This window comes from Apium graveolens, chromosome 5 (genome assembly GCF_009905375.1).
Source record: "Apium graveolens cultivar Ventura chromosome 5, ASM990537v1, whole genome shotgun sequence".
Taxonomy (NCBI): domain Eukaryota; kingdom Viridiplantae; phylum Streptophyta; class Magnoliopsida; order Apiales; family Apiaceae; genus Apium; species Apium graveolens.
The window spans coordinates 296,619,190-296,691,278 of record NC_133651.1 but is presented as its reverse complement, the minus strand read 5'-3'; the positions used below and the strand labels follow the sequence as shown (position 1 = coordinate 296,691,278).

The following is a 72,089-nucleotide window of genomic DNA, read 5'->3' as shown; positions in this document are numbered from 1 at the left end:
TAGATGCTAAAAAGGCTAAACAGAAGAAAGAGCAAATTGTTATCTTAGCCAAGCTACATGCTGTAAATTCATCACAACAAATTCCTGTTTAGCCATCTGAAATTACTGAATCAAAGAAGCAAGTTGAACAACAGAAGAAATCTCCAAGAATCAAGGAATTGGCTAAAAGAACTAAAAGGAAACTGGATATTGTTGACAAGGAATTGAAAGATCAATTTCCGAAAGAATCCACACCATCTACAACTCAAGCATCAAAGCCCTCTGTGGTTTTTGAAGATATCAGGGTGGTGGATCCCTACAGGAATATTCATGGTGAACCTATTGTGACCAAGGATGAGTCAATAGAATGGGAGAACATACCAATTCCTGACTTCAATCTACCAATCCTTAGCAAGTCAAGAAGAACAAAGTCAAGAGCAGTCAAGAAAGTAAAGCTGTCACCTCTCAAATCCAAATATGTAGTCAAAGCTCAGTCCAAAGTCAATAGGGGAGATTACATGTACTTGTGTGACATCAAAGAATTTTCTGATCTAAACCTCTATCTAGATGAACTAGATGAAGTGAGAGGAATTGATGTATACAGAAATCTACCTGAAAGGTAATGTTCAAGTACAAAGGAGGGAAGGAGATTCAGTGGCCACTTCACAGGATCCTTCAAGAAAGCCAAGCTGTACTGATTAAAGTTTATTCATCCTTCAAGAAGAACTTTGGGTTCAACATTACTGCAAGAAGATTGGTACTGAAAAAGATTGAAGAGCTAAGGAGTGTTAGAGCTAAAGATGCACTTCCAAGACTCTAATTATCCCTTACACATGGAGAAGAGTGCATCTAAGGCCCTACTGGCTGATGAAGTTCATGGATGACAAAGGTGTGAGAAGATTTCTCAGATTAGAAGACCAATTGAGCATCTCCAGCAATGAGACTCTTTTGGAAATGTAAGGAAAGCTAAATCTCCCAGAATCTGATGAACTGGAATTCCACAGGAAGCTCCAAAATCAGATTGAAGAAAACAACCAAAAGCTTGGAAAGAGATCCAGACCTTTAAGGAACTAGATAAATCTGCTCAGGCTAGAGGAGCATCTTGAAAATGACTGTGAGCAAAACTTTGTACATTTTGTTATTTGAAGCACTTTTCAGTAATATCTACTTTCTTTTTAAAGTTGTATTTTTAGGGTGTTTTATTATCATCAAGTATCTCTTAATTTATGGCTACAATTCCAGTAGAAATAAATTGGGGAGATTGTTGTGTATATGTTGTGTACTTGATGATTTCATGAACAAAACACCTTGGTAGATTTTACTTAGTGAAATTATGTAGCACTCGACGAATAGGATTTATAGTCCCGACGGATGACTCATTATAGTCCCGACGGATGATAACTTATTATCCATCGAGTGAGTAGCATATGTAACAATAAGTCTGTAGCACATTTCTGCATACACCATTGTATAGATTCTGTAAGTAGTATTCAAGTCATGTTGACTTTAACTATATATGCAGAATAGGTTGATTAATTGTACATAGATGATGTCTTGTAATTCTGCATAAATGAAATGAAGTCAAGTGCCAGATTGCTACCCGACGGATAAACTACAATGAAGTCGACGGATGATCAATAACTCGACGGATGATCATGAACCCGACGGATAAAGAATTCAAATATCTGTTGACAGTGACAACACAGTCATATGCGTCGAGTGGATGCAAATGGAATGTGGTAGCCTACTCAACTGGGTTTTCGAGAACAAAGAAGCATTGCCATTTCCATGCTATTATGAAGATATTCAAAGATGCTGGAATAGAGTAATGAAGTAGCATTGTAATAGACTAGATAGTTTTGTTTTATTATCTTGTCTCATTACTTTGTAATCTTGGTGATATATAAACCAAGAAGTAGCAACTAAGAAACCATCAAATTTAAGATACAAGCAGAGAAACATTTATAAGCAGAATTCTTAGCATTTCTTTGTATTCTTAGTTGTTCAATTGTTGTAAGCAGCTGTGAGCATTTTGCACACAGGGTTCTCTCGATATATAAGATATATCTTTGGGGAATCATTCAAATCCACCAAAATGTTTTTAAAGACTCTTGTTTTTAATTACTTGTGATTTGATTCATTTAAGTAACTATTCCGCATTGTGCTAATCAATTCACACTTATATATATATATTTGAGTTAGAACATTTTTATTTCAAGAAAAAGTTTCAAGAATTCCATTCAACCCCCCTTCTGTAATTCTTGTCATATTGTTAAGGGACTAACAATAATACACAGCTTCTACAAATCAATCTAAGATATGCATTATCAATTACTAACATAAAATGATACATATCTTTAACTGAATATATAAAGTCCTATCACTCATAACGTAATAAATATCCATCTCTCAAATTAAGGAACATAATCAATCTTCACAGCTGACCACCTTCAGATGATGATGACATGCAAATACTAATGATGCAGCAAATCCTGACAACACATCAAATACTAATGACATCTAAAACCCAGTCATGATCCTGAGCTTCTTCTGATCATTGAGAATCAACATGTAACAATCTCCCCTAATTTATGCTTAATATAATGAAGCACAAATTCCATTCTCAATGATGCCAAAACCAATTACAAAATGTACAAGGAGTAAAGCTTACTTCACTATCCTAAGATAACTGACCGTTGTTTCTAGAAAGTTGTTCAACCTTTCTTCCTCCTTGTCTTGAAGGACTTTAACATGCTTTTTCTTCAACTTTCTCTTCTCTTCAGTATCTTCTCCAAGGTGATAGATGGTTGATCTTAGTTTAGAAATTGAGCTTTTATTAAATTCCAGATCACCAGACAATATAAAGCTCAAACTGACATCTTCATGATCAGGACTGAAGGATAACTGAGGATTTTTGAGAAAAACTTTTAGAACTGCAGCTCCCTTTTGCATCTTCATTTCTTGACCAGTATAAGTTCTGTACATAGGAACATAATCACCATTGTATTTATCTTCTTTGTTCATGACTCTTCTTTTGATAATTTCAATTATCATAGAAGACCAATTTCTGGTGACATTATTCTCAACTCTAAGAAGATAGTGAATGTATTTCAACTCTGTCACAATCTTCATCAAGAGTTGCTGCAAGGTAAAACTCTTTACTTTACTATCTCTCAGAAAGTATAGAATCTCCTCTCTGACATCATCAATATTTATCTTCCTATATACAATCTTCACGGCTTTAACTTTTTCAAGATGTGAAGAAGTTACTCTTTCACCAAGATTGTCAGTCAGAATATGTGTGTCCAGTAAATCAGACCTTAGAATTTCCATTCCAGAATGGCCAATACATCATCGGGTTCCAGTTTTGACAAGCTTCAGCCTTTCATTATGTTCCACCCAAGAAGGTTTCTTGATAGACTTGTCAACATCTTTCTATTCTGAAACAGAATCTCCTAGTCATGCAGACACATATTTAATATGTTTGAACCCTTTAGGATAACTGAATGAACCAACATCATTTCATCTTCTATCTTATTTTCTGATAGGAGCATAACTTTTAGGTAGATCATAAATCTTCCCTTTTTCTTTATGCCATTGCTTTCTCTCTGAATTTAGAATTCTCTGCACATAATCACCACATGCTTGATCAGCTTTCATTCTGTCAATTCTTTCTTGTTCATCAACCTCTGAATTATGAGAATCGACTACTGTAGTAAGAACCAACTGATCCAATGCTTTGACCACCTTTTCATCAGTGTCAAAATCAGCTATCAGATTTTCAGTATCAGGATTTGTTTTATCCTCGGGATTTGTGTCTGCCTCAGGATTTGTGTCTGCATTAGTTATATCAACTTGAGCAATGTCAGTGGTTGATCTTTTCTTCCTTTGAACAATCATCTCCTCGGTCTTCTAAACTTCTTCTGTTAATTCATGTCCTTATACAGGAACATAACCTTCTTTAGATAAGACATTCAGAAATGCAGAATCAATTGTAACCATCTGACTTGGTTCAGAATTCTTTCCTCTTCCTCTAACTCTTGTAGATCTTCCACCTCTTTTTCCTCTTCCTTTAGAGGTTTTGACTTCAGCCTCAATTTGAGCCATTAACTCATTTTGTTGCATAACTGCTTCTTCAGTTGTTAGATCAGGAAATTCTTCAGTTATCATTCCAAGAGCACTACTAGCATTCTTTTGCTCAAACTTTTTATCTTTGTAGAAAAGAACAATCTCTTCTCCTATTTCCTTGTGTATGTAAGGAAAGAATAACCTCTCAGGATCTGCTAAATTAGAGATTGTAACATCACCAGTCTCAAGAACATCATCAGTAGCCTTGTGCTTGGCTTCATAAGCACCAGTAGACTTTCCTTGTCCTGAAGAAATAGATCTTTTAAAATGTTGAGGTTGTTGAGCAGTAGGAACAATTGGAACATTGGAAATCAGATTTTTATCTCCATCACCATCAATATTTTTATCCTTCAACTGAATAGAGTCAGGTATACATTTTGTGTCAACTATCTTCTCCTCTTTTTGGCATCAGTATTTGAAAGAAGAGAAAACATAGCATCTAGTTTTTCAGCCATAGAAGATACTTTATCTTCCAAAGAAGAAAATAGAGAATCCATGCTTTGTTGAGATTGAACCACGGCTTTAATGGCAGTTTTCACACTTATGAGATCAGCTGAAGAAAGTGGATTAATCATGAATGCATTAATCTTGTCCTTTAAACTAGCATGAGATTTCTTCATATCAGCAAGTTCAGAATGAATTCCTTTCACAGAAATAATAGAGGTCTTAAGATGCAATTTCAAATCAAGATTTTGAATTTCATCATAGGCCCTATGAACATGTTGCATACCAACAACAGATGAGATAGAAGTATTTGCATTTCTCCATTTAAAATCCCATTCAGTCTTTCAAAAGTGCTCAGCATCAGCATTGTAATAGGAAGGATTTTCACTGAAATGTGAAGAAAAACCAACATTGGACTTCTTAGATGCATCAATAGCAGTCTTAAGCTGAGCTATGTCAGGATCATCATTATCACTATCATCATCAGAATCAGAACTAGACAGACCCTCAGAAGAATTTGCAGAACTAGGCAGAATTGCTTTGCCTTTAGAAGAGTCCTTAGCAATAGGTGTTTATTCCTGATGAGATACTGAAACATAAATAAGATAACACCTAAACCTCTCTTTTCTTTTCAAGTGATTTCATCACTTCTCACACAATATATTACTTTTGAGAGTAATATTTTTCTCACAGAAGAAAGTTTATACGTAAAGAAACACTTATAAAATTCTTTTCTCAAAGCTGCCTCTCCTTTTGCCAGTACAGGAGACCGCCTCTCAAAAAAAAAAAATTCTCTCATAATATTTTCACACAGTCTCACAGAAAAGCACAGTCACATATTTGTCAAAGAAATAAGAGATGGCTGAGAGGAGTAGTATGCTTGTCATATAAATAGAGGTAACCTCAAACAAGAGACTATTTATAATCATACAAACATGAGGAACAATGTAATAGAATAAGCAATACCTGAAGGTGAGTCCTCAAGTGGAAGTGATAATAGTGGAGGAACAAACAACACATCAGGATACTTTAGCAAACTAGTCAGCAGCAAGGGATCATCAGTAGTAGTTGTTGTAGTGGAAGGATGTACATCATCAGGACTTGATGTAGCATCAGGATTTGACTTGTTAGGAGGATGAGATAGGCCAACATCAGTACTTTGAACTGATAGTTCTTGTGGGGCCTGAGGAATATGAGCTTCTTCAGTAAGTGTTGGTGAAGTTTCTTGTGTACTCTCCTCAAAAATAGGATCATTGATAACTGCATCCACCTTTGATAATACATCCTAATGAGCCTTCTTGTCCTTCAGTAGTTGCTCAGAATCAGCAAGAAGATCACCTTGAGCAAAATCAACAATGATTTATGCAGCCTCTTGGTCTGCATCTTCCCTTTGAGAAAATGGTTCTTATATGACTAGATGTGTCTCAGTTGCTAAATCCCTTTGAGACTTAGGTTCTTATGGACTGACATCCATAGCAGAGGACTGAGCCTTGTTCTTCTTTCTGATGTACCCAACTACTTCTCCACCTTTTCTTTTTAATATGCTCTTTTCAGCTGTCTTGGGCACATCAATTTCTTTAAGCACTGGAATCTTTTTTAGCAGAGCACTAGCATCAGTAGTTGGCTCCTTGGTACCAGTAATGTCAACAGAGTCATCAGGATTTTCAACTATTGATTTCTTGATCTTGAACCTAGACCCAATGGGCATATGATCATCAGAATTAGAATTATCATGCATAATCAGTCTTTCCTTCCTGACTGGAAAATATCCTTCTTTCTTCTCACTCTCACTCAGTAAGGCCTGTAGAGCTTTCTGTTCAGATTTAACAGATTTCTTAACTAGCATTTTCTTTGTTACAACTGATGCCTTTTGGAAGACACCAGAGGAGGCTAATTTAGGGGCTGGATGAGAGTGTTGTTTAGGATAAAAAGTGCTTGGGTTAGAAACAAGATGGGTAGTGTATTGTACCAGAGCATCAGGAAGTGTTACAGAGGTGTCAGCATCCGGATTTGCAGGCACTTGTGTAGGAGTATGTCTATTTCTTAACATAAATTTCCTAACCTCCCTAGGAAGGAAATGAGGTCCTGAAAAATTATTATTTTCATACCTTTTAATGTGATCAGTGATAACTTTTCAGAGATTTGAAACACATGGAGCAATTCATCATTGTCAAATTTAGCATTAGGGCATAGAAAATTGAAAATCAATTGAAGAAATCTGTGTACCCTATAACTCCTGATGTGTCTATTATTCTAGCAATTATGAATGGAAGTATAGTATTGCCATAGTCAAAATTACCAGAGTAAATGAGAGAGTACCCAATTTGCAGAGAAGTAGATGGAAGAGCATCAAAATTTGTTGTTTTATTCAAGAAACGCCTGTTTATGTAGTCAAAGAAGAAATTCCATTCTTTCTTCAATTTTGTCCTTGTCAGTTTGCCAATGGTTGTGATTTCACCTTTATAACTCAGGGTCCTTAGCATATCAAACAACTGCTCAGTTGCATAGTTATCAGGAGCACCATCACAAGCAGGCAATCTCAATGTTTGAATCAAGACATCAGCATCAACCTCATACATGTGTCCCTTATATTCAAAAGAGAAAGCAGTGTTTGTTTCATTAACCAGAGCTGTATTTCATACATGCATTACAGCTCTGTATGACACCTTGATACGATTTGTAAGAGCATACCCAATTGGACATTGGAGTAAGAAATCCTGAATATCATGAAAAGATTTTGGAAACTGCGGATATGTAAGCAGAGCCAAATAATTATTGGTCCAAAGGTGTTTCCATGAATGATAGTGGTTTGGCTGAATAATGGTGAAACTTCAGAAGATGACATGATGTGTGTAGGAGATGAGTAAGGATATGGATGTGATGTGGATAGTGAGGTTGTGTGTATGATAATTTGTGTCACTGAAGTTCTTGTGAGTATATAAGTTTGCAAAGCTGAATTGTGTATAACACACACACAAAAAAAAGGAATCTTAATGAATTAGACTTCTGACAGATGGCAATTACTGAGTAATAGGATTTAAAAGTGGAGTAAAGTGCAGAATTAGCAACAAAATACGCACAACTTTTTCAAGAAATTATTGTGTGAATTTATTCAACAGATAATCCACTATTAATCAATAATTAAGTAAGATATTCAATTGCAACACTAAACAACTCAGAAATTATTTAACAATAATATTCTAAATTAGAATATGATGACCTGTCGTCAGTATTTGGAACCGCTCATCTGTCAGGATTTGACAATCACAGGATTTATCGATTCAAATGCATCAGTATTTGTCAAAAATGTAAACTCATTAGAATACCACAATTTAATCTCAATAATCATTAAAATATACATGATAAGTGTATGATTTAGAGATTAACAGGCTACAAACAAGAGCAATCATATGCACACACAACTAAATAACAGAGATTAAATCTTGCAAACATAAATTTCATTAATAAATCAAAAGATTACATTTCATGAAATTTTGATTACATGCATGAGATATTATAAAAGTATCCTAGTCTAGTAGATAAGAACTTCAACAGTCTTGGTCTAAGGAGCCTGACAAAGCTGATGGTAAAGAGAAACAGCCAGAGGATGTTTTTCGGGAAGACTAAGGTAGTGGATGATCAGGGCTTCTTCCTGCTTTCAACAAAGAGAATAGCAAGATGAATAATCTTCTCTTGCTGACGAAGGGTGTATAGATGAAGTTCTTTCTGAAATCCCAGAAAGTCATTTTTGGTGACTTCTGAAAGTTGAATCCAAATATTATTTGGAATGGCGTTAATATGCCATTGACTTTGCACCCCAGCATGAAAGAGTGTCACAAGATTTGTGCCATAACTGTAGAACCAACCGAAATTCTCCATTATTTGAGAGAAGAAGAAGATGTGAGAAATGAAGGAGATTTGGAAGTTTAGCATTTGGAAGATATGATTAGACTGGATGATGTATGGTGCTTTAAATAACCAGGAGAGAGGGAATATGAAGGGACTAGGGATTTGGTTAATTATTAACTGCAGAGTTAAGTGAATGATTTAACCCAAAAAAAATTATGTGCGTCTCCCTAGACTGATTTGTAATGATGACAAAGATATATGTATACATGCACATTTAGTAAGTAACTTACTTAATTGAACATGCATATAGAGAAATACATCATTAATTCCCAAAATAATATCTCTAAAATATTTAGGACAACATCAGGATTTGATCAATTTATATCAAGATTTGATAAATTAAAGAAAATATTATATGTCCCAACTAACCATACCAAGTTCATTGACAAATTTTGTAAATGTTGCTTCAGATAATGGCTTTGTGAATATATCATCCAGCTGTTGATCAGTAGGAACAAAATGAAGCTCAATTGTCCCTTACATGACATGTTCTCTTATAAAGTGATATCTGATATCTGATATGTTTAGTAAGAGAGTGTTGCACTAGATTTCCTGTCATGGCAATAGCACTTTGGTTATCACAATAAATAGGAATTTTAGAAAATAATAATCCATAGTCCATGAGCTGGTTCTTCATCCATAGTAATTGTGCACAGCAGCTTCCAGCTGCAATATATTCAGCCTTAGCAGTTGAAGTAGGAATGGATTTCTGCTTCTTACGGAACCATAAAACTATTCTTCCTCCCAAAAATTGACAACTTCTAGATGTACTCTTCCTGTCTATCTTGAATCCAGCAAAGTCAGCATCCGAATATCCACAAAATCCAAAATCAGCTTCCCTTACATACCAGATCAAGTGATGCAGTACCCTTGAGGTATCTAAAGATTCTCTTAACTGCAATAAGATGTGGTTCCCTAGGATTTGCCTGAAATCTTGCACACAAATAGGTGGCAAACATAATGTCTGGCCTACTAGCCATTAGGTACAAGAAGGAACCAATCATACCTCTGTATTTTGTGACATCAACTGCTATACCTTCATGAGGATCAAGCTTTGTAGCAGTTGCCATAGGAGTAGTTGCAGTTGCACTTTCTTGCATATTAAACCTTTTCAACAGATTTTTTGTGTACTTAGACTGATTAATATAGATGCCATTATCAGACTGTTTAATTTGCAATCCCAAGAAATAGCTCATCTCTCCCATCATACTCATTTGATATCTTGATTGCATCATCATTGAGAACTTATTACACAGTTCTTCATTAGTTGATCCATGCTCTTTGAGAATCCACTTTCAAGTAGAAACTGAGAAAGAGTCTCATACCATGCTCTAGGTGCTTCCTTTAGTCCATAGAATGCTTTGTCAAGTCTATAAACATAGTCGAGATGTTTAGGATCCACAAAACTTGGTGGCTGTTCAACATAGACTTCTTCTTCAAGTTCTCCATTGAGAAATGCACTCTTGATATCCCTCTGAAAAGTTTTGAACTTCTTGTGTGTAGCATATGCCAAGAAAATTCTGATTGCTTCCAGCCTAGAAACATGAGCAAATATTTCATCATAGTCAATACCTTCATGTTAGGAATATCCTTTAGCCACTAACCTTGCTTTATTTCTGACAATGGTTCCATCTGAATCAGTTTTATTTCTAAAGACCCACTTTGTACCTACAATTGACCTGTTCTTAGGTCTAGGCACCAGCTTATATACTTCATTCCTTTCAAACTCATTCAACTCTTCTTGCATAGCTATAACCCAATCTCCATCCTTAAGTACATCTTCTATTTTCTTTGGTTCTTCCTTTGAAAGTAGATTGTGATACAGACATTCATTTTCAGTTGCACTCCTTTTCTTTACACCTTCATCAGGATTTCCAATGATCAGATTAGGAGTATGATCTTTGGTCCATTTTCTGGCATTAGGAAATGTCCTTCTTGAGCTAGATGCCCCCCCTGAATCATGTGCCTCATCAAATGCATTTGAGGCTCCCCTGAATCAGTGTTGTTAACTCCTGATGAAGAATTAGGACTTGACTTATATTCTCCTAATGTTGAATCAACATTAGATTTTGAGTGATCAGATTGAGAAGAATCTTGAGTTGACTCTTCAGTGTTAGTACTATCAGTTGAACTTTGTTGTCGCTCCCCCTCAACATGTGCAAGTTCATTAGTATAATGATCATCTTCAGGATCTGAAGGAGTATCAGGATTTGGATCATCATTAATTGATAATCCATTAGAGTTTGAGGCAGATTCTAATAGTGCATTTTCATTTGCAAAGATCAAACTATTATGAGAGTCTTCCTCAAAACCAGGAATTTTCTTATCATCAAAAGATACATTGATAGAGATGACTACAGTATTTGTTCTCAGATTGAAAACCTTGTAAGCTCTTGATGGTGAGTAACCAACAAAGATTCCTTCATCAGCCTTTGATTTAAATTTTCCTAGTTGCTCAGTATGAGTTCTCAGAACAAAGCACGTGCATCCAAATACATGGAGATGTTTAAGACTGGGCTTCTTTTCTTTCAGCATCTGATAAGGAGTAATACCATGTATGTTTATCAGTGTGATATTCTTAGTATAACAGGCTGTGTTTACTGCTTCAGCCCAGAAGTAAGTAGGTATTTTGGCTTCTTCTAGCAGAGTCCTGCCAGCTTTAATCGAGGTTTTTTCTTCCTCTCAACATCACCATTTTGTTGAGGTGTACTAGGAGCTGAGAATTGTTGTTGTATACCTTTGTAATTACAGACTTCCTCCATTTTTTAGTTCTTGAACTCAGTGCCATTATCACTTCTCAGTATTTTCACTTTGTAGTTGGTTCCATTTTCAATTTGCCTTACATAATCCAGAAGAATTTCTGGAGTTTCATCCTTCCTGTGTAGAAAATAAACCCAAGTGTATCTAGTGAAATCATCAACAATTACAAGTGTGTACCTTTTCTTATTGATAGACATTATGTTCACTGGTCCAAAGAGATCCAAATGTAACATATGATATGGTTCAGTGATAGAGAATTCTATTTTACTTTTGAAGGATACTGTTCTTTGTTTGGATTTTTGGCAAGCATCACAAAGACCATTAGTTGAGTATAACATATTTGGTAATCCTCTTACTAGCTCCTTCTTGGCAAGTTCATTGATTGAATTGAAGTTGAGATGTGAGAGCTTCTTGTGCCAATTCCAGCTCTCATCTATTGATGCCTCAGATATAAGGCAAGTAGCTTCTTGCTCAAGACTTTCATGCAACCTTGCTTCATACATATTACCATGTCTATATCCCATCAAGACAACTTTCTTTGTCTTATTATGAACAACTTCACTGTGAGAGTCATAGAACACCACACGATAACCTCTGTCAGTGATTTGACTGATGCTTAGTAGATTGTGCTTCAGTCCTTCCTCCAGAGCTACATCCTCTATTACTACCTTTCCAATTACCAAGTTGCCATATCCCAGAGTGTGTCCTATATTTCCATCTCCATAATATACATCTGGGACAGCCTTCGTCTCAAATTCTGACAACAGGGATTTATTTCCAGTCATGTGTCATGAATATCCACTATCCAAGACAAGAGTATTTTTCTTGTTACCCTACAATCAGAGGAAAGATTAATTAGAAGGATTTTTAAGGACCCACACTTGTTGGGTCCTCATTTTGGACAACTTAAGTTTCTGTGATTCAGAGTTATTTCTGACAGTTTTTTCTTTTCGGAATTTTTCTTATCAGAAGTAGATTTAGTAGAACTGGCAGCATTAATCACATAAGCAGTTTTTTTAAATTTTGGAAAAGGTTCATAGAAATTATGGTACAGCTTATGATAAGAACTACAAGTTTAAATTGAATGCCAACTACTACCACAATGAAACCAAGGATTTTGTGGTTTGTAAAATACTGATCTACCCCTAACATCAGACTCGTGAATAGCAGTTTTCTTTTTCTTACTCCTACTGCAATCAATAGCAAGATGATTAGTATTACCACAACTAAAACAAGTTTTTCTAGGAGCATTGTGAACAAACTTATAGTTAGATTCCTTAGAAATACCTTGCTTACCATTCCTGTTTCTTTTTGGACTTTTTACTTGAATTTTGTTAGTAACCTTAGATAATTTATTTTTCAATTATCTTTTAGACAAAATTCCTATGTTCTTTTCTTTTATAACAGTCTTAATAGTCTCCTTGTTTTCCTCTCTTTGAGTTTTATCATTTACTACCTTTTCTTGGGATGCTGAGGTTGAACCCTTCTCAAAAGTAGATTTGGGTTCATCAGCTTTTGAAGAGATAAACTTAATAGAAGTCTTAAGGGTAATTTTATTTTCAGTGTCAACATCCTTAATTCCATCTACATAGCCAAGATATTCTCTCCAGTTTTTCTTAGAATTCATCTCATGAACCTTTTTTCCTGAATCGGTCCAGGCTTTAAGGGTTGTCCTCTCATTTTCTAATTCATTTGCTAACATATTATACTTAGTTTCTAGTACCTTTGCTGTATATTTAGCTTTCTCACATTCTTTTTGAATTTCAATCTGATTTACTAAGTCAGACTCCAACTGATCATTCCTAGATTTTAAGACTTCATTCTCAGTTAACAGTCTATTGTTCTCTAGAATCTTATTTTTTAAAATTGCATGGAGAGACTTAAGAATAGATTTCAATTAAGATACATCTTCAGTATCAAGAGAGAAAAAAGAATTTGATACCTTAAAATCAGAGGAAGCAGGAGTATCAAAACTAGCCATCAGTGCATAGCATGTTTCTTCATTTTCAGAATCAGTGGAATCCATCCAATCCTTGCTTGATGTAATCAAGGCTTTGTTCTTCCCTTTGTCATTCTTTGTCTATTTGTATTATGTAGCAAAATGACCAGGTTCATCACAGTTGTAGCACTTGATCTTTGATATGTCGACTTTCCCAACTTTGAAATCCTTTCCTTCTCTTCTTCCAGACGACTTCCTTTCTCCTCCAGTAAACTTCTTCCTGAAGCTTCTTTTCTTCTGAGACTTCCCGAACTGCATCCTCTTGAAGCCCTTGACCAACAATGCAGCCATTTGCACGACATCAGAATCTGTCACGCTCTCATTAGTTTCAGAATCAGTATCATCATCAGAATTTGATGATGAATCATCAGTATTTGATTCTGGCAGATAGTTCTTTTCCTTGCAGCTTCAACTGACCTGTCTTTTGAAGCTTTAGCATTCAATTTCAAAGCAACTGATTTTTTCTTATTGTTTTTCCTCTCTTTCCTTTGTTGAACTTCCAAATCATGAGTTCTCAGCATGCCATAGATTTCATCCAGAGTGACTATTTCCAAATTATACTGATGTCATATGATTGAAGTCCGAGTCTCCCATTCCTCATTCAACACTCTCGGAAACTTGGTGTTTGAATCTTCCAGATCGTACACATTTACCACCAAAGATAGGTTATTAAGCAGAGTGAGAAACCTATCATAGATGTCGGTGAGACTTTCATCAGACTTGGCCTCAAAATGTTCATATTCTTGTATTAGAACGGCCCTTCTGTTCTTCTTGATGGCCATGGTTCCTTGACATTGAGTCTCAAGGGCATCCCAGATCTCTTTGGCAGTCTTGTAGGCTATAACCTTGTTTGACATCACAGAGTCAAGACTGTTATGCAAAATGTTTCTTACCTTTGCATCCTTCAGCACAACAGATTTCTCTTCTGGTGTCCACTCACTATTTTCCTTTAACTGAAGGTGTTCAAAAAAAGTAGGAGTTGCAGGTACCAATTTTGTTGGCTTGTAAGGTCCATCATTGATTACGTCGAGGTAGTCTGGATCTGTAGCTTCCAAGTGCATGAACATCTTCACCTTCCATGTAGGATATTCAGTCTTTTTCAGAATGAGGATTTTGATACTTTCATACTTGTTCAGAGACATGTTTAGATCATTTCTGATAGTAAATTATCAGTTCACTTTGATACCAATTGTTGCCCAGTAATACTACAATTGTTTAAGGGGGTTGGATACAATTGTATAGATGTTTTGAACAAGTATAAAAATATAACAGTTCTTTAAATTTCTGATAAAAACTGTTACAAACTCTCTCAAGAAATACTGATGTTCTTGAGAGCTGCTAGGTCGTACAATACTCGAGTTAATCACTATGTGATGACCTAACTATGTTTATATAATACACAGCTTCTATAAATTAATCTAAGATATGCATTATTAGTTACTAACAGAAAATGATACATATCTTTAATTGAATACATAAAGTCCTATCACTCAGAACATAATAAATATCCATCCCTCAAATTAAGGAACATAATTAATCTTCACAGCTGACCGCGTTCAGATGCTGATGACATGCAAATACTGATGATGCATCAAATCCTGACGATACATCAAATACTGATGACATCTAAAACACAGTCAGATGTTGAGCTTCTGATCATTGAGAATCAACACGTAATACATTATCACTTCTCAATCTCTTCACACAGTTTTGATCTTCAGCCCATTTCTCTATCTTCTTTATGTGCTTAATTATGATGTGTGGAGTTTCATCTTTAGAGTGCATGAACTCTACACAAGTGTATCTTGAGGAATCATCGACCATCACAAGTGCATATTTGTTCCTTGAAATTGATAAGACATTTACTGGCCCAAACAGGTCCATGTGAATAAGTTGCAATGGTGCACTTATGGAATTCACAGTTTTTGACTTGTGACTTGATCTTTTCATTTTTCCTTTATGACAAGCTTCAAAAACTTCAACTTGAGCAAACTCTAAATTTGGCATGTCTCTCACCAACTCTTTCTTGACCAGAGTGTTGATTGCCTTGTAATTTAGATGTGAGAGTTTCTTGTGCAATAACTTGCTTTGCTCTATAGATGCCTTGGTGTAGAAGTAACAAATACCATCCTCATTTTTTGAGTCCAAGTCTGCAACAAACAAGCTTCCTTTTCTTGCTCCTTTCAGAGCTACTTCATTGGTTTTCTTGCTGATGAAAATATATTATTCTTTGTCAAATAGAACTTTAAAACTTTTGTCTGTAAACTGGCTAACACTAAGAAGATTTACTACAAGACCAGCTACCAATGCTACATCATCAATGACAATATTTCCAGAAACAATCTTGCCATATCCCATTGTGAATCCTTTGTTATTGTCTCCAAAGGTCACGAAAGGGCCAGCCTTCTCCTCAAACTGTAATAGTATGGCCTTATCACCTGTCATATGCCTGGAACATCCACTGTCTATGATCCATATGACCTTCTTCATTCTTCCCTGCACACAATGAGTTTTAAGTGTGTTTAGCAACCCAAGTAGTGTTGGGTACTTTCTTCTTGTTAACTGATTTAGCAGAAGTAGAATTAGAAGTTTCAGAAAGAATAGCATTCATAGATATTTGTGCATTTTCCCTTGTAGCTGTAGATCCAATATTGTCTTCTTTGAGATCTACTCTCAGCTTGTGGCAACTTTTCATTACTTTTAAGTTACATGGAATGTAGTCAAACTTATCACAGAATGAATATGGATCATTTGCTTTGGCTTCATTATACTTTCAGGCTCCTTCAGCTGTCTTATGACCAACCTTTTTACAAAGGTGAGTTAGGTGATTTACAGAGCCAAGCTTTTCATATTTCTTTCTTGGAGCATCTGCAACATAAGCAAAATTATTACTTTTGTTTATCCCAATCTTCCCATTTCTTTTTTTTCTTCTTCTTTCTTGCATCTTCAGTTTTTGTTTCCTTGACAGGTGTCTTGGAACCTTGGTTGTTCATGAGCTTCTCTTCAGCTTTGGAAGATTGAGTTGTTTCTGTATTTTTCTTCTCTTTGTCTTCATCAGCAATTTCTTGCTTTATAATCAACTCCTCTTCACTGAAATCTATTTCACATGCTTTGAATATAAGTGATCCAACCTTTTTCAGCATATCTGGAATATCTTCATTTTCATTTGCTTTCCCTTTCTCACCTATATCTTTCTTATTGTTGTTCAAGGCATCATAATCAAGACTAATAGCAATATTTGCACATGGCTTATTCTTCTCATGATATTTTCTAACCAACTCAGATGCATTCCTGAAAGATTTCAATTTGACTTCATTCTTTTCTAACTTCTCCCTTAACACAGCTTCAATCTCATTTGCACACTTGAGCTTGTTCTTCAGATAAGCATTTTCTTGTTCACAGCTTCAAGCTCTACCAATAATAATTCAGTCTCTTATTTCTCATTTTCAAGCTTCTCATTTATCTTTGTCAGTATGCTAACTTCTTCATTAGCAGCAACCATACTTGTATAAATGTGAAACATTTATGTGCTCATCTTTTCAACAGTTTTCTTATATTGACTCACATTTAAATCAATGGTGGTAAGAGTTGGTACCTGTGTTTTTGATGAGGATGACTCTCCTTGCTCCAAGGCCATAAGTGCATAATTTTCAACTTCCTCATCTTCATCAATATCAGAATCATCCCAACTTTTTCCCTCTGCAATATAAGCTTTGCTTTTCTCTTTATTCAGAAGAGTTTCATACTTTGCTTCCAGTCCAAGATAAGCTTTGTCTTTCTTTGCTTTCTTGGATTTCCTGCATTCTATAGCAAAATGGCCTAGCTCATCACAGTTATAGCACCTTATCTTTGATCTGTCAATAAATCCAGTTTTGTAACCATTTTTGCTATCAGATGTGTACTTCCTTTTTCCTTTTCAGCTGCTGTCTTTGTTAAATGATTGTCCTTTACCCTTGAAGAATCTTGGCTTCTTTACTCTAATGTTAGAGAACTTTCTTTCCAGATAGGCCATTGATTGATCTAGCTCATCAAGTTCATCCAGGGTGTAGAACTCATCTTCTTCCAATTCCAATATGACTTGTTCTTGAGAATCATTGTTTCTTTGCTCACTTGTTGAGGCAACTAGAGTCTGGGATCTTGGCTCATCATTAAAGGTCTGGCTTTCATTGACAATTAGAGCACTTGAACCATCCATAACATGCCCTTGACCAGCTCTTAGTGATTTCCTTTGAATCATTTCTAATTCATATGTTTTTAAGATTCCATATAGAACTTCCAGAGTTATCCTGCTTAAGTCTCTCCCTTCTCTAATTGCAGAAATTTTCTGTTCCAGATGATCAGGAAGTGTGAGTAAAAACTTCAAATTCACTTCTTCAGCTTCATAATATTTATCATGCAGCTGTAAGTCATTTATCAGCTTGTTAAACCTTTCAAACACATCAGTGATACTTTCCTTTGGCTTAGCCATGAAACCCTCATACTTTGAAATCAGTATCCTTCTTTGATTAGATCTAACTTCCTCAGTTCCTTCACAAAGTATTTCAATCTTTTCCCAGATCTGCTTAGCAGTGTCACAGTTAAAAATGTTATTATACATTATATTGTCAAGTGACTCTATCAAGATCAGTTGTACGCCACTATCCAGGGAAACTTTTTCTTTCTCAGGCTCAGTGTACTCTTAAGGATCTTTTGGAGCATAATGAGCTGGGTAGACCATGTCTCCATCTGTAGATTCCTCAACTCTAACCATAAGAGTGAAAGGCCCAATTTTGAGGACCTGAATATATAATGGATTGGCCATCCTGATGAACAACAACATTTTCTTTTTTTATAGAGTATGATTAGTCTTATCAAAAGTAGCAATTTTGATGCTACTGATTTTCTGTGTGTTCATTCTTCCAAGATCTTGAATCTGTTTACTTTCAGATTTTGCTTTGATACAGGGGGGGGTGAATGTGTTTTTATGTTTTTTTGCTTTTCTTGAAGTGTTTAAGGCGGTGAACAAAGTAAATTAAATCTTGTAGTGAAATGTGTTAATACTGAAATTAAACAAGTAAGAACAGTGGACACAAATCTTTCAAAACTCAGTTAATTTTGTATTAAAATTAAGAATGTTTTTCTACAAAATTTCTAGGCTCTTTGTTGATAAAGAACTTAGCTTTTTCCTTGAGAGAATACAAGATTTTTCTTATCTCAATTGTTACCTCTAACAAAGCATCCAGTGTTTACTTTATAGAACAATAAACACTGGTTATTACACAGTATGCAACAACATGTACTAAACCCTATTTTTAGATAATCAAATATTTCTATTTCTGGCTTAGTGTATCTTGCTAATATTGCACGCCTGTGACTTTACTCTGCTAGTTAATCTTGGCCTTTGATCTTGTACTCTTCAAGCTGCTTTTGTAGACTTGTTAATCCAACTTGATTATATTGTTTGTTGATTGATAATCTTGGATATTGAACTGGTCTGCATTTTGTACTTTGAGTTTTACCTCGAGATCTCCAGTTTGGCATATAGAGAACTTGACATCTCGATAAGTATATTGGCTTATCGAGATCTCTAATCACTCTACAGTTGTTTTGACTTATCGAATTCTCTGAATTCTCTATAAGAGAATTTGGCTTGTAGAGATCTCTTATCTTCGTGTCTTCATTTTGACTTATCGATATCTCTGAGTTCTCTAGTGATATTTTTGACTTGTCGATATCTCAGAGTTCTCTAATTATATTTTGACTTGTCGATATCTCAGAGTTCTCTAGTGATATATTGACTTGTCGATATCTCAGAGTTCTCTAGTGAAGAAATGACCTGTCGATATATCCATTCTTCATGTCTTCAAATTGGCTTGGCGATATCTCTGAGTTCTCTAGTAGCTCTCCTGACTTCTCGATAAGTCATTCTGGAGTTCTCGAATGACTTCTTTATAACACTTAATCTGTGACTTGTAGAGATCTTGACATAGAATAATTTTCCCAAAACAGATTTATTCAACTCCAAGCTTCTTCATAATTCTTCTGAGGCATGATCTTCTTGATCTTTTTCCAGATAGAATTCTTAGGCTTGATATTGTTTATAGAAAAAGACACCATTCTGCCCTTAAACATTTTTACATACTTAAGAATTACAATACATAATGCAAACATAGATTATCATACAACTTACTTAGGGTTATCATATTGACCTAGTCTTGTTATTGTACAGGCATGTCTTGCACAACACATTTCATCCTAGTCTTTTTGTCTATCTTAATAAATCATTGTATTTGTGATTATTGACAAGTTCTAATAAGGTAATCAATATATTTAGTGTATTAGTTATTATATTTCTATGATTGACACCTATTTAGTGTTCAAGCTGAAGATACTGCAAATTCTATTGTCAGAGGACTTTAGAAATATCCGATCATGTTCTCCCGACTCTCATATGGCTAATAATTTAGGCATTCATTTGATAAAGAGGTCACCGAGTTTTATTTATCCGATGAAAAATACTCTATATATTATGTTTTATTTAGTGGATTTGATTTACGTATTTGCTCAATTTTTGTACCGCCTAAAGTACAAATATCAAAAGGTCATTTTAGTTTATAGAAATAGTTTCATCTATATTAGGAATACGTTGTAGGCTTGATGATAATTTGCCAAAACACCTTAGTAGATTTAATTAAGTGATTTTGTAGCTTTCAACGGATAATCTTACTTGTCATACGTTGAAAGAGTAGCTTATGTTTAAATAAGTATTTGTAGCACATTCATGTGTACAGTAATGCCTTAGAAATTTAGAAGTTGTATGATATTCTAAGTCATGTTGACTACAAGAATGATATGAAAAATAGCTTGGCTAATTGTATATATTAGATGCCTTGTAATTTTGTATAATTGAAATTATGTCAACTGCTATGAAAATACTTTCAATGGATGTTTCTACAAGGCTTCGACGGATGACCCAAGTCACATTCGACGGATGATCAAACAGAGTCTCGAAGGATGATTCAACAGAGACTCTGTGGATGATTCAAGAGAGTCTCGATGGATGATCCAACAGAGTCTCTACTAATAACAAATTCAAATAGGAGTTGATAGTGACTTGACAGTCACATGGGTTGAATATACACAAAAGGAATGTGGTACCCTATAATCAAGATTATGAAGATAAAGAAGCATTTCCATTTCCATTCTAACTTGAAGAAATATAAAGATGCTGGATGGAGAAATGATGAAACAAATGATTAGACTTAGACATGTCTATTTTATTAGTTTATCTTTTTCACATGTAACTTGGTAATTTATAAACCAAGAGTAGCAAGTAGAACAAAATCAATTTTTGAAAGAACTGAGAAATAGATAAGGCACAATCTGTTAAGAATTTCTTAGTTCTCTCTTTGTAAATTCTCTTGTAAGCAGCTGTGTGCTTTTTGCATCACAGAGATCTTTTACATTAATATATATCTCTGGTGGAAACAACAATCCACCAGAAAGTTTTTAAACATCCTTGTTTATTTACTTTGTGTTTGAATACTTGAATATTTCTTATCCGCACTTAGCATATTCATACACAGTAATATTTATATTTGTAAGAAGTTTTAAAGATTTAAAGAAACCAAGAATTACATTCAACCCCCCCCCCCTTCTGTAATTCTACTTGTTAGATTTTTTGGGAATAACAATTGGTATCAGAGCAAGCTCTTGACACACTAAGAGTTTAAAGATCAAAGCAACTAACAACATGAGCAGGAAGGATGTTAGAGTGAAGATCCCGTTCTTGGATAAAGACAACTATCACTATTGGAAGGTGAAAATGTACCTGCATCTTCTCTCTCAAGATGAAATATATGTTGATTGCATTGAGAAAGGTCCCCATATTCCTCGAAGAGCTGCTACAGACACTGAAGGAGCTGTAGGAAATGCGCAAAGTATTCCAAAGCCACAATCAGAATGGACAGATGAAGACATTGAGCAAGTGCACAAAGACAAAAAGGCTACGAACATTCTGTTCAATGGTCTTGATGGAGATATGTTTGACAATGTCATCAACTGTAAAATTGCTAAAGATATTTGGGATACAATTCAAATCATATGTGATGGATCTGAAAAAGTGAGGGAAAACAAGATGCAACTTCTAATCCAGCAGTATGAGCACTTTCATTGTGTAGAAAGTGAATCTCCGAGTGACATCTTTAGTAGATTTCAAAAACTACTAAATGCACTAAAACTGCATGGAAGAGTCTATCAAACAAAAGATTCAAACCTGAAATTCCTTAGATCTCTACCAAAAGAGCTCTCATAAATTTTAAAGATTACAAGGAATTTACTTTGGAGAGACTGTATGGCATTCTAAAAACTATGAGCTTGAGATGAAACAAGGTGAGCAGATAGAGAAAGGAAGGAAGAAGGGAGAATCTATAGCTCTGGTGGCTGAACAAGAGAGAGTGAAAGAGATGAAGGTTGAAATTGTGGAATCTGTACCAAACTCCAGGGTTTGTGAAGGTAAAGGAAAAGGGCTAGTGGCTGAGCATGAAGATCATCTCAGTCAGGATAAAATGAAAGACATAGATGAACATCTAGCTTTTCTATCAAGAAGGTTTGCCAAGATCAAATTCAAAAAGAATTTTGGAGCAGTCAAGCCAAATTGAAACATGGTAGATAAATCTAAATTCAAATGTTTCAAATGTGGCTTGAGTGATCATTTTGCAAGTGAATGTAGAAAGCCTGATTCTAAAAGAAAGAAGTTTGAGCATGTGGATTATAAAAAGAAGTACTTTGAATTGCTCAAACAAAAGGAAATGGATTTCTTGACTCAAGATAATGACTGGGCAGCTGATGGGGTAGATAAAGATGAATAAACAAGCTATGTCAATCTAGCTCTAATGGTCAAATCAGATGAAGCAAAGGTTAGTTCTTCAAGCAATCAGGAAATCACTACTAATCTAGCACAGTTTTCTAAAGATGAGTGTAATGATGCTATAAATGACATGTCAACAGAATTATATCACTTACGTGTTACACTTAAATCTCTCACTAAAGAAAACATAAAAATTAAGGAATATAATTTGCTTTTAAGTGAAAGAAATACTGTGTTAGAAACTCAATTTGTTGAGTTTGAGAAACTGAAAATAGAGTGTAAAATTGCTAAGGAAGAACTGACTGAATCTTTGAAGAAAGAAGAGATTTTAAGAAAGCAGCTTGAACGAGAGCAAGAGGTGATCAAAGCTTGGAATTCATCAAGAGATGTACATACTCAAATTGCTAAATTTCAAGGCATAGAATCTTTCAGTGAAGAAGCCTGGAAAAAGAGCAAGGAGAAACCGGATCCTGGTTTGATAGAAGGACTTTTAACGGATGTGGATTCTATGGATAATGAAGATTATCCGTCGAATGATAAAAGGAATTATCTGTCGAAAGACAGAGGACCATATCCGTCGAATGAAAGAAAACCAATTAGCAAAGCTAAACTATCCAAACTCAATGAGAAATATGGATCAGTTTCCAAGAACTTTGTCACAGGTGAATCAAGTCAAATCAAGAAAAAAAAGAGTTAATGTGGGACATTTGTCAATGAAGCAACTGAGTGATAGATTGGAGAAAATTGAGGTCAAAACATATTACAAAAGGAAAAATAACAGGAATGGGAAAGTGGGAATTAACAAATATAACAGCTACACACTTGATAAATATGCACCTAGAAAAATCTGTGTTAAGTGTGGTAGTGTTAAACATTTGTCTGTTAACTGCCCATAATGCCTATGAATGTTATGCCTGCACAAAATTTGAATGCACAATTTGCTAATATGCCATTTGCATAAAATGTTTACTATGTTGCATTCAGTATGCCTCAAATGCCATTTAGCATGCCTTATTGGAATAACATGTTTGCACATAATATGCCATTTCATGTCAACCAACCTGTGCATGATAATTATGCAATTATGAATGGTTTTCAAAGCCCTACTCAAATGATCAAGGCTGAATCTTAATCACCTAAGTCAATTGAGGACAAGCCTAAGAAACCTAAAAAGAAGGCTAACAAGGCAAGACCCAGGGAAACTTGGGTACCAAAATCAACTTGATTTGATTTTTGATGTGTGCAGGGAAACTAGAAAGAATCTTTGGTATCTGGATAGTGGTTGCTCAAGGCACATGACTGGAGTTTCTACCCTGCTCACTGAATTCAAGGAAAGAGCTGGCCCAAGTATTACTTTTGGAGATGACGGAAAAGGGTATACTGTGGGATATGACTTGATTTCTAAAGACAATGTCATCATTGAAGAAGTTGCTCTAGTGGATGGACTCAAACATAATCTTTTGAGTGTCGGCCAGCTTTGTGATAAGGGCAACTCAGTAACATTCAATTCAGAAGCCTGTGTAATTACAAACAAAAAGAATGACAAAGTGGTTCTCACTGAAGTGAGAAAAGGGAATGTGTATCTAGCTTATTTCAACTCATCAAGTGCAAATTATATTACTTTTCTTTTCAGCAAAGCAAGTCAAGATGAAAGTTGGCTATGACACAAGAAACTGTCCCATCTGAACTTTAAGACTATGAATGAATTAGTTAGGAAAGATCTTGTAAGAGGCACTCCTTAAATTGAATTCTGAAAGGATGGAATGTGTGATGTCTGTCAAAAGGGAAAACATATCAAGGCATCATTCAAAAAGAAGCTTGAATCTAAAATTGAATAACCTCTATAACTATTGCACATGGATTTGTTTGGACCAGTCAATGTGTTATCAATCTCAAAGAAAAGATATTTCCTAGTGATTGTTGATGATTTCTCAAAGTTCACTTGGACATTTTTTCTCAAATCTAAAGATGAAGCTAGTGAAATCATTATCAATCATATAAGGAAAGTCAACAACCATTATGATCTCAACGTAAGAAGAATCAGGAGTGACAATGGAACTGAGTTCAAGAATTCTGTTATGAGGTTTATTTGTGAAGAAAATGGAATAATGCATGAGTCTTCAGCAGCAAGGAGTCCACAACAAAATGGAGTGGTGGAAAGAAAGAACAGATCTCTTATTGAAGCTGCAAGGACAATGCTAGAAGAATCAAAGTTACCAACTTACTTTGGGGCGGAAGCTGTAAATACTGCATGCTACACTCAGAATATTTTTTTGGTTAATCAAGTAAAATGCATGACTCCTTATCAATTATTCAAGAACAGGAAGCCAACACTTAACTTTTTTCATGTCTTTGGATACAAATGCTATATTCAAAGGAGTCAAACTGAGCAGCATGGAAAGTTTGATGTCAAAGCAGATAAAGGTATTTTTGTTGGGTATGCAGATGGAAAAGCATACATAGTCTACAATCTAAGAATCAACATTGTTATGGAACCTGTACATGTTGTGTTTGATGTTAAGAAGATTGAAGGACAGCAAGATGAAGGTTTCCATAAAAGCCTCAAATTTGACAATGTTGAGATGAACTGTGATGATAGTGATGATGAAAGTGATCAATAAGTAATCTCTAAGGATAATGCAGAAAAGTAAACAACAAATGAAGCACATAATTCAACATTCATCGAGAGACAAAGTGCATCATCTGTTGAGAGACACACTGCATCATCTGCCGAAAGGAAAAATTCAACATTCGTTGAGCCATCAATAGGAGTAGAAAGTCAATATAGATCACATACAGAAAGGACCCCAACTTCAAGTCAAAGATCCACAAACTCAGGGGGAGTTTATTCTAATCAAAACTTTGTCACACATTAAGAAAACTTTGAGGCCTCTTCATCTAGAGCTAATCTACCACAACAAAGAAAATGGACTAGAGATCACCCATATGAACTAATTATTGGTGATGCAACTTCAAGAGTGCAAAAAATGAAAGCAACTATAGAAGAATGTCTAAACAGCAGCTTCATGTCTCAGGAAGAGCCAAATAAGGTAGAAGAAGCTTTGTTAGATCCTGATTGGGTTTTAGCTATGCAGGAAGAGCTAAACTAATTTGAAGGGAATAAGGTATAGAAGCTGGTACCCAAACCTAAAGGCAAGAATCATATTGACACCAAATGGGTATTCAGAAACAAGATTGATGAAAATGGCATATTAGTCAGGAACAAAGCTAGATTGGTTGCGAAGGGCTATTGTCAACAAGAAGGAATAGATTTTGATGAGACATTTGCTCCTGTTGCAAGACTTGAAGCCGGAATTTTCCTAGCCTATGCAGCCCATGCCAATTTCAAGGTCTATCAAATGGATGTTAAAAGTGCATTTCTGAATGGAGAATTGGAGGAGGAAGTCTATGTCAGTCAACCTCCTGGTTTTGAAGACCCCAACTTTCCAGATTATGTCTATTATCTTCTGAAAGCACTATATGGTTTGAAGCAAGCACCTAGAGCCTGGTATGATACTTTGTCAAAGTTTTTTTTAGAAAATCACTTCACAAGAGGTATTGTTGACTAAACTCTTTTCTTTAGAAATGTTAATGGCTCTAGTATACTTGTTCAGATTTATGTAGATGATATTATATTTGGCTCTACAGATGAAAAACTTTACAAAAAGTTTTCCAAATTGAAGCAAAGCCAATATGGAATGAGCATGATGGCAGAACTAACTTACTTTCTTGGCTCACAAGTTAAGCAAGTTAGTCATGGAATATTCATTAGTCAGACCAAATATATTTATGATCTTTTAAAGAAGTTTGACTTAATGGATTGCACATCTGCAAAAAATCCTATGGGCACTGCTACTAAACTATAATTGAACATTACTGAAAAGTCTGTGGACATTTCAAGTTATAGAGGCATGGTTGGCTCTCTCTTTTATATTTAACAGCTAGTAGGCCATATATAATGTTTGCTACTTGTCTTTGTGCAAGATTTCAAGCTGATCCTAGAGAATATCATTTAGTAGCTATTAAGAGAATTTTCAGATATCTCAAAGGAACACCAAAACTTGGCATTTGGTATCCTAGAGATTCTGGTTTTGATCTAATTGGTTATTCAGGTGCAGATTATGCAGGTTGTAAATTGATAGAAAAAGTACAACAAGACCTTTCAATTTCTAGGAAACAAGCTACCGTCCTGGTTTAGTAAGAAACAAAATTCATTCTCTACATCTACAGTTGAGGCTGAATATATTGTTACCGGTAGTTGTTATGCATAAATTTTATGGATGAAGATTCAAATATTGGACTATGGTCTACATATGGACAAGATCCCAATTTTTTGTGACAACACAAGTGTCATTGCCGTTACTAAAAATCATGTGCAACATTCAAGGACAAAGCACATTGACATCAAGTACCACTTTATTCGAGAACATGTCATGAATGGTACAGTGGAACTTCATTTTGTTCCAAGTGAGAAACAACTTGCAGACATCTTTACCAAGCCACTTGATGAATCAACTTTCATTAGGTTGGTAAGTAGTTAGGTATGCTTAATTATTCCTAAATTGTTTTGATGTCTAAGCAATTTGTAATACATCCAGAAACAAATTTGATTTTTTCTAAAAAGATAAAATTTTGGCCAAGTCAAAATTTACATCTCGACAGATGTTCATTATCCATTGAAAATGAATATCCGTTGAATTTCATTATATGTTGAAAATCAAATATTTTTCTGGGTACTTTTTATCTCGATGGATATCTGTTTAATCTATATCCGTTGAATTGCTTTAATCATAGCCGTTAATTATATATTTTATCCATCGAATTGACTTACAATATGTAAGTATATGTCGATGGATAATCTTTAGAATTTCTGCAGTTTATTTCACTTTTAAACGGCTATTTTGGGAAAATTTCATTGGGTACTTTACTGTACTTTTTAATTTTTACTTGTTTATTTCTGAGAAAGTTTAAAAGCCCTCTTTCATTTTTCATTTTACTTTTATCTATCTCAAAGCATTTTACTCTCTTCGTCTCCAAAGCAAACCCCCCCCTTTCTCTGTAACTGCTCTCAATCACAACAATGGCACCAGTAGTCAAAATTATGTCCCAATCTGGATTTGTGTATGAAAAGAACAACTTCATAGCACTGGTGAACAAAGATATTGCTGCTTCTGAGGACTATCACAAATTGAGGGATTTCATTCGAAGTTGCAAACTTAGCTATGCAATGCTTGAATCTCCAGTTATCTACCGTGAAGTTGTGGAGGAGATTTGGACTACTGCAGTGTACGATTCAGAAGATAAGGCCATTGCCTTCTCTCTCAAAGGTAATAACTATTGTATTAACTGTGACGAAATTCAAACATGCTTACACTTACCTGAAAACAACACACTTGTTCCACACACAGACACAGATATGAGCACCATGCTTATTTCTATGGGTTATTCTCTCAATCCTGCCAAGTTAGGTGAAGTTAGGAGAATGGGCCTTAGAAAAGAATGGAGCTTTTTATGTGACTCTTTTATTAAAGCATTTTCATGAAAGATTAGCAACTTTTGCAATCAATTACTCTATTGTTAACATACTTTACATGCTTTTGAGTGATAAGTATTTCAATTTCAGTAGTTCTGTCATGTATGAACTAGGGTATAAGTTAGGAGACATTAGGAAGAGGTCTAAGAACATATACTATGCTAGGTTTATTATGATGCTAGCTAATCATGTGTCTAAGGACCTCTTTATTGAGAACCCAACAAATAAGCTTGATTGGTGGGTCCAAGAAAATAGGGTACTTGCTGATCTTAACAGGAACAATCTCCATAGTGAGGTACCTCTCAACTACTTTCCAATCATGGAGGCATCTCAGGTAAGTGAGGTAAATGTTTTTATCTCTGTTATTTTCCAACCTCTAGTTTCTTTACAAGCTACTGTGGCTATGGCATCTGTGATAGTCACCAAACAGATGCCTACCCAAGCCAAAAAATCCAAAATTTCTAAATCCAAGTCAAAGAAACCTCACTCTAGTTCCTCTAAAAAGAAACTAGTTTTAAAAACTACCAAAACACAAGAGGGGAGTGTGCAAGGTGGTGAGACAGGTGAGGGACAAGGTGAACATCAAAAAAACCCTAAGGATAAGGAGAGTGGGGTTTGTGTGACCCAAACCAGCCACAATGCAGTTTCTTGACAAATTGTAGTGCTTAATAAGGAATAAGCTCATTATTAGTTGCATTCTCCCAAAAGGATGTGACTATTGAAACAAGCTCTCAACCAAGAGCACATGCCAAAAAGGGAAATGATACAGACCAACCTCAAACTCACATAAGAAAGAAGAAATCTAAACATATGGGAGAGTCACAGGGCATATACACAGTGCGAATTACAGTCAAAGACTCAGTTATTGCACCATCACAAAGTCGGGTTGATGTGGCTCCAATAAATGTGGAGTTACAGCCAAAATCTCTTACAATTGAAACACTTCTCACACACAATTATCCCACAAACTCACTGGATGTGGACATGATACACAAATCAATTCCTGATTCTCCATCTTGACACTCATGGAGGAGCCAAAATCCAAAGCAAGTGAGCATCATCTTATAGATGATTTATTGGCTCACTTGCCATTTATTTCTGATTCTACTAAGAAATCTGTGCATAATGTGAAATCAATCACCACAGATTCTACAGTAGTTTCAACTCTTAACTCTATCATTTCTACTCTCTCGATGGATATTCCTCATCCGTCGACCAGTGATTGTCTCTCAACAGATAAGCTTCACAGCAATTATCCATCGACATTCACAACTACTATTTCGATGGATGTCCCTCATCCGTTGAAAGTCTCTACACAACTTAAAATTTCTACAAATGTTATAAGTGTAGATGACTTTGTGGTTGTTCAATCACTATTAGGATTGAGGGAAGGGAGTGAACTGAGTGAGAGGTTGAATTGCTCTCAGGAAAAAGGAGAGTAAATGAGTGATCAAATGCATGCTATTTCTTCCAGCATGGCAAAAGTGAGTGAGAGGAGTCCCACCTTAGATGGTGAAGGTGAGGGTGTGAGGGTGGGAAGCCAAGGGGAGCCCTTGATGCAAGAAAAGAGAGATATTGAGAGAAAAGTAGGTACAATAGAAGAATGGGAAGAGCTCATTGTTAGTGAGTTTAGGGATGTCAATGATGCTGAAAAGAAGCAGCTATTTCAGCAAGAATATCAAGCTATTTTAGAATCTATTTCTTTTTATGCTGAGGCATTTACTCATCCTGTTCGGCATATCAAATTCTGACTGGACAAGCAATGAGGCTGCTCAGAGTACTTTAAAATTGGTACATACAACAGCTTCTATGCTAAAAGCCAAGGATGCAATCAATTCACTAGCTTCTACAGCTGGTGATGATCTTAACTATCCTTCTGGTACTTCTGGTGATTCTATTGGAGATGACTCTCTTGAAGAGGATGTTGAAGATATAAGCAGGGACATAGGGGGAGAAACTGAAACTCCGGCTTGGATGTTTTCAAAGGATTGCAATATCATCACCTTCAATCCACCTTGTTCAAATTAATTCATCAAACTCAAGCTACCATTCAAGCCACCAATAACACCAGCACCAAAAGTCTTCTACAAGCCCATCTCGAGTCTCTGCAGTTGCATAAAATTCAAGCTCTCCAACATAATCAAGTTGTAGATGAACTGAAGCAGGAGATTGAGCAAGTTAGGGAGAATATCAATAAGAGGTTGGATGCTAAACTGCCTGGTTCCCTACTTAAATCAGAATATCAGGAAGGAACATGACTTGAGTTGGAAAGTTGAGAACTTGGGTTCAAGGATGTCAAAAGTGGAGGACCCAGTTGCTCAAATTCTTTCCAATCAACAAACTCAAACTCAACTGCTACAACAACTGGTGGCTGCTCAAACTTCCAACCCTGCATAACTTGATGATAACAAAAAGGGGGAGAATAATGCAATTGTCCAAGCTAGGGAGGGGTAGAAGGATGTGCACATTTAAGTCAGCAAAGTAATTGTTCCAGCCATTACTTTCTCAAAACCACCAGTACTAGACAACATTGACTTGATCAATATTATAGCATCTAAACTCAAGCTGAAAGAACAAATAAAGAAAATTGATGAGAGAATTTAAAAGGTATTTGGTCCAATTGAAAAACAAGACAAATTAGCTTATTCGAAAAAAGCCTTGTTCTTTGGAAGATCTCAAACATGATTTGATACGTGTGTAACATTCATGGGAACAACATCACACCAAATAGAATCTTTCTAATGACCAGAAAATATTTCTATATCCCTTTTCAGACACATCAACGACAGAAAGCACTAGTAGAATCGGCATCTTCCTTGCTAAGGAGGTTGGATTCAACTTTATGTAATGTACGCGGTTGTCATCGCCCAAAGAAGTCAATAACAAGCCATTGTTTGACCAATCGCGTATTCTCAACCAAGAAGAATAAGACAGGAATGTGTTGTAGAATGGGTTCTCTCTCTAAACTCCTTTACACAACACTAGCTGAAAACGAGTGAGTTTCAACTATTGGCAAAGCAGTCCCATCAGTCCAATAATAAAAAGGATCATTCCATCATTGAGAAATAGGAATCCGTGTTAGCAAAGGATTTCCTACGATTATTTCTAGTATGAAATGAGTCAATCATCCACTTTGGTATCTTATTGAAAAAAAACGGTGATATTGTTCCTCCATTGTCGATATTGGGTTTAGGATTTCTTCATTCATTTCCATCCAATTAAAAAAAAGTTTCTTGTCATTGATTGGATTTATTTCTAAATATTGATGAATTATCATTTCGGCTCAATCCTTTTAGTAAAAGATTGGGCCGAGTTTAATTGCAATTCAATTAAGAGAACGAGTGGCCTAATCGAACCAAGCCTCCGCAATTTCAGAATCTCCAGAGGAATCATTACAGCAGGGCATAGAGGGGGAGGTCATAAGCGTCTATATCGTAAAATAGATTTTTGACGGAATGAGGAGTAACATGAAACTCGGAATTTAGGGTGTATTCAATACTCCCAAATAACAAGGGGAGAAAAGCAAAAAAGAAGAGCAGTGCGGCTCTGATCAGAGCGCATCTACTAATATAGAGGCGCCCTGGTAATTTTATAATTGTTTTCCCATAGACACCTGCTACTGACAAATTAATATTGATCCAGACCCGGATTCCTAGAGAATAATACAAAATCTTGAGGATTGTCGTTCAACGGCTAAACACGAAACAAAAAGGGCCTAGTACCCCGACTCAAACATGGGTTTGATTCACACTCCATGTTTCTAAAGAAATATTTACCATCGGGGATTCGCATGGTTCTCACGCACTAACCCCGAGTAGGGCTCCCAACTTTGCTCTATATATTGGATCCAAGGAACGCATTGGCCTATTATGACCACGAATCTGGTCTGACCATGAATCTGGTCCACATTTATAAAACCATCCAATTCTAAAACAATTCAATGTGATAACCAATATAACTCAATAAGCTGAATTATAAACAACATTTATCTTGAAGTATAGGGTGATATATAACACCGTGGAGGCATAACAGGGAATTCAAAAGACTGGCTTTCAATCAAGAAAAGAATCAGAAAGTAGAAGACCAAGGGTTCAAGGGTTCCAAGAATTGGTCTTTCTGTTAAACAAGGAAGAATGGTTGGTATGTCAAGCAATTCAATATCAGAAATCAGTATATGATAGATATATATTTGTGGAGTAGTATCGTATGTGTTTGGATCGTATTTGGGAATTCAACAATCAATGGTTTGTGAATAACAAGGCTTATGGCTCAAGATCAAGAAGAATCAGGGTTCAAGGTTAAATAGTTTAAAGCACTTGCAATATAAAACAAGAGTTATTTTGAATAATGGCGACATGTTATGAAACAGTTCGAAAATATTTGCAATATATCTTAAAAAAAGTTCAGAAGTACTTGCCTTATCACCAAAGATTTCCACTTTACTTGTACTCGTCTAATAGTTTTACTCATCAACCACTTTCCTTCCATTCCTATGCCTTGCTTCTATTTATCAACCACTTGCCTTCTCTTTCTACGCTTCGATTCTATTATGGATCACTGGTTTCCTTTTCTATGCCTTGCTGACTCTGCTAGGCATCACAAGTATCTATTAATTATTCATACTCATATTATTCTGATCGTCACATATACGTCATAAGTTTTTATCTACCCTTCATTTTACCAAAATCCGATTTACGGATTGAAAGTTATGACTAAAACAGTCAAACCATAACCACATAGGCATATAACACATCAATTAGATAGCACGTAGCACATAGCACGGAAGATATTTGGTCAAAATAATTTTTCAAAGAAGATTCGGGGTCAAAATGATTTTCCAGGTATTTAATACAAATTTTTGAACATTTTTCGAAATTAAAATGGGTCTCTGAATCATTTTATAATTAAATAATAGAGTTTGAACACCCTAATTTGACTTTAAAATAATTTCATAATAATTAGCGAGCCTTGAAAATAATTTAAAATAATATTTTAAAGCTCGAAACTATTTTTGGGATTTTTTTAATCAATTTTAAATAATTAAATCTAATTATTAAATCAATTAAGATTAATTAATAATTAATTAAATTAATTAATCAATTAATAATTAATTAATCGATTAATTAAAATAATTAAAAACTAACTAAAATTAATTAATAAAATAATTTCGATTTATTTCGACTTAAAAAATAATTTTAAGAATTATAATAATAATTTTTAAAATTTCTAAATATTAAAAATCAATTTCTGAAAATAAAGTAAACAGAAATCTGATTTTTTAAACTTTTTAAAACAGAAATACATATTTCGGAAGGTTTGGAAATACAAATCCGGAATTTGAAAAGGGAGTAAAACTTCAGGTACAGGACTGCATTTTTGTCGTCTTCTCAAAGGAAGACGCCGGCGACGAGCGGCGACGCGGCGGCGACATCGTTGGTCGGACGTTTTCGCTCGGTTTCCTCCCAAAACCTGCAGATTTCGACCTCTAGATACCATAAACAGTTTCGTTTAATTGGTTTTTACAGATCGACAATGACCACGCCGGAAAATCTGGTTAAATATCGTCACCGCCGTCGAGTTTAAAAACTCCGGCGACGCGATTCCAGCTTCGTTTCTTTGATACAAATACTGAAACTGAATCCTCACATCACAACAAACATCCTGGTGTAATCAATTTACAACAATAACCCCTACTGAACAAACGCCCAATTTGTAATTAAGAACATTCAAACTTATAAACCCTAAATTTTAAATTCGAGAATCAAAATCAATTTTCTATATGTTATTGAACTCGGTTTTTAACATATAATATACCAAAATGACCAGGAGAAAATTATCTAAATGATTATACCATCAAATCACACAAACAACCTCAAGAACAAAAATTCATATTTTAATTTTTAATAAATCCGAAATAAAACAATTCAATAAGAAAAATACCTTGATTTCTGCACTAAAATGGTTGATTGAATCAGAAAGTAATTTTCGAGAGCTTCGATTTGATATATTGCACGCTTTAATCGGAGTTCGATAACGACTTCATTCGTGCGTTTGATTCTTAGGAACGTATGGTTTTTAGGGATTTTCTCTGTAATTACTATATTTTTACTGGTTGTAAATGAATAAACGAATAAAATGAAATAAGAAATATGCTATTTAAATTTACGGAATATTGGTTGAATCTGGATCATTTTGGATCGATAAATTAGTTGCTTATCCGCTAAGTAACTGCAATAACGATCCGATTTGATACCCGTAATGGATAATTATCCAAACCGGACTTCTTATAAAACAATATATATGAGAATAACGTAATAATATCCCGTCTTTCGAGAATACGGGTTTGGTTGATTCACCGAAATGATTATCGTATCGAAAATCTTGCGCCGGGCCGTGCACGGGTCAAACCGTAATCCGTATCAAAAAAGTCAAAACACGAAAAATGTCTGAAATTACCAGATTAGGTTAGAAAGAGTTTTCGGAAGAGTTTCGGGTTGTAAAAACGTAAAAACGGTTGAAGTCGGACGATTCCCGGCTTTATAAAATAATTTTGTAATTATTCAGAAAATAATAAATAAATTCATAAATCAATATACAATCATATGACAGCCCAAAAATTACCAGAAAAATACCGTAATAATCTATATTTTATTCTAGTCATAACAAAATTAACATACTTATATTGTATCACATATAAGCATTCACATATCCACATCAATCATCAGATAATTCACCAAAAATCACATAATAATCATATAAAAATTATTTATTGAAAAAAAATAATTACACGCGATATCCCGGATGTTACAGAAAGCCTACCCATTCCAGAGCTTAATCTCCCTATTTCAACCTCCTCAAAGAGAAGAAAGAACATACCAATCAAGCCAGTAAAGTCTATCCCTTCTAAATCCAAAACCTTATCTAAACCAAAGCCAACAGTAAACAAAGGAGATCAACTCTTTATTTGTGATATAAAGGAGTTCTCTGACATAAATCTTTACTAGGATGAGCTAGATGAAGTGAGAGCTATTGATGCCCATAACAGACTCCGAGAAAGACTAGTGTTCAGATACAAGTGTGGAATGAAATTTACTTGGCCTCTTCACAGAATTCTCAATGAAAGCTACTTTGTCTTAGTAAAGGTATTCTCTACTATCAAGAAAAACTTTGGATTCACCATGGTGGCTAAAAAGGAGATACTTAACAAAATTGAACAAATAAGATAAAGTTGGAGAGACCCAAGTGTACTACCAAGAGTCTTAACCATTCCTTACATTGGGAATAGAATGCACTTGAGGCCATATTGGTTAACGGACTTCAAGGATGAAAAGAACACAAGAAGATTCTTCAGATTAGAAGACCAGCTAAAGATATTAAGCAATGAAACTCTCAAGGAAATGCAGGAGATGCTGGATCAATCAAATGAAGATGAATCTGAGTTCTACATACAACTTCACCACCAGATTGAAGAGAATAATGAAATACTGGGAAAGAAGACTAGACACTCAAGGAGAAAAGATTAATTTGCTCAGACTAGAGGAGCACCTTGAACAAAGCCTGTAAGACTTGTTTGAACTTTCTTTTGTCAACTTTCAATAAATATTGTAGCACTTAAACATTTTATCTGCTATTGAATGATCTTTTGTATAGGGTGTTTTGTTATCATCAAGTCCCTCTAAATTTATGCCTACAATTCTAGTAGACATAAATTGGGGGAGATTATTAGGAATATATTTTAGGCTTGATGATAATTTGCCAAAACACCTTAGTAGATTTAATTAAGTGATTTTGTAGCTTTCAACAGATAATCTTACATGTCATCCGTTGAAAGAGTAGCTTATGTTTAAATAACTATTTGTAGCACATTCCTGTGTACTGTAATGTCTTATAGATTTAGAAGTTGTAGGATATTCTAAGTCATGTTGACTGCAAGAACGATATGAAAAATAGGTTAGCTAATTGTATATATATTATATGCCTTGTAATTTGTATAAGTGAAATTGTGTCAACTGCTATGAAAATACTTTCAACGGATGTTTCTACAAGGCTTCGACGGATGACCCAAGTCACATTCGACGGATGATCAAACAGAGTCGCGACGGATGATTCAACAGAGTCTCTATGGATGATTCAAGAGTCTCGATGAATGATCTAACAGAGTCTCTACGGATAACAAATTCAAATAGGAGTTGATAGTGACTTGACAGTCACATGGGTTGAATATACACAAAAGGAATGTGGTAGCCTGTAATCAAGATTATGAAGATCAAGAAGCATTTCTATTTCCATTCTAACTTGAAGAAATATAAAGATGCTGGATGGAGAAATGATGAAACATATGTTTAGACTTAGACATGTATGTTTTATTAGTTTGTCTTTTTCACATGTAACTTGGTAATATATAAACCAAGAGTAGCAGGTACAACAAAATCAATTTTTGAAAGAACTGAGAAATAGATAAGGCACAATCTGTTAAGAATTTCTTAGTTCTCTCTTTGTAAATTCTCTTGTAAGCAGCTGTGTGCTTTTTGCATCACAGAGATCTTTTACATTAATATATATCTCTGGTGAAAACAACAATCCACCAGAAAGTTTTTAAACATCCTTGTTTATTTACTTTGTGTTTGAATACTTGAATATTTCTTATCCGCAATTAGCATATTCATACACAGTTATATTTATATTTGTAAGAAGTTTTAAAGATTTAAAGAGACCAAGAATTACATTCAACCCCCGTTCTGTAATTTTACTTGTTAGATTGTTTGGGAATAACAAACTATTTTTAACTTATGTGCTACTTTAATAGGCTAATATGACCTTAACATCAATATAGGATATATGTTAATATTAAAAAAGTGCAACTTAAAGTTAAAACTAATTTTAATATTTTAAAATAATTTTGTATATGACAAGAAATTCCTGTGTGCGAAACACGGGCTATATTACTATTGTATAGATAAGAAATGTAAATTTATGAGCGAGCTATATTACTATTGTATGGATAAGGAATGTTAATTTATGAGCGAGTTGTGGCAATTTGAGTTTGGCAGGGTTGAATGACACGTGTGTTTAATTAACAAAACTAACCGTCTAGGCAAATTATGGGGATGGTTTTGTCTTTTTAAAAGATGCGCCTTACATGTAGGCGTGTGAGGTCGGTAAAATAGTCAGTGATTTGAGCTGGGTATACTCAATACTTGTATAGTTTAAAGTGGTTATTTTAGACATTTTTTCATATAATTTTTACTTAATTAAATTCTAAACAATCTTTATTATAACGATGAATTTAATTAATATTTAATTAAACTATAAAATAGATATGAATTATATTCTTTATATATAATAAGCCTAAAAGACTTTTTATCCAAAACTTTGGTCATGTATCACCAAAACAATCTCAATCGTTGATCTGATATAATTAAAAATAGACGGTTAAGATTATATCTTATTATAATAAGTATTTTCTTAATAAAATCATAAATAAAAATGATTATATTATTCTAATACTATTTAAACACCAATTGCGATAAAATGTTCTAATACAGTCCTAAATAGAATATGTTTAGAGATTTAACCAAGTATAAATATAAAAATATTACATTGTTCTACTATTATTCAAACACCAAAATATAATACAATGAGACAAAAATTGATGGAATATCATTAGATATCAATGTACTATATATAGCTGTAATTTAATTCGCCATCCGTAAATTTCTCCGCAAATAGAATATGTTTAGAGATTTAACCAAGCATAAATATAAAAAAATCACATTGTTCTACTATTATTCAAACAACAAAATATAATACAATGATACAAAAATTGATAGAACATCAGTAGATATTAATGTACTATACATAGCTGTAATTATATTCCCTGTTCGTAAATTTCTCCGAAAATAGAATATGTTTAGAGATTTAATAAAGCATGAATATAAAAAATATATTTTTTCTACTACTATTGAAATACCAAAATATAATACAATGATACAAAAATTGATAGAATATCATTATATATTAATGTACTATATATAGCTATAATTCAATCCTCCATCCGTAAATTTCTCAGTATATGCATATTGGTTACAACAATATTATTACAAACTATAAAAATAAAAATAATATTGCAACAATGTGAGAAATAACGACATATATGTACATTAAAAAATTAAAAAAAAATTGAAAATTAAAAAGTAAATTTTAAAAAACTGTGCGTCGCACGTGCTATAAGATAGTATCTATTAGATATTTTAAAAATCTATATACGGTCAGAAGATAATTATTGTCTCGAGATAAAACAAAATAATTTATATTTTTCATTCGGTTTAAAATAAAATTTTATTATTGATCTGGATTATAATAAAATTTAAAGTAAACAAAATATAATAAGTTGTATTCGGTTGATATTAATATGTATCTAGCTATGACAAAATAATAAATACTACTCATCCGCTAAAAAAATATATTGAACTGAGTTTAAACAAAATAACATAAATTATCCATTTAGGTTAAAAAATATCATACAATTGATCCAAACTATAAAAAATAAAATCAAAATATAATTTGACCAACTAAAACAACTTCATATGTACCATTTATCCCGGTTAAAATAAGGGCTTAAAAAAATTATAATCAAATTAAAAATAATTAGTTAAATTTGGTCTATGTAACAGGCCTTGGATTAAAACACAATAATGTAAATTATTGATCATGGCCTTCATTAAAATAAATTAATGTAAACTATTGATTCAAGATAAAACAATGTAAACTCTTGATTGAGATAAAACAAAACTAATATAAGACTAATAATTTGAATAATATTGATCTCAAATAGACTTAACTTTTAATTAAATCATATTATTTTTTGTGAAAACATATAGAAATATGAATAAAATTATATTGCTCATTCAATTATATTATATTTTTAAAATATCTCTAATTAAATAATCATGAACTTATATATGTATTAATATATTTATCATGAAATCATATTATCTAAAAAAATTTAATGAACAAATTTAAGTATTCAATTCAAATTAATTTTTTACAAAAAAAATATGTAATATAAAGTCTGTGCATCGCACGGGTTTTAAACTAGTATATATTATAATAGAAGAAATATTAAAAATTTGGTAGTCGGTCGACTAAAATTACTTAATTTAGCTCACTAATTAGTTTATTATTTTAACATAATTATCTTATATAATATTATCGTCAAAAATTATGAAACCCTTGAAATAAAGTTTTATATAAATAAGTGAGTGGGAGTCGGTGTTTGGTTAGATATAGAAGGTGTTCGGGTTAAAACAAAATTATAAATACTATCGACACTGTCAAAATAATTATACTGTTGAACCAAGTCAAAAAATTAAACTAAAAATTAATTCGTTGGTCGAAATAATGACATCAGACTGAAAAACAAATATTTCTTACTCTTTTAACAACTATAATTAATATAATATTAAAATAAAATAATAAAATAAAAATTATTTAAAACAATCATGAATTTCACATATTTTGGGCAAGTAGGTGTAAAATTATATTAAGCTACATTATAGAAATAACATCAAGTTTAACGTTGTCATTGGAGGACAAAATCAGTAAATCACCAGGTGTATTCTACTACCAATTCAACAAATAAAACGAACACAAAAAATATTGGTATATAGCATGAAAAGTAGTGAGTATATTCCTATGATTTGGTTTATGAGATTCGGTTTATGATATTCTACGATAACGACTATATATACTAACATTGGTTAGTCCATATTATCAATATTTGATCAGTTTTATCAACTAAATCAAAAATTACTATTTAAAATAGAGATTTGTTGTCTCTGTTTGGTCCAAATTATCAACACATTTTTCCCATGATTCGGTGTGTCTCTATCAATCATATCTGGCACTTCGCTATATAATCCTTCCTTTTGTTTTATATATTAACACAAATATTAGTTTACCCCTTTATTTCCTGTTTTATAATTCTCCTCCTCCATATTCAAGAATCAAACTCAAGCAAAGAAAAAAAACATGTCACTCAAATGCAGATATTTTCATCGGTTCACTTGATTAAGGTAAGGTACAACTAGTACCAGGTTCATTATCTACGATCACAATGCCAAGGTTATTAGATCATACCAGGTCGACTACAGACAATTTTACCCTGAAGCAGAGTTAGTCTTGTTTTCTACGCCTGTAAATTTATTATATCGACTTAATTGTCAATATTTTGATATTAGTCCGGGTCTAGTAAAATATTTCTGTTGATTTTTAACTGAAAGTCAAGATTTCAAAAAAGAAAATATATATATACTAAAATTTTCTGTATATGATGCATGTTTATGTGGGTAGAACATGATCTCGTTGAGATCCTCGAAAGTGCAAAGACTTGTATGACCAAGGCCATTGAAAAGGCTAATGTTGATGGTCATGATTAGAGCTTGCCAATTGTGCGGGTTTGAACCGCCCCCTCGGGACCGGCTCGTACGGAAACCCGAAATTATTTGACCCGAACCGGACCAGTTCAAGCCCGCACAATTCACTGAAATATACGAACCAGTTATGAATCATGTTTTTGAAAATCGGGACCGCACAGGATCCGCACGAGTCTGGTACGCACAGGACCCACACGAGCTGCACGCGCTACACAACCCGCACAGCCCGCACAGGCCCGCGGATGTAATGCACGTGCCTTCTGTTTTTCGCAACAAAAACCTGCAGCAGCTGCTCTACCTCTCTGCTCCACTCCAACGTTCCTCTGAAAAGGCTCCAAGGGTCTCCCTCTAGGCTCCAATGGTCTGAATTTTACCTTATAAATACATACACACATATACAATAATTCACTAATTCACTTAGTTTATTACTATTTTTCTATCTCTCTCTGACTCTGTTAGGTCACACACACTGTAGAAACACACTGTAGAAGGGGGGTTGAATACAGTGTATAACACAATCAAATCGAATTCAAAGAACACAAGTAACATAAAACAAAATTTATTAAACTCTGTTACAATGTGGAACTGTCCTCTCTCAATGATGAACAAATATCACGAGAGCTGCTAGGGTTACAATAAATATTATTCTCGATAATGATAACACTTATAGTGTAAACCCTATGTCTGTGTTTATATACTACACGGTTACAAGATAATCACTAATTGATATGGAATATAATTCTGCTTCCTAAAATATATCAATCAGATATCTTTTCTTCCAAGTATTCTATTCTTCATATAATTCTTTATTCATGCATATCTCTTATTGCGTTTGTCTTGATCTTCTTTCCTTTCAATCAACCGCCTTCCTTATCTGAAAGTCTCCTTAAGTCCTGATATTATCTCCTGATAAATATCTTCTGAACCTTAAGTACTGATAACTTAAGTTCTGTCTTCAGTATAAGTGCTGATTTCCAGTTAAGTATTGATTTGTCCTGTTTAAGTAAGATCTGAAAAACTAAACACAAATCATATTAGACATGACATTATCAAATATATCTAACAATCTCCCCCAACTTGTAAATTAGCATAATATACAAGTTTAACAGATATTTGATGATGTCAAAAACATTAAGTACAAATGCATGAGAATTTGACTAGATAACTACAACTTACAGTCTTTAAAGCTTTACCAACTTTAACTTCTGATAACAACTTCCGTCTGTATACACATCAGAATTTGAGCAGTTGTAGATCTTGACTTGGCTTCACTTTTTGATCTCTTCAATATCAGGAGTTGTTCTGAGATAGTTCTTTAACAAACATCTCCCAGCATATCTGAGTTCATCAATCATCCTCCTTTTAGCATCTTTAAGCTCTGCAGTATCTTCACCAGTTTGGAAGATAGCATATATGAGATCATTAATTTTTGCTTTTCTCAACTCCTGATCTAATCTGATGACATAGGCTTTGTTAGACTATAGATTGAATTCAAGTCCCTTAATACCAAGATATGTTCTAATCTTTGCAGTATTAGGCTTCATATCAACAATATCACCCTTGTGATCTCTGTACTTGGGACAGTATGTGCTGTCATACTTTACAGAATAAAGCTTCTTCTGTCTCTGAATTTCAGTCTTCAAATAATTTGCAGCACTTTCTGTTAATTTGTCCTTCACTTGAAGTAAGAATAAAACATGTTCTAGTTCCTCAAAATACTTCAGTGGTATAGCATTTTCCCTTATATGGTAAACCCTTCCATCTGTCATGAAATATAACAAGATGTGTTCTTTCAAGAAGGTATGGTAAACCATCTGTACAGATTTAAGTTGATTCAATCTTTCAGGAGTTGCTCCAACACCTGGTTCACTTAAGGAAGTTTGATCATTGGTTGTGTTCTGCACTCTTCTTTCATCAGCACTACCCAATCCAGATTTATCTCTTGCTTCCTTTCCAGTAACCACTCTTGCTTCAAAACCACTTACTGCAGTCTTCAAAGGTTGAGTCTGTTTGGCTTTAGTGAATCCTAGTAGGAGTAACTTTGAGGATTTAACATGAGCAATGTCAGAGGTTTCCTTTGACTTATCTTCTGATATTAAGCCAACTTGAGTTATGTCAGAGGTTGCTTGCTTCATAATTATATCAGAACTTACTATATCTTGACTCTGAACAACTTGAGCCATGTCAGAGGTTGTCTTAGAAATCTTCCTTGAAGTCGGAGTAAGATTAGCATCTTCATCAGATATTTCTTCATCCATAGGAGGCACATAAACCTTTACAGGTTCTCCAACTTTTTCTTTGTCCTTGGACCTTGGATCTATCTGTAATTGTGATTTAGCCTTAGTTGCCACGGGATTTGTCCTTTCTTTTATCACAATGCCTTTAGCCGTAGGAAGTTTCTTTTCAACAACAGAAGCTTCAGATTTGGAGATGACTTTTTCTAACTTAAGTCTAGCTTCTTCTTCCTTTAGACTCTCAAAGTCCATTCCTGGATTTTCTTTCAGAAATAAATGTCTTGAAATTTCTTCATCAAGTTCCAAAAGTTTATCAGAACTTATCATTTTACCAGTATCAGAAGTTATTCTTCTCCCAGTATCAGAACTTGTTCTATGACTTGTAGTTCCAGCTCTTCTTGATGAGAGACCTCTACCTTGACCATGACCTCCAGCCATTCCAGAGTTTCCCTGGTCATCTTTTTCATCATCCTTCCCTTCAGTGTCTTAACAGTTTTGCATTTGGACTTAATTACTTTCTCCCCCTTTTGGCATCAGCAGGTAAAAGAAGAGAGACAAGCAATTCCACTGAGAATTGGATCTCATTGAGTTGATCTTGCTGAGAAGCTTGATTTTTCAAAATTTCATCAATATGAGATTGTTGCTTCTCTTGGGTTTTCTCAATGTTGGTAATTTTGTCAAAGGAAGGTTGGAAAAACCTTTTATTGTCCAACATGACAACTGTAACTTGCTGATTTATGGTTTCTTGAATCTTGTCCACCTTGGCCTGAGTTACAAATTGTTGACCTTGAAGGTGCCTTGTACTAAGTGCAGTAACTCTTAGTTGTGTTTTGAAATTATCATTAACTAGCATCTCATCAGCTTTTGCCAAGTGATCAGCAAGAATCTTTTCAGAAGGAACAAAGGTAACTGTGTTCCACTCCTTAGTCCACTCATGTTCTTTAGAAGTTTCACTCCAAGGTACTGGTGCTTCCCCTGTAACAAACTTTTTAAATATCTCAGCTTTTGAAGGAGCTTGTAGAGGTGCATGTCCAGAAGGACCAGCTGCATCAGCATCTATATTTGTAGCAGCATTACCAGTATCGTCAACATTTGCAGCATCAGAACTTACAGAGTCAACATCTTCAGCATCCTCTGATAAAAGAACAATATGAGAGGCTATGGAGGCTTCAACATCATCCTCTAAGTGTTGATCTCCAACTAAGTTCGGATCAACAGCCATATTCTGATGCTCACCTAAAATCTGATCTTCAGTATCTAGATGCAGAGAAGGTGTTGTAGGCAATTCTGGATTAAAATCAGCATCAGGAATTGGTGTTGTTGGTGGAGTGACTTAAGTTGGTGGAGCTTCTAGATTCAAAACTTGAGGCACTTCCAAGTAATGTATGTCAATTTCATCACTTGGCCCCTGGGTATCAGCATGAACTGGAGATTGATGAGTTGCATGAAGGTCTGGATCAGCACTAGGAGAATTATGAGCTTCAACAGGGTCTTATGAGATCAGAGATTCCTGACCCCCTTCCTTAGCTGCTGCTTCCATTCCTTTACCAGAATCTTCAGGCCTTTTTGCCAATGTTTTGAATCTTTTATCTTTTAAGGAGACTATAGGAGCTGTATCATCAGAATTACGCTTTCTAAGCCTTTTTAGGGACCTAGAGCTCCCAATATCAACATCCTCCTGAGAAGAGACTTTTTCAGCTTCTAGAACAACAGGTTCTGATACAGGAACCTGTTCCTCAACATCTGATTCATCTCCAGAATGAATCTCCTTCTCTTCTGTTGTGTTTGAGGTACTTTCTTAGTCCTCTTAGGTTTGGAAGATGAAGGCTGCATTGTAGGATCTGAAGGTTGAGGTTGAGAAGTTTGAGGTGGTTGAGTAGAGGTGGTAGGTGCTGATGGATGAGGTGCAGACGGTAGTCATCAGGATATAGTGCAGTGTATTTAACGGGATCATAGGTTATTAAGGCTTGTTTGACAGATAAAGGAATTAAGAGGGGTCTTAACACAGCCTTCTTATTATCAGTAGATAATAAGTCAGTAAAAGCTCTTTTAGCTATTCTGAATGATGAAATTAATTCACTAGCATTTCGGGGCTTATTATCACAACAGAAACTATAGATAAGCTGACAGAATCTAGCAAAATAAACAGTAGATCTATCTTCATTTATTCTGTCCCCAATAAAACCTAAGACATCACTTGCATAGTCAAAATCAGTTTGATTTATGAGAGCATACCCGATTTGTTGGCTGAATATGGGAATTGCATCAAAATTGGAACATTTGTTTGCAAAAGCCTTGGTTATGCAATCAAAGAAGAAACTCAATTCACTCCTTATGAAAGATCTCTTCAATTGGCCCAGCTTTGCCAATGTCCTCTCATATCCCAGACTGGCCATCATGTTTTGAAGAACTGGATCTTCAACAGTAGAATAAACACAGTTCTCGGGTAGCTGCAGTGCTTGTCGAACCGTAGACAAAGTCACAACATACTCATCCTCCCCTGATGAAAAAATAATACTTGGGGACCCTTGAGCACCATCATCATCATATACACCGCTTCTCCAGAACTTCAGGACTTGAGTACCAAAGACTGCTTCAGGTTCGGTCAGAGCATACCCAATATCAGAACTAGCAAGAAAGTCCTGAATGAAGTGAAGTTCAGATGGGGCTTCTGACTTGCTAAGAATAGCAGAGAAGTTATTAGGAACAAACGTAGCTCCATCAAAAATTATGTCCTTGTGTGCCATGAGAAATTCGTGAGAAAGAAAATTACCTGCAAGGTGTTTGAGAAAATGTCTGTATGAAAAATCGTCAGTAGATGAGAGAGAATAAAAGTAAAAAGAGAGAGATAAAATATGAAAGTAAATAAAAGATTTTACAATCTTTTCTCTCTTTTACTTATACACGGTAGAAAAAGTAACCGTTGAGACACCTGTCAGACATGCAGCAATAAAAGATAATTAATGGGCACGGGTATTCAGTAATCATTACTTATCACATGCAGTTTTTCAAGGAAAAACCGTTCCACTTACTAAGTAATCCCATTAATCAAGGACATTCAGTTTTATTTTAAATTTTAAAATTGTTCCCACCTAATAAATTATTATTACTGCTTTACCAATATTGTGTAAAAATATGATCATTGAGAGAATGACCATAAATAAACCAAGTAAACAAATACTGCCACGTCAGAATCAGAACTTAATTTATATCAGAGCGAAAAAGGTCATCAGAATATGGTTAGTATCAGGATTTAAAATATCATCAGAATATGAAACGACTCAGAGACAAAATCTTGCAAAAAGATAAAATTTCATTAATATATTAAGCAAATACATTTCATGAAACTTAAATTACATGCTTAAAATTACAAGATTGTCCTAAGCTACAAATCCTAACATCAACAGCTTTAGTCCTAAGCTAAGAAGCCAGATAAAGCTGACGGTGAAGAGAAACAGATAGATAACAATTATTTCTTCTTCCTACTCTCAACAAAAAGAACAGCAAGACGAATGATCCGTTCTTGCTATCGGAGAGCTTCTCTCCTTTCCTCTTCCAGACGCTCAAGATGGTGATGATAGTCCATATAAAAGAATAAGAGGTCTGTGAGAACCTCTTGCGGAACTGAGTCCCAGATATCATCAGGAATGGCAGTGACATGCCACTCCTGCCTCCACTCAGTACAGCTCAACTCTATTTTAAAAGTGTCATAGTTTGGGACCAAGTTGAAACGAACCATGTTTTTGATGAGAATGTAAAAAGAGTGAGTTTGAGAGAAAATGAGAGATGTGTTGGCTGGAATGAGGTGTTGGTTTATATAACCAATAGAATACTAAAAAACGCAAGGAAAATTGAATGGTTATAGGTAAAAATAATTATACCTCGTCTCCCTAGACTGATGAGAATAATAACAGCCATTGGAAGCTTAAAAACAGGATTTAATGCGCACACGAAACAAGTAAAAATTACTGTGCGTAGACGAGTACCACTAACCCAAATTATGTTGACTGTTAATATCTCACCCAAACATATTCTGATTTAAAATAAGACTGTTTCAGATTTTAACCACAAATAAGTCAAGTAAAGAATCAGAATTTAATATCAGAACTTAGACTTATATCAGAACTTAACAGTCATCAGAACATGATTCCTTAACTCGAAAGGTGAATGCCTATTTCTGTAATTCTTCACAAAAATTCTGATTTCGTCTCTTCAGAACTTAATCATCAGAACTTGTCCTCAGAATTTATGCAACTGATACTTAACCTGTTCATCTAAAATAACATTTATCACCACAGTAATTTTCATCATTCATATGGAGTGTATGTGTGTGCAGTAAGCTAAATATCAGATAAAGATTAAAGTCTGATTCACTTCAGTACATCTTAGAAATAAGGCATAACTGAGAACTTTGCTCAAAATATGTCATGATTCTGAAGTCTACTTTAGAATGAGTTCATGCATGAATCCACCTCAACTGTTTTGTGCTCATTTTATGCATCTTTTGAAATTCCATTTTACAGTGGCTTCTCAGTGTAAGTGAGTCACGACTGCTTATCAGAATTTATGCTATTATTAGAGTATTTCTCCAGTAATTATAGAGTGTGAAAAGTCATCAAGAAAATATTTATTTTGCTTTTCTGATGTATATTACTTAATACCAGCAATGCACTTGGGTCTTCCCTTCCACATTTTTACTCTAGATCTCAAAGGAGTACCTGATTTTTATTCCTTTTTTCTTTTTATTTTTCTTTTGATAAGTGAGGTTTATCAGCACTTAATACATCCATCAGTTTTACTAACATCAGAACTTAACAGATAAGAAGCACTATTCCAGTTTGTGACTTAGTAATAAGATACAGAAATTAAACTTCAACTAAGCTCAATATCAGAATTTGCTTGTGTTGAAAGATTTCCACATAAACAATTACTTCAAACATGGGATCTTTAGTATATTAAAGACTACTAGGTCAGCATCTAGCATAGTTATCCTCATTGGATTGAATAGTCACAGAAACATTCATATCACTATCAGAGTATAGAAATTCACATCAGACAACAATCAGCACTTAAGCAAATTTCAATTTAAGCACAAAATACATAAAGATAGTAATATCTGTAAATACTGATCATTAAATCTGATGCATCAGAACAAAAACTAAGCAGATTTAGAGAAAGAACCTGAAACCATGCCAAGTTCATTTACCAATCTTATAAAAGTAGCTTCACACAGTGGTTTTGTGAAGATATCTGCTAGTTGTTGATCTGTTGGAACAAAGTGCAATTTCACTGTACCTTCATCCACATGTTCCCTTATGAAGTGGTACCTAATGCTGATGTGCTTTGTCATTGAATGTTGAACTGGATTACCTGTCATAGCAATAGCACTTTGATTATCACAGTAAATAGGGATTTTAAAATATGTTAACCCATAATCCAGTAACTGATTCTTCATCCAAAGAATCTGTGTACAACAGCTTCCTGCAGCAATGTACTCTGCTTCTGCAGTTGATGTGGAAATTGACTTTTGTTTCTTGCTAAACCAAGAAACCAATCTGCCTCCAAGAAATTGGCAGCTTCCACTTGTGCTTTTCCTGTCAATTTTGCATCCTGCAAAATTTGCATGTGAGTAACCTATTAGTTTAAAATCTGATTCTCTGGGATACCACAATCCCAGATCAGCTGTTCCCTTAAGATACTTGAAAATTCTTTTCACAGCTGTTAAGTGAGGTTCTCTTGGATCTGCTTGAAATCTTGCACAAAGACAGGTAGCATACATGATATCAGGTCTACGAGCAGTTAGATAGAGTAGTGAGCCAATCATACCTCTGTAATCAGTAATATCTACTAATATACCAGTATCCTTATCCAATTTTGTTGCAGTGGCCATGGGAGTGGATGCACTTGAACAATCTTGCATTCCAAATTTCTTCAGCAAATTTCTGGTGTACTTGGATTGACAAATAAAAGTGCCTTCTTCATTCTGCTTGACTTGAAGGCCCAGAAAATAGCTAAGTTCCCCCATCATACTCATTTGATATCTTGATTGCATCAGTTTGGCAAACTTCTTGCAAAGTTTGTCATTTGTAGAACCAAAAATGATATCATCAACATATATCTGCACCAAAAGTAAGTCATTTCCATGGTTGAGGTATAATAGAGTTTTGTCAATAGTTCCTCTGTTAAATCCACTTTCCTGAAGAAGCTGAGCTAAAGTCTCATACCATACTCTTGGAGCTTGCTTAAGGCCATAAAGTGCTTTATCAAGCCTGTAGACATGATTTGGAAATTTGGAATCTACAAAGCCTGGAGGTTGTTCAACATATACTTCCTCTTCCAATTCTCCATTGAGAAAAGCACTTTTCACATCCATTTGAAAGACTGTAAACTTTTTGTGAGCAGCATAAGCCAAAAATATTCTTATGGCTTCCAATCTAGCAACTGGTGCAAATGTTTCATCATAATCAATTTCCTCTTGTTGAGAATATCCTTTTGCAACCAGCCTTGCTTTATTCCTTGTAATTATGCCATCACTATCAGTTTTATTTCTGAACACCAACTTTGTACCAACAACAGATCTGTTCTTTGGTCTTGACACAAGGGTCCAGACTTTATTTCTTTCAAATTCATTTAACTCTTCCTTCATTGCTTGCACCCAATCAGCATCTTGAAGAGCTTCTTCCACTTTTTTTGGTTCAGTCTGAGAAAGAAAAGAATTATAGAGACATTCACATGAAGAAGCTGTTCTAGTTCTGACACCTGCGTCAGGATTTCCAATTATTAAATTAGGTGTATGTGATTTAGTCCACTTCCTTACAGATGGAAGATTTTCTCTAGAACTGGATGCTCCCCCATGATCCATGCTGTCTTCATCAACATTTTCTGATGCTCCCCCTGAAATTATGCTCTCTGAGTTGGATCCTTCAGAATTTGAGTTTCCAGAATTATCAGAACTTGGCTCATCAGAACTTGATGAATCAAAACTTGAAGAGCCAGTTGTAGGTTCTGATGCTTCTTGAGATGTGGTTGTATCTTCAGTATGCTCCCCCTGCACAGGTGCATCTTCCTTTGGCGTAGTCACCACAGTTTCAATAACTTCAGAGTTTAATCCATCAGAGTTTGCAGTATCAGGATTTAGACTATCGGGATTTTCAGTATCAGAATTTAAGTCTTCATTTTCAAATCTCAGCTGATCATGATCATTGAAATCTTCAAGTCCAGTAATCTTCTTGTCATCAAAGGAGACATTGATAGATTCCATGACAACCCTTGTTCTTAAATTGTAGACTCTGAAGGCTTTTGTGGAAAGTGGATATCCAACAAAAATTCCTTCATCAGCTTTTAAATCAAATTTGGATAGCTGTTCAGGATGAGTCTTAAGAACAAAACACTTGCATCCAAATACATGAAAATACTTCAGATTTGGCTTCTTTTTCTTCACCATCTCATATGATGTCTTTCCATGCTTGTTAATGAGTGTTGCATTCTGAGTAAAACAAGCAGTCTGCACAGCTTCGGCCCAAAAATAGGTTGGTAGCTTTGCTTTCGTGCAGCTTCAATAAGAGTTCTATTCTTTCTTTCAACAACTCTATTTTGCTGTGGAGTTCCAGGAGTAGAAAATTCCTGCTTGATTCCATGGTCTTTGCAGAACTCTTCCATGATCAAATTCTTGAACTCAGTGCCATTATCACTTCTTATGATCTTCACAGAATCTTTGACCAATTTATCCAGTTGCTTGACATGATCAATCAAGATAGATGTAGTTTCACTTTTTATGTGTAAGAAATACACCCATGTGTATCTGGTGAACTCATCCACTATGACCATAGCATATTTCTTCTTTGCAATAGACATGACATTCACTGGACCAAATAAATCTACATGTAGTAGGTGATAAGGCTCAAGAATTGATGATTCATTCTTGCTCTTGAATGAAGATTTTCTTTGTTTAGCCTTCTGACATGAATCACAAAGGCCATCAGGAGCAAATACTGACTTTGGCAGTCCTCTCACAAGATCTTTCTTGACCAGTTTATTTATATTGTTGAAATTTAAATGAGAGAGTTTCTTGTGTCAATCCCAGCTTTCTTCAATTGATACTCTACTCAACAGACAGATTGCAGAACCATTAGTACTTGTTGAAAGCTTGGCTTCATAAATGTTACCATGCCTGTATCCTTTCAGAACAACTTTTCCTGTAGATTTGCTTACAACTTCACAGTGTTCTTCAAAGAAATCCATATGATAACCTCTGTCACAGATTTGACTAACACTCAGCAGATTGTGTTTAAGTCCTGAGACCAGAGCTACTTCTTTAATGATGACATTCCCAAGATTGATATTGCCATATCCCAGTGTTTTCCAATATTTCCATCTCCATAAGAAACACTTGGGCCAGCTTTCTCCACAAAGTCTGATAGCAGGGCTTTATTTCCAGTCATATGTCCTGAACATCCACTGTCCAGAACTAGGATATTTTTCCTGTTGCCCTGTAATCACAAAGACCACTAATGATTAGTTTTAAGGATCCAGACTTGCTTGGATCATTTGGCCTTATTAAGTTTGTTAACATTTGCAGCGGATTTAGCATCAGAGTTTATATTAACATTTTTCTTATCAGCATTTACACTATCAGACTTTGTATCAGAACTTACACTAGAAGAAACAATGCTAACTTTCTTTAAAGAAGGTTTTATTTGATAATAATCATAGTACAAACTATGATATTCCTTACAAGTATAAATGGAATGCCATAAACTACCATAATGAAAACAAGGATTTTGTGGCCTATATCTAACAGAATGACTCTTAACTCCTGACTTTGAGGGTAAGGAGTTTATGTTTTTATTCTTCCAGCAAAAAGAAGCCAGATGGTTAGAACTTCCACAGTTATGACATGTTTTTCCAGGAGCATTAGGAATAGGCTTAAAATCATTACTTTTATTTACACCTTCCTTTCCATTCCTATTTTTCCTAGGTGACTTTACCTTGTTTACATTCTTAACATCTTTCAGCTTATACTTAAGCTGCTTCTTTGTCATTAAGCCTACGTTAACTTCAGTTGGCTTTTCCTGTTTTAGTTTGTCAGAAGTTAATTCCTCTTTAACTTCTGATTTCTCAGTTTCAGACTTTACAGCTACAAACTTAACATGTTTTACCTTTGGCTTTTGTTTAACAACTATAGGCTTAATTTCTACAGTTCTTTTATCATTCTTATCATCTCCATAACCTAAGCCCTCTTTCCAGTTTCCACTACTTAACAAATTCTGAGTTGTTCTGCCAGAGTTAGTCCAAGTCCTGATAATCTCTCTTTCCTTTTCTAACTCAATTTTTAGAGATTCATTCATTTTAAGTACTTCATCCCTAACATAGAAAGCATCATCTCTATCTTTTTGAGTTTGATGGAACATGACTAACTCTTTTTCTAAATAATCATTCCTCTTTTTACATGAAAGATTTTCAGAAGTTAATCTTTCACATGTTAAAGTTTGATCTCTATAACTAATGAACATGGTTTTAAGATATCTTCTCAACTTATTAATATCATCAGTATGAAAGGCATAAGTAGTTTGAGGTACCTTTAACTCAGCAGCTTCAGAACTGCTATCAGCATTTGCCATCAAGGCATAGTTTACCTCACTTTCAGAATCTAAAGTGTCTGTCCAGCTTTTCTTCTTTGTGACAAGAGCCTTGCCTTGTCACTCTTCACTTTCTTGCAATCAGGAGATATGTGGCCTTTCTCACCACAGTTGTAGCATTTGACATTTGTGCAATCTCCTCTGCCAGACTTCCCTTCTTTGCCTTCAGTTTTTATGAAACTCTTCTTATCAGAACTTACACCTTTCCTGGAAAATTTCTTTCCCTTCCTGAATTTTCTGTATGCAATTCTTGTGATTGCTTTCACCATAAGAGTACACAGCTTCATCATCTCTTCATCAGCATCCATCTCAGGCAAGCTTTCAGTTTCTGAGTCATCATCACTATCAGAACTTGATGACTCGGTATCAGACTTTGTGAAGAGCGCTTTTCCCTTGCCTTTCCTTGAGGTAGCTGCTTTGGGGATTCTTCCCCAGCCTTAAGAGCAACTGTCCTTGACTTTCCTCCTTTCCTCTTGCTTCTTTGTTCCATCTCAAGTTCATGAGTCTTGAGCATCCCATAAATTTCATCAAGAGTTGTTTCTTCAAGATTATAGTTGTCTCTTATAATTGTGGCCTTCAAATCCCAACTTTCAGGAAGAGCTAACAGGAATTTAAGGTTTGAATCTTCAAGATCATACTCCTTATCAACTAGTGACAAATCATTCAAGAGTTTGACGAATATGTCATATAAATCAGTCAATGACTCATTAGGCTTTGAGTCAAAGTGTTCATACTCTTGAGTGAGTATAGTCTTCATGTTCTTCTTAATCGAATCAGTTCCCTGGCACCTTGTCTCCAAGGCATCCCATATCTCCTTTGCGGTCTTGCAGTTAATTATCCTGTTTGACATTACATTATCAATGGCACTATGCAGCAAGTGTCGTACCTTAGTATCCTTAGCAATTGATACGATATCTTCATCAGTGTAATCACTCTTCTCCTTTGGTACAGACATTGATACTTCGCCTGCAACTACAACAACGAGTTTGGTTGGCTTGTGAGGTCCTTCATTGATTCTGTCAAGATATTCTGGATCTGTAGCTTCCAGAAACATAGTCATCCTCACCTTTCATATGGGGTATTCAGATGGTTTCAGTATGGGAACTCTAATAGCCTCATATCGACTATGGATTTAAGTCTTTGGAGGTTCTTCAGTTTAGGTGGGCTTGGCTGGAGTTTCTGCTTCAGACATGATTGATTTTGGATCTTAAACTGTTTGTGTGTTAACAGATAGGCTCTGATACCACTGGTTAGGTCACACACACTGTAGAAGGGGGGTTGAATACAGTGTATAGCACAATCAAATCGAATTCAAAGAACACAAGTAACAGAAAACAAACTTTATTAAACTCTGTTACAATGTGGAACTGTCCTCTCTCAGTGATGAACAAATATCACGAGAGTTTCTAGGGTTACAATGAATATTATTCTCGATAATGATAACACTTATAGTGTAAACCCTATGTCTGTATTTATATACTACACAGTTACAAGATAATCACTAATTGATATGGAATATAATTCTGCTTCCTAAAATATATCAATCAGATATCTTTTCTTCCAAGTATTCTATTCTTCATAGAATTTCTTCTTCATGCATATCTCTTCTTGTGTTTTTCTTGATCTTCTTTCCTTTCAATCAGCCGCCTTCCTTATCTGAAAGTCTCCTTAAGTCCTGATATTATCTCCTGATAAATATCTTCTGAACCTTAAGTACTGATAACTTAAGTTCTGTCTTCAGTATAAGTGATGATTTCCAGTTAAGTACTAATTTGTCCTGTTTAAGTAAGATCTGAAAAACTAAACACAAATCATATTAGACATGACATTATCAAATATATCTAACAGACTCTCCGCTCTCTCAATCTCAATCTCAATCTCCGGTCTCTATTTCCATTTTAATTCCGAGTTTCAACCATCTTTATTTTTGAGTTGTTTCCGAGCTTCAACCATCTCAATCTCAACCTGAAATTTAATTAATTTCACTAACCCTTTTATTTTCATTTTGCTTTTAATTCGCAGTCACACATCACAATTCACAGACACAGGATACACGAAAGATTTTATATTCAACTCCATAATTTATTACAGAAAAATGGAACAAGGAAGAAGGAGTTTTTCTTCTCAAGATTCAACGCCGAATTCAATGCTACCACTCGACCCGGATCCACTTTTAATACCGAAGAAGATATTTTAATTTTTAAATGTTTTGTAATTTTAAAATTCTGTAAATTCGTTTAATAAATTTCTAAATTCATTTTTAATTTGTTTTGTAAATTAATTTAGTATATTAGTAATTTGTTTAGTAATTTTAAAGATTCTGTATTTAAATACGTTTTTTAATTCGTTTTATAAATTTGTTTAATAAATTCGTTTAGTAAATCCGTTTTGTAAATTTTTGTTAAGTAATTTTATTCGTTTAGTAAATCCGTTTTGTAAATTTCTGTTAAGTAATTTTATTCACTTTGTAAATTTGTGCAGGTGTACGAGTTCGAGACAATTATCACACTACGGACATTTTTCGAAATAAGCCTTGCCGGATAATCTGAATAGATTTAAAGTTCATTGTTTGATTTGTGTACAAAATGGTCGACCACAACTACCATTTAGTTACGCTCGAGGGACCGGCACGGGAACACCAAGTCGGCACTTGGAGAATATTCACTCTATTACGAAGGCGAATCACGAAAGCGGAGAAGCATGAATAGGTCCACAACAAGCACAACTCGGTGGTTTTATGACATCAACGGGAGGTGGAGGTATGCCTTTTTCCTATAGTAGAGATAGAATGATATAAAGTTTTGTTACTTTTGTTACATTAGACGAGTTACTATTTTCTCACTAGAGAGTGATAATTTAGAGTACATGATGAGAACTACAATAAACCCAACATTTAGAAAAATTCCTAGGAACATATTAAAACGGCACACAATAACACAATATCATTGCTCTAGAGCACAATTAATTAAAAAAATTCGAGAATTTGATGGTATGGTTTCGTTAACTAGTGATTGTTGGAGTTCGAGTCAAGTTGAGCCTTATATATGTGTTACGGTTCATTGGATTTGTGTTGATTATTTGTTACAAAAATGAATTAATTCCTTTGATGTTATGGACGAATCACACACCGGTTATAACATTATGTCTAGAATTTTAGATACAATTAAGGAATTTAATTTATTTAACAAGGTATTCACAATTTACTTAGATAATGCTGCTAATAACAACAAATGTATTAATTATATTAGGACCGAAATTCCTTTAACTTTAGATGGAGCTGAAATTTAACGGCCGAAATTTTAGTTTGCAAAAAAGTTTGGATCAAGCCGAAAAAAACAACAAGGAAGGAAAGAAGACTCCGGCGATGAAGACGAACCATGGATGATAATGGATACTTCATCCGAATTGAGAACCTCAACTAGCGAACAACAACTCTAGAACAAATAGTTAATGTAATTTTTATTAATATTTTTTTATTTGCTTAATTTGTAATTTTTTAATGTTTGATGCAGGTTGTTCTATTTTTTTAGAGAGGATTCCTCTCACATCATTTGTAATATTTTTCAATTAATAAAATTCATATGAGGTGTCGTCCTCTTTCAACCAAAAAAATCAAAAAAATAAAATTATTATTTTAACCAAATAAGAAAATCAAAGTAATTATGAAATATAAAATATATTATTTAACAACCGGATTAAAAAAAACAAAGTAAGAAATATGTACTCTGCTAGTCTAGTCTATAACTTAATTATTTGCTATATAATAGACTACTCCTGCTCCTGCCACTTGCAAATTGAACTAACCATACTATAATAATACTTATAATAATACTAGTTCATAGACTAGTTCATAATTGCTGTAACTTAAATTGAAGTGAACTGGCTGAATAAACTGTACAGGCCCGCATAACTCGTCTGGAGCCCGCACAGCTCGTTTACATCCCTCCAACCCTTAACTTATGGTTATTCGTGTACTGGTTACGAGTCCTTTTTCGCTGGTTCAAACCTGGCCCGAACCCGGTTCATTTTTTAAACAGGCCAGTTCAGTGTCGATATTCCCAGTGCCCAACCCGTGTGCGTGCGGCCCGGACTGCGCGGACACAACTGGCCAGGTCTAGTCATGATGTCCAGAAAGCACTTTGTGTACGTACATTTTATGTGTCATACCACTTGGGATACTACAATTCATAAACTAGCACTTGATATACTATACTTATTGTTTACTTACAAAATGTGGCTTCCCGTCTGTCCTGTCAAACTCTATTAATATTTGTAGGGATAAAATAGTCATTTGCACTTAATCTTCTTCATTTGAAGAACATGTTCACCGGAATAACCTTCAATCCAATCAAAACAGTATGGTTCATCACGTTTTTTCACACCAAACATGATCAAAACACACTTTACAACTCACATACAACAATTACGATAACTATGAATGAACGTCAAATCAATTCCGTTCAATCACCGATTAAAACCAAACTTTTTTCCAGTCAAAAATGGAATTAATCAAAATATAACAAAATATTACGATTCATGTCACAAAATGAAGCTATAACTCCTACCAATCTATTAAACCTGTTATTAGCCACATACGTCAAACCAATCGACTGAAAAATCAAAACATATCTCGAAGAAAATTCTCAATCTCGATTATCGATTCCGCAATCTAACAACACATATCTATACATGAATCGATAGTAAATAATGAGATAAAGCTATTCATATCATCATCTTTCATGAAAAAAGATTGAAAATGAAACCCCCAAATTCGATGAAAATTCATAAGAAATCGAGAAATTTAAAACATCGTCATTTGATGATTTTGATGTTATAAATGGATAGAGGATGATCGATGATTCAATTTGATTATTAGAATGCATGATTTCATAAAAAATGAATGAAATATTCATGTTTTAATTTCTCAAATATGTTAATGGTGAAAATGGGGTTGGGGAAGAAGACAGGAAGAAGGTGAAGTGAAAAAGACTTATTTATCCCTGCAAAAAGTAACGGATTTAAACAAAATAGACGACGAGGTACACTTTTTAAGTAAACTAGAATTGAGTATAGCAAGTGTTAGTTTATGAAATATAGTATTTCAAGTGGTCTAACACCTAAACACCTAAAGTGTACGTACACGAAATGCTTTTTACTGTTGGTATAACCAATCAGAGAGAGACAGCTGTTATTTAGAGCAAGTCAACTAGTGCTCCTCTTTACAACGCCATCGTTTGGATGGACGTTCGCACCAGTTTTATTTGCAGGTTCCTTTCCTCCTTAACATTCTTTATATCAAATGTATATTATATGCATGTGTATCAGTATATATGTTGTTATATGTTTGCGTGTTTTTGTTTCATTTATTTAGTCCATTTTTTTGAAAAAAAACTATATTTTTTAATTGTAAGTAAAATTTTGGTTGATTGTTATTAGGTACTCACTTTTTTAAGAAGGTTTTGTAATGAATATGAGGTGGGTGTTTATAATATAATACTAGGATTGTAGGTAGTTGGTTTGTTGTGAAAAATTGAATTTGGTGTCAATGCTTTACATGAGATTGGAGAAAGAATTAAAGGGGGGGAAGAACCCATTTTGTCGGGACGTGTGGTTTACTAGTAAGTACTTACTTTAGTGCTTTGAAGGTTTTATGGTTGTTTGGAAATGTTGACAATGTTAAGAAAGTTGTTTGATACTGGAAATGCTTTGTTTGGAACCATTGATAGCTGGTTGATCTGGAATTTGACCGGAGGGGTTGATGGGGGCTGTATGTCACCGATATTTCAAATACGGCCAGGACTATTTTAATGAGTCTTAAGACTCTTGACTGGGACCAGAGGACATTGACAGAATTGGGAATTTCGGCTGGAATACTTCTGAAAATTGTTAGTAATTCGGAGATTATTGGAAAGGTAACAAAGGGATGGCCAATTACAGGAATCCTGATTGCTGGTTGTGTTGGTGATCAGCATGCAGCTATATATGGTTGGTCAAGCTTATAGAAAGTGAGAAGCGAAAAGCACTTATGGTACTGGTGCTTTCATTCTTTTAAACACTGGTGATCAGATGATTTATTAACTCATGGACTATTAAACACTGTGGCCTTTAAACTTGGAGCTTCTGGTCCAATAAATTATGCTCTAGAGGGATCAATTTCTATTGCTGGAGCTGCAGTTCAGTGGCTCGGAGATGGACTCGGTCTAATTGGTAGCGCAAGTGAGATTGAGAAATTGTCATCAGAAGTTGATTCAACTAGCGGGGTTTATTTTGTGCTAGCATACAATGGTCTGTTCTCTCCCTGGTGGCGTGATGATGCTCGTGTTAGAAAATTAGGATTTTAGAGCTTAATTTAATTATGTTCTTGATGTTAATCCTAAAATCTAATGATTGGAAATTGTTCAATGATATTTGAACTTAAATTTTCATGTATGGTTTTAAGAATTTTCTTAATGAAATCCATATGAAATGAGAGTTGAAAGTAGCTTAGAAAAGCTTGGAAAATTTGAGAATGTTTGTCCCACATTGAAATAAATAAAGGGGGTTGTGTGCTTTATATGGTATTACCCACATGAGTAGTATACAACTACTAAGGTGTGTGATGGTCCATTGTGTTGTTGTGTGCTTCACGCGCACACACACACACACACACGCGCGCCCGCCCCGCCACGCACCGCACCGGACCGGACCGGGTCGGGGCGATTTGGGCGAATGTCTCGGCGTCTCGCGTACGCGAGGCGACCTGGGCGAGGATTTTATTTATTTGAGAATTATTTTAATTCGAATTTATTTATCGGTGATTGGATTATTGGGCTGGGTTCTGAAATAGGCTAAGTAGTCTAAATATATTGAACCTGCAAATAATCTGATCTGTAACAAGTTCTGATATTAGAATCAGAACTTAAGAACTGATGAATAAAATCAGAACTTAACAAGTTCTGATATCAGAATCAGAACTTAAGTACTGATGAGTCGAATCAGAACTTAAGTACTGATGAGTTAAATCAGAACTTAACTTAAGTTCTGATAATAATGTGGGTGTTAATGTGAAAAGCTGTTACAAATAATTTAAATTCAAAAGCTGATCACTTTTGATTTTTTCATTAATGAATTCAAAATCTGATCAGTTTTTATTTTTTATTAATGAAGCAGTTTAATTCAGACATTAAGTGTGTTGACAGTTTCATTTTTCCTCTCCTATAAATAGAGGCTAAACTGAATGAATAAATAATACAACACACTACATTCTCATCTCTTCTCTTCAACCACTCTGCATTTCTCTCCCACAAGAACTGAAGTGCTGATATTTTCCGGCGACTGAGGTGCTGGTCGAAGTGGAGGTTTTGTTGTTGCTGTTAACATAAACTCCGAGCTGTTTTATCCTGGTGGAGATATTGCGCACATCCCAAACGCAGCAGGTAGGGGGCAATAATCTCTTCAAGAGCAGCCAGGACTTCGAGCAAGGCCTGGTGACTCAGCTGTAATCATTTTCTTGGCATTTTGTATCTGTAAACCTTTATTTCAGTCACTGTTGAAAGCTATGGTTTCGGGTACATCTTTCTTTCTCTCTACGTTATTTCAGTTACTGATTTTGTTTACCTGCATGTTTTGTTTTGTTAACTGTGGTCTTGGCCTTAACTTGTTAAATTCTTTATACACTTGCCTCTATGTTGCTATACTTGTTAGTGAGATTCTCAACATTCTTGAAGAGATTATTGGTTATTTAGAATTTAGCATAATGGTTAACGAAAGTGAGGTTATCGTTGGTGGTGGTAGCAGTTCGGGTGTAACTGCTGGGGCCATTGATTGGACCACCTATAGTTTCCCACAGGCTGTTGAACTAACCGGTTTACCGGAGAAATTCAACGGTGGCATTGGCTTTTCTCGCTGGCAGAAAAGGATGAAGCTGTGGTTGACTATAAAGGGTCTGTGGCCGGTTGTGGAATATGAGAAACCAGTAGTGGATCAAGAGAAGGCTGACACAGTTAAGGCTTTTGCGAAGTGGGCTGAGAAGGATGGAGTGGCTAGAGCGGCCATTCTTGCGGCACTAACAAACACTTTGTTTGATGTCTATTCTTCTGATGCCTACTCTGCAAAACTCTTATGGGAGAAGCTGGACCAGACACATAATACTGACTCACAAGGTCTAGAAAAGTATTCTGTGGCAAGGTTCCTCGAGTTCAAGCTGGTGGACAATAAGTCCATGACTGAGCAGGTGCATGAGTTCGAGATGATAGTGCATGCTTTGAAGGAGTCTGGAATGAATCTCCCGGAGAAGTTCAAGGTGATGAGTGTGATTGAAAAACTCCCGAAGTCTTGGGAAGAGTTCTCTCTCTCCCTGAAAAGACAGAAAGGAGAGATCACCTGGACCAACCTTATGCTGGACATCTCGGTACAAGAACAACACAAGTCCAAACAGGGACATGTGATGCCAACTGAACACGGTACCTCGAAGGTAAACATAGCAACTGTAGGACAAAAGAGGAAGGCTTTTGCTAAGAAAGCTAATAGTAATAAACCTAAGAGTGACAAGGACAAGGCCAAGAAACCCAAGGCAAACAAACCATGCTGGTCTTGTGGGCAGGTTGGGCACTGGAGTAAGGACTGCCCTACGAAGAAAGCGAAGAAAACCGAGGTAGCACAAGCAAATGTTGTGCTTGGAACCGCAAGTGGGCCTGTAGTGAACATGGTTGTTGGTGAGGCTACGGCTTCTGAAACCAACGTTGACCGGTATGTATCCTACAACCCTGTGATATTTTCTACCTATCTGTCAAATGAATGGTTGATAGATACTGGAGCTAATGTACATATTTGTGCTGATATTAGTTTATTTGTATCTTATCAACAGAGTCATAGCCTGACTGTGAAGATGGGGAATGCTAGTGCTGCTCAAGTACATGGAGTTGGAAACGTGGATCTGAAGTTCCCTTCAGGATGTATTCTATCTCTGACGAGAGTGCATCATGTTCCCGACATGCGTAGAAATATAATAAGTGGAAGCTGTTTAGTTTCTAGTGGTTTTGAAATTTCGTTCAAGTGTAATAAAGTAGTTCTTATTCACACTGGTACATTCTTTGGCAAGGGTTACTTGTCAAATGGTTTATTTGTTATTAATACGGATCCCGTTTTGGGAAGTTTGAATAATAATGTTATTCCTACTGTTAATTGTATTGAATCCTCAAATATATGGCATGCTAGACTAGGTCATTTAAACTTTGGTGCTCTTAAGAACATGATGAACTTAGAGTTGATTCCAAAATATACCATAGAAAAGAATTCTAAATGTCAAGTATGTGTGTCTGCTAAACAGATAAGGAAACCTTTTCATAACGTTGTTAGGGATTCAGACTTGTTAGATTTAGTACACACTGATATTTGTGAATTTGGTGGTGTGTTGACCAAGGACCAGTTTAGATACTTCATTACTTTTATAGATGATAGTAGTAGATATTGTTATGTTTATTTACTTAGACATAAGGATGAAGCACTTAGTAAATTCATTATATATAAAACTGAAGTAGAAAAACAAACTAGTAAGTTACTTAAAAGATTGAGATCTGATAGAGGTGGTGAGTATACGAGTAATGCTTTTAATGAATTTTGTGTAAACAATGGTATAGTTCATGAAGTTACTCCACCATACACACCTGAGTCTAATGGGGTTGCTGAGCGAAAGAACAGAACATTTAAAGATATGATTAATAGTATGCTTATTAACTCTGGGTTGCCTAAATACATGTGGGGAGAGGCTCTAAATACGGCTTGCCATATTTTGAATAGAGTCCCTCTGAAACACATGGATAAAACACCCTTGGAGTTATGGAAAGGCAGGATGACTAGTCTTAAGTATCTTCGTGTGTGGGGGTGCCTTGCTAAGGTGCTTGTTCCTGAACACAAGAGAAAGAAACTAGGTCCAAAGACTGTTGACTGTATCTTTCTGGGCTATCTTGAAACCACTACAGCTATGAGATTTTTAGTGTTAAAATCTGACATAGATGGTATAGTGGCAAACACGATAGTTGAGTTTCGAGATGCGACATTCTTTGAGGATGTCTACCCTATGAGGACTGGAATACCTGAAACGACTTCTGAGGAAGATCCTACTCACACATCAAGTTCTATTCCTGATCATGTGGAAAAGATGACAAATATGGGGGCGGAACCTAGTAGTAGCTCTATTCCTAAGGAATTAGAGGAACCAAGGAGAAGTAAGCGTGCAAAAATAGTCAAGGATTTCGGAGGTGATTTCATCACTTACAATATCGAGGACGAACCTTTAACTTTCCGGCAAGCTATGGATTCTTCTGAGTCAAGGCACTGGAAGGGCGCTGTCAAGAGTGAAATTGACTCTATTGTTTCCAATGGAACATGGGAGTTGGTTGATCTCCCTCCTGGGTGTTCTACTATTGGGTGCAAATGGGTCTTTAAAAGGAAGTTGAACCCTGACGGCTCAATAGATAAGTACAAAGCTAGACTGGTAGCTAAGGGTTTTAAGCAAAAGGAAGGAATTGATTATTTTGATACATACTCTCCGGTTGCAAGAATGGTAACAATCCGAATGCTTATAGCATTGGCTTCAGTCCATGGTCTTATCATTCATCAGATGGATGTAAAGACGGCTTTTCTTCATGGTGAACTTGAGGAAGAGATTTATATGGATCAGCCTGATGGATTTGTTACATCAGGCAATGAAAGGAAAGTATGTAAGTTGATCAATTCCATCTATGGCTTGAAACAAGCTCCCAGAGATTGGCATAAAAAGTTTGATGAAACTATATTGCCTTTCAGTTATAAGATTAATGAAAGTGATAAGTGTGTCTACACTAAAGTTAAAGGTAATGAGTGTGTTATCTTGTGCCTATATGTGGATGATATTTTATTGTTTGGAACCAATATTGAGATTATTAACGAGACTAAAGAATTCTTGAAAAGGCATTTTGAAATGAAGGATATGGGTGAGGCAAGTGTGATTCTTGGAATCAAATTGATTCAGTCCACTGAAGGAATAACCTTGACTCAATCTCATTATATAGAGAAATCTATACTTGAGAAATATGGTTATTCACAGTGTAGAATCGCTAGTACACCTTATGATTCGAAAGTTGCCCTTGTCAAGAATACTTCAGGAGTGCCTGTGTCTCAGTTAAGGTATTCTCAGATTATTGGGAGCTTGCAGTATCTTGCTAACTGTACTAGACCAGATATTTCATATTCTGTGTCTAAATTGGCGAGATATACAAGCTGTCCAAACAGAACTCATTGGGATGCTCTTGATAGAGTACTTAGATATCTAAAAGGCACAATGTACCTTAGTTTACACTACAGGAGATTTCCTGGTGTGCTTGAAGGGTAGAGTGATGCAAGTTGGATAGCTAAGAAGTCTGGTTCCAATGGAGTGACTGGATACGTGTTCACCTTGGCTGGTGGAGCAATATCTTGGAAGTCAAGCAGACAGACTATTGTTACTCGGTCTACTTTTGAGGCTGAGTTGTGTGCACTTGATGCCACAGGGACGGAGGCTGAATGGTTACACGGACTTATGTCTGCAATACCTGTAGTAAGCAGACCGCTCCCTGCTATTGCTATTCACTGTGATAGTCGAACAACTATCGACAAGATTAGCAGTAAAAAGCATAATGCTAAAACTAAGAGACACATCCAAGTTAGACTCAAGTCTATAAGGGGTTTAGTGACTGATAGGATCATAGCTATAGAGTTCATAGGAACTCAGAATAATATAGCTGATCCTCTTACTAAAGGACTGGAACCTGCAGTGGTCCTTAAGTCAAGGTTGGGGATGGGATTGTCAACCCATCATAATTCATCAACAGTGGGAACCCAATACACATGAGAGGAGATCCCTCGAAGTGTATTCAATGGGTAATAACAAGCTGTAAGGATGAGTTGGTAGTACCTTTGCTACATAGATGATACTATAGTATCTGAGTCTATCCCCTATAAACCTAGAAGGTACTGACACTGCCAGAAAAGCAAGAGTGTTAAAACTCTGAATGGGATCAAGTCATTTGACGAGATAGAGGCAGTATATCTCTGGAGATGCCCAGCTAAGCGAATGTAATTGTGTGGTCGCAATTAGAGGATAGGGTTAATCCTTGAAGCATTCGACGAACAGGATCGAGACATGACCATTAATGTCTCAAAGCCGTAGATTGGCACCATAACCTTTGACTTGTCGTCGTCTATGGAATATGGTTATACTAAACGGATTAAGATTCAAGGTGAAACATTCCATCTGAGTCCGATAGCCATTGAAGTAGAGGAATTAGGAGGGTTCAAACCCGGAAGGGTACCGACTCTGAAAAACAAGTCATGATGGGAAATTGATCACATTTCTGTATGGATTTGTGGGGGATTGTTAGAAAATTAGGATTTTAGAGCTTAATTTAATTATGTTCTTGATGTTAATCCTAAAATCTAATGATTGGAAATTGTTCAATGATATTTGAACTTAAATTTTCATGTATGGTTTTAAGAATTTTCTTAATGAAATCCATATGAAATGAGAGTTGAAAGTAGCTTGGAAAAGCTTGGAAAATTTGAGAATGTTTGTCCCACATTGAAATAAATAAAGGGGGTTGTGTGCTTTATATGGTATTACCCACATGAGTAGTATACAACTACTAAGGTGTGTGATGGTCCATTGTGTTGTTGTGTGCTTCACGCACACACACACACACACACACGCGCGCGCCCGCCCCGCCACGCACCGCACCGGACCGGGTCGGGGCGATTTGGGCGAATGTCTCGGCGTCTCGCGTACGCGAGGCGACCTGGGCGAGGATTTTATTTATTTGAGAATTATTTTAATTCGAATTTATTTATCGGTGATTGGATTATTGGGCTGGGTTCTGAAATAGGCTAAGTAGTCTAAATATATTGAACCTGCAAATAATCTGATCTGTAACAAGTTCTGATATTAGAATCAGAACTTAAGAACTGATGAATAAAATCAGAACTTAACAAGTTCTGATATCAGAATCAGAACTTAAGTACTGATGAGTCGAATCAGAACTTAAGTACTGATGAGTTAAATCAGAACTTAACTTAAGTTCTGATAATAATGTGGGTGTTAATGTGAAAAGCTGTTACAAATAATTTAAATTCAAAAGCTGATCAGTTTTGATTTTTTCATTAATGAATTCAAAATCTGATCAGTTTTTATTTTTTATTAATGAAGCAGTTTAATTCAGACATTAAGTGTGTTGACAGTTTCATTTTTCCTCTCCTATAAATAGAGGCTAAACTGAATGAATAAATAATACAACACACTACATTCTCATCTCTTCTCTTCAACCTCTCTGCATTTCTCTCCCACAAGAACTGAAGTGCTGATATTTTTCGGCGACTGAGGTGCTGGTCGAAGTGGAGGTTTTGTTGCTGCTGTTAACATAAACTCCGAGCTGTTTTATCCTGGTGGAGATATTGCGCACATCCCAAACGCAGCAGGTAGGGGGCAATAATCTCTTCAAGAGCAGCCAGGACTTCGAGCAAGGCCTGGTGACTCAGCTGTAATCATTTTCTTGGCATTTTGTATCTGTAAACCTTTATTTCAGTCACTGTTGAAAGCTATGGTTTCGGGTACATCTTTCTTTCTCTCTACGTTATTTCAGTTACTGATTTTGTTTACCTGCATGTTTTGTTTTGTTAACTGTGGTCTTGGCCTTAACTTGTTAAATTCTTTATACACTTGCCTCTATGTTGCTATACTTGTTAGTGAGATTCTCAACAGCTCGTGGAGTTTGCATTGGAATTACAAGGTTTACAAATAAAGCTCACATTGCTCGTGCTGTCCTGGAAAGCATGTGTTTTCAGGTAAAGTATGTTTTGAATTCCATGCATAAGGATGCAACTGAAATGGAAAGTTATAATACCCCATATTTTATTTGTTACATTGTTGGTGCAATAATTTAGTAAATATTTGATTAATTATTTTTAGAATTCAAAATTATGGAGAATGTTTTATTTAGATAATTGGCTGTTAAAAATTTGAATTTGTAGGCTATCTTTTAGTTGTTTAAATTTTGAAATCAAACTACTAAGTACGTGATAAGATATTTTTAAACAGCTAATGTGGAGATGATGTGGGAAAATGTGGAGATAATTATGGACAACAGTTTCATAATTTATTAGAGCAGAGTCACCCTGTTAGTGCTGACACACAAAATTTATCTCAGAGCGACAACCGAAAGCCAACAGAAATGAAAACTATTAATAGTAGAGTTATATAACTTACTAGCAAGCATAGGAAAGAAAGTTTTGGCGTACAACTCTGACAAGGTCAGAAAAGAACTAACTGGTTGGAGTGTCACGGTTAAGTACTCGATTGTCAAAGATATAGAGGAGGAGAAAGAGATTCACAAGGAAGCTATGTTAAATCTTACCAAAAGTTTAAAAGAAGTGTACACCTTGTGAAGGTTTAGTTAAAATTTAATCACTACATAATTTGATGACTATTATTTATGTTGTATACTAATATTAGTCATTTTTATTTTCAGTTTTATAACTATTTGTACACATTTTTTTACATACTTATATTAGGCTATTCAGCTAAGTTTTATCATATTACTATATTATTTGTTTATGTGTTTATATATTATGTTATGTCAGTATTTAATGCATGTTTAATTGATTTAATTGATTAATTGTTATTTGTACTGGTATTTAATTAGTAGTAATCTAATTACTCATGTTTCCTGATATTTTTGTTTTTAATTTTTATGTCATTAAGTTGGTTTAAGAAATTATATGATTCTCAGGTTTTTACATTTTATTAATTGGGTGATATGGTATATTTTAATATTGTTAGTGTCTCAATAGTTTTGTTAATTATTATTTACTAGTTATGTGTGTGAGTTGTTTACAATAATTATCATGTTATATTGTGCTAGTTTGTTAATATGTAAAAATATTTGTAAAATAAAATCTATTTTCACAAGATTTAGTTTATTGAGATTTATTAAAATTGACAAAATATGTATTTGTGGGACTAATGATATATAAAGTATTTTATTTGACAGGACATATGTAGTCAAAATATTTTGTTAATTAAGTTAAGAAATTAATAATTGATTGTTTGTTTATCTAAAATTATAAATTGTTTACATTTGTTAATCATATTATGTTATTATGTTTTCCTCATAACATATTTGTTACCTTAGTCTCATTGTTTTTTAACCAATATGTTATTAATTATAGTATCTAATACTTGGGCATAATAATTTAAAATTTGTAAGTAATGTTATAGTATTAATGAGCAGAAGTGAATTTGATAAATCTTGTAAGTATGATAAACAGAGAGCATGCTATATTTATTTTTATTATTTTCTTAAATTATTGTTATAATTTAATATGTTAAATGAATGTATAATTTAAGTTTGTCTACTTTTATAAAGTTATATACTTAAAGATTTCTATATTACTTTTATAAATTAATAAAATATCTCTTATATTTCATGAACCAGCTTGTATATTATTCATATTATTTATTAGTTAAATGTTTATACTATAGCATGAGATAGTGATCATCTGTATTAGTTGTAATAACTATATAAAATATTATAATTTTATTAGCTTACTTTTTGGGTTTTAGGGTTTTAGAGTTTCGCGTTTATAAGTTATATTTGTGTTGATATTATAGATTGGTTTGAAGGTGGTTTGAAGGTTGATTTGGAGCTAGGTAGTGATTTAATATTTTAGACTCATTCCAGGTACGAGTATCCTCCATTCTCTCTCCATTTAAAATATATTTTCTTCCTCTGTACTTATTGTCCTATCATATTTATCTTATCATATTTTATTTTGTTAAGTTGTGCATCTTATATATATACACTTATTAATTTTTGCTCAGCCATCTTTGATCCCTGTTGTTGTTTAACCACTTTTGATCTATGTTTCCTATCAGTATACTTGATTTATCACATGCAGCTTTTATTTTCAATATTATTGGCAACACTTTGTAATCATTTGTTATGGGCTCTTAAACTTATCTGTGTGGGTAAATCACAGACAAGACACGTGGAGTTTTTTTTTTGCAGTCTTTGGTGCTCTCAGCACTAACTCGTATCAGTGCTGTGAGTATACGAGCATGTCTTTGGGGTATGAGACATAATTAAGATCATGATCATTTTATTTGTTTGGGAAATATTTTATACATTTCATTTTATCCTTCTTGTGGATAACCAGCGAGCAGAGGTTTTATAAGATGCCCTTATTAGTACCCACCTTACTTGTTCTCAGCCATTTATTTGATTTTGTTTAGATTAGTTTGTTCCTTGATTCTAAATAATTATTGTCATATTACTCATCTCCTTGGCTAATTGTTAAAATCAAATATATTATTTTGCTTTACCTTTTAATGATATATTCGTACTGGGTATTTGGCTCACTCGTATTTATTTCTTTCCACAAGTAGTCAGGGGTAAAGTGGGAGTGTGATGAGTGCTGCCCAGATTTTAGCTTGTTTATCTAGTTGAAAATAAAGTCAATTCCATATTATTTTGGATCTTGTTAGAGAACTTTATTTTGGATCTTTTGAACTTTTGTTAGTCTAATAAATTATGTTTAGCTTGTTTTTTTTACTTTCATTAATAAATAAGGCTTAGCTTGTGTAGCCTCTACTTGTTTAAGTGGGGTGTTACAACGTTGGTATCAGAGCTTAGATTATAGTTTTTGTAGATTGTCCTTTGGGATTTGACCTGTGAGTTTTGGGTTGACTTCATACGGGTAGATTTAAGATTTTGGATATGATTTTGTGATATATGTGTGTTTGTGCACTCATAAAATTTTGTGCAGGATGGCAAGAGGTAGCATTAGTCGAAATACTGGGGGGCAATGATAATCAACAGATTGTTATGGATAAGAGTACTTTAATGGATATGTTGCTGGAAGTTCAACGTGGACAGAATCCCACTGCTAACGGGCAAGATCGAGATGGTCAAATTATATTTGATCATTTTATGAAGCAAATACCCAATTTTTTTAAGGAAGCCAAGACTCCCATGGATGCTGAAGCTTGGATAGATCACATGGAGAAAATTTTCAGGGTCTTGGAGTGTTCAGAGGTGGAAAAGGCTCGATTTGCTACTTATCATCTTGAGGGGGATGCTAATACTTGGTGGAAGTCTGTGATGGCCTCGCATGCACCTGGCTATGAAACTACTCTTACTTGGCAGGTATTCAAAACTCAGTTTGACCAGAGGTACTTTCCAGCCAGCATATGTGAGGAATATGTAAGGAAGTATCAGAGTATTACTCAGAGAGATGATGAGTTGGTGGCAGACTTTCAAGTCAGATTTCAGAGGTTAGCTGGTTATGCAAGATCTGTGGTTGGGTCAGAAGCGGATAAAATTATGAAGTTTAAGTGGGCATTGAAGAATTCCATCCGCAACCATATCATCTCTAACCGTTATACATCCATGGATACCTTGGTTGACAGTGCCAGAGATCAAGAGCTTCATCAGGCTGACTTTCTCAAGAAACGAGACATGCAAAATTAGAAAAGAAAAAGGGAAGAGGAATTTTCCGATCGTCGACATGGATTTCGTAAAAATGGTGGGTCTTCAGGTGGATTCAAACCAAATGATCAGAGGTATAATACTCGGAATTTTTAGCAAAAGAATGGAAATCAAGGAAATGAGCAAAAGAGGTCTTTCAACCAAACTGGATATAAGGAAGCATCTAAGTGTGAGCATTGTTAAAAGATGCATGGAGGACGCACTTGTTATTGGGCGCATGCTTCAATTGTGGAAAGAAGGGTCACACTATTCGAGACTGTCAGATGCCACCAAAGAAGCCTGGGGATCGTAAGGATCAGGGAGAGAAAAGCAACCAGAAGACTTCTGGTCGTGTGTTTTCTATCACTGTAAAAGATGTTGCAAGTACTCTAGGTACCATTTCAGGATCACTTTATGTCGGTAATGGAAATGTTATAGTCTTATTTGATACTTGAGCTACACATTCATTTGTCTCTATATCTTATGCTAAACACTTAGACATTGCATCCACTGCACTTATATCGGATTTTTCTGTTGGCACTCCTATGGGTGTAACTACACTTGTGAATTCTCAGTATCTTGGTTGTGTAGTTAGAGTAGATGATAGAGAACTACTTGTAGATCTTTTACCTATTCAGATGAGGGACTTTGATATCATAGTGGGGATGGATTGGCTGGAGCGACACAAAGCTATAATTGATTGTCAAGGAAAAATAATAATTTTTGGCGACTCCAATTCGCCCGAGTTCGTGTTTCAGGGTTCTAATCCTAGTGGTTGTGGAAAATTCATTTCGCCATCAAGGCTAAGGAAATGATCGCTCATGGATGTGAAGGATTTTTGGCTCATATAATTGACACGTCCAAGGTGCAGCCAGAGTTAGAAGATGTTCTTGTTGTTCGTGAGTTTTTAGATGTATTTCCCGAAGATTTGGAGGGTCTTCCGCCCGAAAGAGAGATAGAATTTTCTATCAATTTGTTACCAGATGCACAACCTATTTCCAAGGCACCTTATAGAATGGCTCTGTTAGAGCTACAAGAGCTAAAAGAACAGCTGGAGGAATTACTTGATAAGGGTTTTATTAGACCCAGTGTTTCGCCTTGGGGAGCAGCAGTTCTATTTGTGAAGAAGAAGGATGGTTTGATGAGACTCTGTATTGATTATCGAGAGTTGAACCGAATCATGGTGAAGAATAGATATCCATTACCGAGGATCAATGACTTTGTTAGGAATATGTGTATTAGTTTGATGATAAGTTAAACAAAACACTTAAGTAGAAATCTAGTGTTTGTAGCCTCAACGGATAAGACCATCTTGGCTATCCGTTGAAGGAGTAGCTTTACTTAGCAATAAGTTCAGTATTGTAGCACATTTCATTCTCTGGATTCAAGTTGTAATACTTAGATATTGTAGGAAATTATCAGTCATGTTGACTACTAGTGGATATGCAAATAGGAGGGCTAATTGTAAATATTTTATGCCTTGTAATTTTGTATAAGTGAAGAAGTATCAACTGATATTGAAGACCTTCAATGGATAAGAAACAAAGCTTCAACGAATGTCTCTAAAGCTTCAACGGATAATATCCATCAACGGATAAGTGCTTCAATGGATAAAGACTTCAACTGTTAATGCATCAACGGATAAAGCTTCAACGGATAAAGCCTCAACGGATAAGGCATCAACGGATGAAAGCTTCAACGGATGCTTAGTTCATTAGCAGTTGATAGTGACAATTCATAAGCTGACAGAGGCACATGGGTTGACAGAGACAAACTGGAATGTGGAATCCTCTAGGAGGAATCAAGAAAATGCAGCATTTCCATTCTGGTGCAAACAAGGAAGTATTCAAAGATTAACAGCTAAGCCTAAAATGCATTGGATAGAGAAATGAAGAAGAAACATGTGAAGAGCCTTTTTAATTGTATTTTACAGTTTTGTCTTCACTTGTAAACTTGGTGATGTATAAACCAAGTAGCAGCTAGTAATTAGAAGAGAATTTTCCAGAGCTGTTTAGAAAAATCCAGAGATAAAATTATCTAGTTTGTACTAGAAAGCAGCTATGATTTAATTCTTTGAATCACAGATTTTCTGAAATAACACATCTCTGGTGGAACAACAAATCCACCAGAAAAGTTTTTAAGTTCTCTGTGTTCTTTACATTTGTGTTTGAATATATATCTGTTTGCATTAGCTTCAAGCAATTCACACACACTTGCTCTCAAAACACTTAGCCTTAGAAACTGCTCAAAACTTAAAAAAGTTTTGAGATTTACATTCAACCCCCCTTCTGTAAATCTCATTGTTAGTCTACTAGGAATAACAATTGGTATCAGAGCAAGCTCTTAACATACAAAGAGTTTAAAGATCTATTCTACTAAAATCATGAGTAAGAAGGATATTGGTGTAAAGATTCCAATCTTGGAAAGAAATAACTATCATCACTGGAAGGTGAAGATGCATTTACATCTTCTCTCTCAAGATGAAAGCTACATCAACTGCATTGAAAATGGTCCTCACATCCCTCACAAGGTGGCCACAGCTGCTACTATAATAGTTATTGTTGGACAGTCTATTCCCAAGCCAAAAGCAGAATGGACTGTTGAAGATATTGAAGAAGTTCACAAGGACAAGAAAGCCATGAACATTCTATTTAATGGCCTGGATCAAGATAT

At 34.9% G+C, this 72,089-nt stretch overlaps 1 pseudogene; it reads left to right on the top strand.

Annotated features, from left to right (window-relative positions):
- The first annotated feature begins 27,294 nt into the window (after positions 1 to 27,294).
- LOC141661072 (glycerol kinase-like) lies at positions 27,295 to 69,419 on the top strand (annotated as a pseudogene).
- The last annotated feature ends 2,670 nt before the right edge of the window (positions 69,420 to 72,089 follow it).